This window comes from Panthera uncia, assembly GCF_023721935.1.
Source record: "Panthera uncia isolate 11264 chromosome B2 unlocalized genomic scaffold, Puncia_PCG_1.0 HiC_scaffold_24, whole genome shotgun sequence".
Taxonomy (NCBI): Eukaryota; Metazoa; Chordata; class Mammalia; order Carnivora; family Felidae; genus Panthera; species Panthera uncia.
In genome coordinates this window covers 49,531,479-49,603,220 of record NW_026057580.1, presented here as the reverse complement: position 1 = coordinate 49,603,220, position 71,742 = coordinate 49,531,479, and the positions used below count along the sequence as shown (strand labels likewise).

The 71,742-nt window shown below is 42.2% G+C and overlaps 2 protein-coding genes and 1 non-coding gene across 4 annotated transcripts in view; 1 reads left to right on the top strand and 2 right to left on the bottom strand.

Annotated features, from left to right (window-relative positions):
* Nucleotides 1-11,075: 11,075 nt before the first annotated feature.
* TRNAK-CUU (transfer RNA lysine (anticodon CUU)) lies at nucleotides 11,076-11,148 on the bottom strand. The gene has a single exon. It is a non-coding gene; the product is annotated as a tRNA-Lys (tRNA).
* Nucleotides 11,149-37,701: 26,553 nt separating this feature from the next.
* LOC125937946 (gamma-aminobutyric acid receptor subunit rho-1) lies at nucleotides 37,702-50,056 on the top strand. Of its 2 annotated transcripts, none has more exons than XM_049652911.1 (8): nucleotides 37,702-37,926; nucleotides 39,603-39,670; nucleotides 40,676-40,899; nucleotides 41,704-41,786; nucleotides 44,456-44,596; nucleotides 46,736-46,888; nucleotides 48,543-48,739; nucleotides 49,650-50,056. In XM_049652911.1, the coding sequence occupies exons 1-8, from the start codon at nucleotides 37,752-37,754 to the stop codon at nucleotides 49,941-49,943; spliced, it is 1,335 nt and encodes a 444-aa protein (XP_049508868.1). In that variant the 5' UTR covers nucleotides 37,702-37,751; the 3' UTR covers nucleotides 49,944-50,056. The 2 variants fall into 2 exon arrangements, with proteins under 2 accessions (XP_049508868.1, XP_049508869.1); XM_049652912.1 differs by lacking the exon at nucleotides 37,702-37,926 and adding an exon at nucleotides 40,060-40,211 and having other exon boundaries at nucleotides 39,602-39,670.
* Nucleotides 50,057-62,430: 12,374 nt separating this feature from the next.
* Nucleotides 62,431-71,742, bottom strand: part of PM20D2 (peptidase M20 domain containing 2) — a 17,555-nt gene continuing 8,243 nt past the window's right edge. Inside the window, exons 3-7 of the mRNA XM_049652928.1 lie at nucleotides 69,916-70,058; nucleotides 68,463-68,617; nucleotides 66,003-66,138; nucleotides 64,869-64,976; nucleotides 62,431-64,656 (exon numbers count right to left, since the gene is read on the bottom strand). Coding sequence (XP_049508885.1) covers nucleotides 64,502-64,656; nucleotides 64,869-64,976; nucleotides 66,003-66,138; nucleotides 68,463-68,617; nucleotides 69,916-70,058 — 697 coding nt within the window. The 3' untranslated portion in view covers nucleotides 62,431-64,501. The remainder of the gene's footprint in view (nucleotides 64,657-64,868; nucleotides 64,977-66,002; nucleotides 66,139-68,462; nucleotides 68,618-69,915; nucleotides 70,059-71,742) is intronic.

Genomic DNA, 71,742 nt, shown 5'->3' with positions numbered 1-71,742 from the left:
ATGAACATGCTAGACGCACATCACACATGTAGAAAAGTACGTACTGGATCTGTGCCGTCCAATATGATAGCCACTAGCCATGTAGCTATTTAAATTTAAGTTAAAAGTACGGTTCTTGCCACTGCACTAGGCACATTTTCCAAGTGCTCTTCTCAATTGCCGCATGTGGATAGTGCAGACCTAGAGAATGTTTCCGCAATCACAGAAAGTCCTGTTAGATAGTGCTGCTGTGGATGAAGGGGTCAGCCTGAGCAGGGGCATGAGAGCGGCAGGAAAGTCTGGGGCTGCACAGTGTAAGGTTTGTGGGACAAGTCATCTGTTTTTGCTGGGTCCTAGGCCCAGCACCCCCTCCCCGGAGTTGTCTGGCCCAGAACCACTGGGTTTCCTAGCCTCATGGACAGATGAAAGATGAAACTATGAAAAACAAGGATTATTGGATGGTACAGGGCATCTGGACTTGTTTAGAAATTTTTACTCTCTATAGATTCTCGTAGGCCACAGTGCTACTCAAAGAATAATTATGTTGTCATTAAATAGATTGCTGTAGTTGTCTTATTTAATCCCAATACTGCTCTGCTTCTGACTATGTTGTCTTCATAAATTGAGGCTCATATAACATGGTAGCCTGTTCACACTCAAAAAAATAAAGATGTATTTTAACTAGCTTACATATTTAACTGGAGTTAATAGTTAATAGTATGATGTTTACAATCATAAATAGCATTTTATCATGTAGAATCATAATATAATGACACCACTGTATTTAACACTGCCTTACTGCAGTGTAACACAGTCTGACTCTACTTAAGAAAAGTAGAGAATTAAAAGGAGGTAAAGAAGAGACAATAGTAGGGGTGTCTGGGTGACTCAGTTGATTAAACATCTGACTTTGGCTCGGGTCATGATCTCCTGGTTCACAAGTTCGAGCCCAGCGTCAGGCTCTGTGCTGCAAGCTCGGAGCCTGGAGCCTGCTTTGGATTCTGTGTCTCCCCCTCTCACTGCCCCTCCCCCGCTTGTGCTCTGTCTCTCTCTCCCAAAAGTAAATAAACATTAACAAAAAAAAGAAGAGACCATAGTAGGAGTAGAAAACAGGAACTAAGGAAATGTTGAGGACATGGAATGATTTACTCTAGAGGCAGGAAGACAGCAGTAAACATGATTGTTATCAGGGATGCTTGAATGATACTTTATTTCACTGACTCTAAGGCACCATTGATGTAAGATGCACCCATATTTTATGTACCACCAAGAAAGAAAAAAATGCTATGAATTAAATTACAGCATGCTAGTGATTATGAGTCCTGATTTCACCAATATTAAATTGTGAAAAAATATGCATGTTGGATAAATGAAATAGGTATTATACAAAAGCTGGTGATTGGACATACTTCTTTGACACCACAGAACCAACATTTATTATGCACTTGTCCTCAGGGGCTCGTGCCTGGGTGGGGGAATGGGGTGATGGCAGATACAGAAATAAATGGGCAACACCTTTCAGTGATTAAGAAGTTTACATTGCAGTGGATGTGTTTCAAATTTTTTTCTTTTAACGTTTATTTATTTTTGAGACAGAGAGAGACAGGGCATGAACAGGGGAGGGGCAGAGAGAAAGGGAGACACAGAATCTGAAACAGGCCCCAGGCTCTGAGCTGTCAGCACAGAGCCCGACGCGGGGCTCGAACCCATGGAGCGTGAGATCATGACCTGAGCCGAAGTCGGACGCTTACCCGACCAAGCCACCCAGGCACCCCAGCAGTGGATGTGTTTCAAAGGAGAGAGAGAGATCATAGAATTTGAGGAATAAATGCTATTTGTGGTAAATTCTGAGCAATGGATAGATATAATTTCAACTGGTAGAAAAGGAGAGTGGGGATGGTAACATGGCAGAAGGAAAGCTGAGCTGTTCAGGAGACAGTGGGCAGATACCCTACCAAATGTACAAAAGTCTCAGGTTCCCATCTTTCTAGTTCCATGACCCTGATATCAAGAGTCCTTTTAGGTTTATTCTGCTTAGAATAAACCTGGGGAAGAGATTTGTCTGGTCTGGTCTGGGCCACACATGTTGAAGATGATCAGAGCTCTGTGTTAGAAAGTTAGAAGGTTTAGAAAGTTTAGAAAGTTAGAACTCTTCAAAGACATTTTGATTTGGTTCAGTATTTTTGTAAACATCTGCAGAAGGGAGACCAGGAATTCAAAAAATGGAAAGCTGCGTAGTCTGAGGGAACCGATGAGGGGGAAAAATAATGATAAGTATAGTGGAGAAAGTTCACATTAGGTTCAGTTATATGTGAGAGCCACAGCCTGTGTGCTGACATTAACAGAGACTGGGAAGCCAGGGGAAAGAGCTATTCCCTGTGGAGGGTGAGGAGTTTGGTCCTGGCAGACAAGTGGAGATGTGAATGAAAGTTATAAACATTGGTCTGGGGCTGGAGGGAGGTAAGGCTCCCTCTTAGATGCTCAATGAAGCTCAAAACTCAGTGAAGCTGTCAGAGTGGGTGGAGCTCCAGGAGCAAAGCAGAAGAGAAGAAGTCTGCAGACAGGAGTTTAGGAGTTTATTTTTAGGTGGGAAGAGAAGGACTGATCAGAGAAGTAGGAGACCCAGAAGACTGTTGTGCTTTAGAAACTGGAAGAAGGGAGACTCTCAAACGGAGGAGGGTACAGCTGGGGGCAAATGCTAACCATAAAAATAGAGAAGGATAAACACTGTGATCAGACATGGCAAGATGGAGGCCAAAGGCTTGGTGGGATCAAGCACACAGAGAGATGTTAAAGAAGAGGGACCTAACTATAAGTGATTTAGGGAGGTAGAAGGGAAAAGGCTCAGAGAATTACTGCTATTTATTATGGAAAGAATATTTTAGACTCTTGTTTTCTTGGAGGATTTAAACATAACACAGTGGCATACCTGGCCTGAATGAGGATTGTGATCTCAGTGGTTGGTTTCCCAAATTATTATATTGGAATTTAGGGGACCGGTCTGAAAACAGTGTTTATAACCTAGTTGCCAGGTCTGTGGACCAGCAACAGTCTTGAGGACTTGTGCCATCCTCTGTTCCCACATGCATGGGGCGGGCACCACCGGAGACAGTGTGGCCACTGCTTCAGCCATCAGGGAAGATAGAACAGATGTTAAAGCAACCTCATTATGTAAAGGGCCAGGTATTGAGTGCATTCTCTTGTGCTTGGCACTGTGGTGAGAGTGGATATGTGGTTCCCAATTCAATTCTCACGTAAACCCCGCTGAGGTGGGAAGGATTGCCCCTACCACATACCCACCAAAGCGTGCTGTCTTCCATAATTGTGTTCAATACATTTAGGTAGGTGGATTTCGTGAAGCAATTATTATTTCCCATAGTATTTTCAGGAAAAAGGGCAATTTATTCCCTTACTTAGATGGGCAGAAATGAGGTTGGAAAGAGTAGAAAGAAAAGAAAACCCAAGCTGGTCTGGGTTGTGCTGAGACATGTGGGCATGGAGTCACCCCTACACCCAGGTAGAAACTTAGAGTCAACTAGGACACGTGGCTAGCTCTTGAGGTTGGAAGCTGGCCTGTGGGACCTGCAGCTATTCAGGGCGGCCAGGGCGAAGCAGTATGGGTTTCCATCACTTACGCTGTTATAGGGAAGGAAAGTTTTCCTCGACCCTCTTAGAGTCCCTGGCTGAGTCTGCAAGTGAAACTGAAAAAGACAGAAAGATTAATAGGAGAAAAGCATACATGTTTATCTAATGTAAGTCTCATGTGACACCGAGGATTTGAAAAGAAATGAAGACCCAAAGAAATGGCTAAACCTGAGTGTTTTTGTGCTAGATTTGATGAAGTGTGAAGCGTCATGGGAAGATATGATAGGACAAAAGGTATGAGGTAAGTGTAGTAAATGGGGGTGGGGGGATTTAGCAAGCCTTGTTTCTTCAAATTCCTTCCTGTGTCCCTTCATCTTTGGAGATAAGGGTGCTCCTTTCCTGTGGGTGTGGAAAGGGCAGCTGTCACATAAAGGTTATGACTTGCTTCAGGGGACGGTCAGAAAGTCCGTCCTGCACAAGCCGTTTCTCAAATTCCTTACTCTTGAAATAGTCAATAGGTTATAGTTTGGGGGTTGCATGTCCCGTTTAAATGGTACAGACCAGCATGATTCATAACCCCACCACCATAGACCTCTTCCTTTTTCCTTTCGTTGCAAAAGAACAGACAGCTGTGCTTGTGGGATTAACACTGGATTGGAAGCAGCTGATGCCCCCACCCCCACACGGTCACTAGGAAATGTGGCAGGAGTTAAAATGGTTCCCACAAGGAAGGCTGCGTGCCCAACCCATCCGAGGGTGAACGTGCTGGCCGGTTTGCACAGAGACCCAAATCCTGTGCCAGGAGGCTGCATTGTCCCAGCCTGTCCCACCCCCGGAGTCACCGGTGAGCATCTGCATGGGTAGTATAAAAACATTCGCCATTAGCAGATTGGATAAAGCACTCAAACCTCACCCTCAGACCTTCAGATGTCATTACGAAATGACATTTGGGTCAGCCATTGAGAACATTAGGTTTGGGATTTATTTTAAAAGAGAAATTGAAAGATAAACCTCGGCTATAGTAAACCATTGTTTAATCTAAACCGACCAGGTTTGTGGTGGCAAAGCTCTTCTCCACCCTGTCCATTTACCCCAAGGCATCCCAGATTCTGCAGTGCACATGAATAACCTGGGGGGCTTGTTAACATGCACACTCACATCCAGTAGGTGGGGAGGGGACCCAGGATCCTGCACTCCCAGCAAGCACCTGGGAGATGTTCCAGCTGCTGGTCTGCAGACCACGCTTCAAGTGGCAAGGCCTTAGAGACCCCTGCTCATCATTTAAAGTTGAGCTTAAATGTCACCTCCTCTCTGTTGATTTCCTGACATCCTCTTCCTTCCCAAAGCAGAATTTATTACTACCTTACTGGCATCCTCCAAGCATTTTATGCATTTGAACATTAAGAAATTTCCTTTATGTTGTGATTATCCTCCTTAATCCGTGCTTTCCTAGCTCTGGCTAATGGTAGTCACCTGGGGAGTTTAAAAAAAAGAAATCTCAGTGCCTAAGTCCCACTACCCCAAGAGTTTCTGATTTTATTATGGTCCCCACTCTTGTAGCCAGGGCAGAGGGGTATCAGAGCACCTGGCTCCGGGGGTCCCACACAGACCAGGTTCCGCCACTTGTCACCGACAAAACCCAAAGGCAGAGAAATGAGTGGTGGTGAAGAAGAAAGGAGTTTATTTCAGTGAGGCCAACACTGAGAAGACAGCAGACTAGAGTCTCAAAGACTGTCTCCAAAGTGCTGAAAATACTTCCAGGTTTATAGGAGAAAATGTGGGACAAAGGTTGGTGGGAAAGTGCAGGAGGGCAGCTAAGATCAAATTGCACATTGTCCCGGAGTCAGTCGGAGTGGAGTCTCTTGCTGGCTCAGGGCGGTGCTTGTTGCCTCAGGGGGTAGTTTCAGTTCCCATCAGAGGATGCTCTGCCTGCAGGGTCTTTTGCCTGAGTTAAGAGATAAACTGGAAAGAAGAACTTAATCAATTAGAAAATACAGACCAAGGTCAGAATGGAGGTAGCTGAAGTCCTCTTTCACTCTCTGTCTCTCTTTTAAATAACACTGATGCTTTTTTTGAAGACTGATACTAAAATCTGAAATAAATTTCTTTGGGAGAGTACTGTCCCGACTTGGTTTGCATGGTTTGCAAACTGTGGTCCCTGGGACCCAGTGGGTTCTCTGGGGGTGCTTCAGGGACTACTCCAGGGGTGAGAGATGGGAGAATAGGAATGAGCAGAGGGTGTGGGGACAAGGCAATGGACCCAGCCAGAGTGGGGGAACAGTAAGGAAGGAGCAGAAGCTCATCCTTCCTCTTTTCCCAACAATTTTTTCATCCTGCTCTTGGGCAAAGCAACCAACACAACAAAGAAGACAGCCTACTGTAAGCAAGTGCCCAGTGCTTTAATCTTTCCAAGAACCCCATGACGTAGGGTTCACAGAGGAGATAAGAGGTAAATACGTCAAGTTACAGGGCCAGTACTGCAACAGAACTTCTGACCCCAAGTCCTTTCATTTGGCATGGTTCCCTGCAAGAAAGCTGTGGAGTCTGAGACACACAGGCCCCCAGGGAAGCCTCAGTCTTCTCCCATCGGCACTGCTCCGATCAATCCTGAAGGTGCCTGGCTTGTTGGTGGCACAGGTGGAAGGGAGGTTAGAGGTGGGAGGGGCAACTAGGCACCAACCACCCACAGAACTTTAGGTTTCTGCACTGACATCGTATCTGCCCAAATTATTTGGAAAAAGCTTCCAGCCCTGGGTCCTGGTCTTCTGGCCTCCAGCCTTCACGCTTCACCCACTTCTTCCCGTCCCCATCACCTCTCCTCTTCCTTAAGAGAGCACCACTGCTCACCCTCCTGGAGGAAGCTGGCAGCTGTTGGCACGAGGGCCCCATTTCTCCCCTGATGTCTGCTCTGCCGTTGTAGGGTTGTAGAGTTGAACATGGCCACAAACCTTTTTCATTCCTCCTATGAGCAGAAAGAGTGCATGTAGGTGAAAGCTGCAGCAGAAGATGCCATCACAGCGTAATGAGTCCTAGAATGTAAGCTCCACAGGACAGGGATTTCCATCTATATTCTTAATTGCTGTCTCTCAAGGCATAACAGTGTTTGGCACATGGTGGATGCCCAGTAAATATGGAAGGAACGAATGAAGTACCCACTATGTGCTAGACACTGTGCCAGGGGCTTTACTTACACTGTGCCATTTCCTGTTAGCTACTGAAATATCCTACTCGTGTTCAGTGTGGAGGTGGGAGGCTGGAGATTCCGTGAATGCATTTTGCTAACCATCTGACATTGAGCAATGTACTTAATCTCTCTGAGCTTTAGTTTCTCCATCTGGGGGGAAAAAAGATGGTAATTCTGGCGTCTTAGGGTGGATGTGAGGAGTGAGTTAACCTGTCTGAAGCACTCAGCCCAGTGCCTGGCCCAGGAAAAATACAATGTAGGCAAAGGAGAGGAGTCTACCCTACCACCCTACTACCCTAAAATGCCCTACCACCCAAAATATCAGTTCCATCTGTGATTGCAGTCATTTCTTTTTTTTTTTTTTAACATTTATTTATTTTCAAGAGACACAGAGCATGAGTGGGGCAGGGGCAGAGAGAGAGTGAGACACAGAATCCAAAGAAGGCTCCAGGCTCTGAGCTGTCAGCACAGAGCCCGACGTGGGGCTCGAACACACAAACCATGAGATCATGACCTGAGCCAAAGTTGGCCGCTTAACTGACTGAGCCACCCTGGTGCCCCTGTGATTGCAGTCACTTCTTTTTTTCTTTTTTAATTTTTTTTCAATGTTTATTTATTTTTGAGAGATAGAGAAACAGAACATGAGCGGGGGAGGGGCAGAGAGGGAGACACAGAATCTGAAGCAGGCTCCAGGCTCTGAGCTGTCAGCACAGAGCCCGATGCGGGGCTCAAACCCACGGACCATGAGATCATGACCTGAACCGAAGTTGGATGCTGAACCAACTGAGCCACCCAGGTGCCCCTGCAGTCATTTCTAAAACAACAAACATTTTAATACTAACCTGATCACAGAGTATATAAAATTCTTCGCAAGAGAACCCCGTTTACATTTCAGCCAGCCATTTTAATCAAAAGGGTAGATGAAAACTTTGTCATGGATCAGTTCGTGGTTTGGGGGACCACTTTCCTTTTTTAAAATGTTTATTTATTTTTGAGAGAGAGAGCATGTAGGGGGAGGGGCAGAGAGAGAGGGGGACAGAGAATCTGAAGCGGCCTCTGTGCTGACAGCAGTGAGTCCCATGCGGGGCGTGAGCCCTTGACATGGAGCCGAAGTCGGATGCTCAACTGACTGAGCCACCCACCCAGGCACCCTTCCTGTGAGGAGGATTCATTCTTCATTTTGCAGATGAGAAAACAGACCCAGGGAGGTTGAGTAACTTGCATACTGGCAGACAGCTAATTTTCAAAGGAAAAATGCTTACCCAGATACTCTCTTCTGCCAGTTACAGAATTTAGTTAATACTCCTCAAATGACATGAATTGGTAACGGCATGTGACTCGGGTTAAGACTTCTCCCTTTGCCTGGAGATTCCATCTTCTCAGGCCTGTGACCCACGGGGACACCTACAAATGCCCAGACTTTGGTACTTCATGTGTTTTTTCTGAAGTTGGAAGATGACATGGGTCACCTCTCAGGATTCTTCACTCAGTCACGCTTTTCACTGAGTTTCCTAGAGCATATCTCTGGCCTCAGGAAAACTCCTTCGAAAAAATTGGCTTGGTGTCATTGAATACTATCCAGGTTTATGCATTTGCTTTTAGTGACTTGCTGAATGTCACCTACACCAGTTTCAGTTAGATTCAGCTACATGTAAAGAACATGGCGTTATAAAGAAAGAAGCCCACAAGGGGCAGTCCAGAATGCTCTAGTAGCTCTGTTCCATGCAGTCTCATGAAAACTCAGGCTGTTTCCTGCTCACTGCTTGCTCCCCTTAGAGTGTGGCCCTTGACCTCATGGTCCAAGATGGTGCTAGGAATCCTAGCAATCTTTCTGCAATTGAAGAGGCAGGATGTATGCAAGGGGAGGAAGAAGGAAAAATGAAGCATGCCAGCTATCTTTCAAGGAAAGTTCCAGGGGGCTGTTGCACACTTCCCCGTTGGCCGGAACTTGGTCTTATGGCCGCATCTAGCTGCAGAGAATGCTGGGAAATGTGTTTGCTCAGAATAGACATATACCTAGGTAAAAATAGGGTATTCTGGAAGAAAAGAGAAAACACAGAGTGTAGGAAATAGCAGTTCCTGTCATTCCACCCAAGAACACAGCCACTTGTTTCCATGAAGCCCCAGCTGAGAACAGTTAGGAAGGTCATAAGAAAAGACAAAATGTTCAGTCATTGCCTCCTCCCTTCCTCTCACCCAGATACCTTCTTGTTCCTATTCTCAAGTGTGAAGCAGGGCAGAGATACATGGGTCTTTCTAAAGCATTGTGTTGATGCCAGGAGCTTCTGTTACTACTGAGCTCAGAGACTTGGAATGTTTCTATGCCCAGAAATAGGACCTGGGAACTGAGTCCCTGCCATCGTTTATTTTGAAAGAGGGCAGGAGTTTTATTTCCTCCAACTCTGCCAAATTTAGGGACAAGCAAATGGGGTTAGCAAATCTGAGTCCATTCTCCTTGGGATAGACTGTGAGGGCCTAAAGCCCGTGCCCTCACTAACTGTTCCACCTGTTTGCGTGACTGTTGTCTCCAGGGGCTGAGCTGGTCTGTCTCCCTCACACTCTAAGGGGCCTCGAATACTAGAATCAAGAGAACAGAACACACTCCAAGGTGATTATCAGTCTGAGATTGTTTTCCCAGGAATAATGAAGAGTTTGCCCTGAGTCACCCCCCCATCCTCTTTGTTAACAGTAGTACATTGTTTTGAGATCTCCTGCTGGCTTGAAGGATGTAAATGTGACACAGAGGAGAGCTTCTTCTGAGTTTGAGTAACTTTAGAAATTGAGTCGATCAGCAAATATAAGTATATTAAAAATAAGAGGGGCACGTGAGTGGCTCAGTCGGTTAAGCATCCGACTTCGGCTCAGGTCATGGTCATGAGTTTGAGCCCTGCGTGTGGCTCTGTGCTGACAGCTCAGAGCCTGGAGCCTGCTTCAGATTCTGTGTCTCTCTCTCTGCCCTTTCCCTGCTCCTGCTCTCTCTCTCTCTCTGTCTCAAAAATAAACATTTAAAAAGTAATAAGAAAAATAAGAAAAATACCAGAGTGAGGTTAAATAGCTGGAGTCTATTGTTCTGGAGCTTCTTTCTTAATAAAAGAAACAAGACTACATTTAAAACAATGTATTGTGAATAACAATGTGTTAGTTAATGCGTTAGTAATTTGGACCATTTGTGTGCCTGTGATTCAAGTTACTGCCTACCTTAAGGTCATAATGTCCAAGAACGAAGCCATCTTTCATTTTCTATAATCCTCTTCTGTTCTTGTCTACTTCATGTTAATCAATAGTCCACATGAATATGGGCATCTACATGGTTGGCATGTCTAGTCATATCTGTATTTCTGGAAAAGCTACCTTTTAATAAACTATTACTGTGTAAACTACCTACAGCTGACAGCTTTTATTGACGTATGTTTTACATGCAATGAAATGCACAGATCTTAATTAAGTGTATTGTTTAGTGAGTTTCAGCAAGTGTGTATACCCAGTAACCCACCTTCCTATCAAGAGACAGAACCTTTCTGACAAATCTTATGCCTTATTTCCAGTCAGTCCTTATGTCCACCTCCCCCTAACCTCACAACCACTGCTGTGGGTTCTATCACCACTGGATTTGTGTTGTCATTTCTCAAACTTCGTATACATGGAGTCATAAGGTATGTACTCTTTTGTGTCTGGCTTTTTTCATTCAACATCCATTTCTGAGTTTCATTCATGTTGTTGCAAGTATCTGTAGTTCATTCCTATTTGCTGTTGAGTAGTATCCCGTTGTATGAATAAAGCATGATCTCTTTATCCATTCTCCTGTTGGTAGACATTTAGATCATTTTCAGTTTGGAGAAGTAAAGCTTTCTATAATAATTATAATAAATAACTTAAATAAATCTGTAAGTAATAAATTTGTAGCTTGTAAATAAGGAAACGGACAGGTGTGTGTGAGTATATTCTTGACTTATCACAGAAACATGCTCATCAAAGATACTCAACTAAAGCTCTGAGGCACAAGCATGCATCTGGAACCGTGCTTTGGGTGAATGAGGAGTTTGTGGAAGATGGGAGGATGAAGGGAACAATTACCAATTCATGAACTTAAAAAAAGTTTATTTCTTTTTGAGATGGGGGAGAGGAAGTGGGGAGCATTCATGAGCTTAAAGTGTTTATTTTTGAGAGAGAGAGAGAGAGAACAGGGGAGGGGCAGAGGGAGAGGGATACAGAGGATCTGAAGCGGGCTCATGAACCATGAGATCATGATCTGAGCCAGTTCAAGAGTCCGGAGTCAGATGCTTCACTGACTGAGCCACCCAGGTGCCTCAGAGAAAGGAAAAGTAACCGCCCAACGTGGGGCTCGAACCCACGACCCTGAGATTAAGAGTCTCATGCTCTACCGACTGAGCTAGCTGGGCAGTTCAGGTGCTTTTGAAAAGTTGTTGTCTTCCAATTGCAATCAAATGAAGGAAGTAGGCTTGGTCTGAAAATGCTTTACAATTTAGAAATGAGTCACTCCTGACTAATTGCTCCATTTTACAGTGGAGAAAATTCTTGGACTTTTAGTTTTCTTTTGTGTAAAATGGAGGCACTAGTTTTTACCTAGCCTACCTCGCAGGGTTTTTTGTTTTGTTTTGTTTTTTTTGAGAAGCAAATGAGAGAAAGCATACAAGGTATCTGTCAGCTTAAAGCTCTGTGTGAGTGCAAGGTGGTAGTGTTGTCTTTGACAAATTCACACGGTTTTCCCTTAAAAGCTTACGGTGGAATATTTCACCTGTGTCATGCATGTTTTGTTTATTCACTCATTTACCTTCCTAAAAGGTAACCACTATTGCTATCATTCCCATTTTATGGATGAAGAACTCGGGGCCCGGACAGGTCTACCTCTCAGAGGCCACACAGGTATAAACGGCATAAATGGGATTTGAATCCATAGAACTGGCTCGAATCTGAGCTGTTACTATTGTGCCATCTGCCTTTCTAAAAACATGTCATTATACCTCCTCCTAGCAGCTCACTTTACAGTAATCGTCTTCATCCACCGCCTTTATTTCCTTGTGGGAGGGTTGCTATATTCAGATTTGTTGGTAAGTTGTCTCCAAGATATAACAGAAGGAAACTGCAAGTTTGCCTAAAATCTTACTGATTTCCCATTTCGGTCTTCCTGGAGGTTTGTGGTGAGACTGCTGGGTCAGCCATATTCTCAGCGAAAACTCTGCATTTATGAGATAATCAGAACCACCCACAGGATGGAACAGATCCTGTGAGCTCCTACTTTCCCAGGACACACAGTTTGGTGCCCTGGTGAGGTGGGAAACACCCTGCAGCACTGAATGCTAAGAAGGAAGCATCCCCATATCCAAGACCATTTGGTCATTTACTGGCATGTCTATCCTCACTGCCTGGACATTTGGCCTTGCTTCTTATAGACCCCTGTACTTCAGGCTGCACCCCCTTCTGTCCGAGACGCTGTGGACAACTGAGTCAGAAGGCACCTTGCATTTCTGGGTGGGGACTGGGGAGAGGGGATGGACAGCACAGCATTTCTTTTTTCTTTTATTTATTTATTTTTTAAATGTTTATTTATTTTTTGAGAGAGAGAAAGAGCATGAGCAGGGGAGGGGCGAGAGGGAGACAGAGGATCACAAGCAAGCTCAGCTCTGACAGGGAAAGCCTGACGCAGGGCTCAAACTCACCAACAGTGAGATCACAACCTGGGCTGAAGTGGGACGCTTAACCGACTGAGCCACCCTGGTGCCCCTTTTTCTTTTTTCTTTTAAAATTACTGGGGACCACTCCTTAAAAAAAAAAAAAAAAAAAAAGGGGGCGGGCACCTGGCTGGCTCAGTGGGAAGAGACTATGACTCTGATCTCAGGATCATGAGTTCGAGCCCCACATAGGGTGTAGAGCTTACTTAAATGAATAAATAAATAAAAACTTAAAATAAAATTCCTGGGGACCACTAATTAACACCTCCAAATTGATCTGAAAATAAAGTTCAGTTTTTAAGCAAAATGATCATGGTTATCTAAAATATTACATGTCCCTAACACTGAGGTTTCAGAATGTGAGTTGTGGAAATTCTAAAGTTAGGTGAAATTTAGCAACTCCTGAAACTGAATATTCAACCCGAGAAGAACAGGCTGAGAAAACCACCTGTGCTGCTTTTTTTAGCATTTTCTGCAGAAAAATTAGAAGTAGGAGTTATGGCCCCCACAACCACATCACCAGGGATTGGCTATCTATCTTCAGCACTGACTAAAACAGGAAATTACCAGTGGTACCTAAATGGAGCTAATAAGAACGAGAACCTCCTACAACTTTGTAGCCACTTGGAAAAAGCAACCCAAACCAAATTACCCATCTGGATTTGTTTTCTGTTCATAAATGAGGTAGATGAACTTGGGGAGCACCAACACCTCCCCCCAGCTGGAATGGTCATGATTCTATCCATCAGTGACCAAGACATGATTCTATCTATCGTTGATCAAGGACTGCAATTCTCCACTGACCTGTGAATTTATAATCACATGGGAGCTATCCTGGATGTTCTCCTGCTGGAATGGCAGAGTATGGAGCAAGATTTGGGGTGAGTTCAGAAGCCCCTAAGGAAAGCCCAGCATTGGCCCTCAGAGGGCAGAAAGTGGACACAAATCTACAAAAAAGCATTCATTTCACTGACTCTTAAGGGTCTCCAGTGTTTTTTCTCTCCTTAAAGCAAAGAACCAAGTCATTTGAAAAACTGGAGACAAATGAATACACTCTGAGGCTAGCCATTTTGTTTTTATTTTTCAACAGATTCAAAGAGACAGTGGAATTTATGTTAATTTATTTTAAGAAATGGTATGCAACGAAAGTTAATCTGGGAGTCAAGGCAGTCACATGCTACAAAAAGTTAAATAGTCAGACATTAAAAATTGCACAACTGTTACGTCCTTCTTTGCTGCTGCTGAGTTCAGTTTAAGCCTGTTTATTTTATGGTAAAATTAAATTACATTCTTTTCTTCAAGTGTTGAGCAGTTCCAAACGTGGCTTCTTAGTCAAAGAATCCATTCTTACTGTGGCCAAAAAGCCTCTCTTTCGTTCAAATGAATCATTTCCCCTAATTAGCAGGGAAGAATCTGGAACTAATTAACTAAAAGATCTGAGATGTCTTCTAAATGCTTTGGGCAACATGTTAAATAAAAAAACTGTGTGACAGGGGCACCTGGGTGGCTCAGTGGATTAAGTGTCTGACTTTGGCTCAGGTCATGATCTCATAGCTCTTGGGTTCGAGCCCTGTGTCAGACTCTGTGCTGACAGCTCAGAGCCTGGAGCCTGCTTCGGATTCTGTGTCTCCCTCTCGCTGCACCTCCTCCGTTCACACTCTGTCTCTCTCTCAAAAATAAATAAACACTAAAAAAAATTTAAAAAAGAAGAAGACTGTGTGACAAATATCATTTTGCAGACCAGCCATTTCAGGAAGGGGGAGGGGTTAGAGTCAATGGAAAAGCACAGGCTCTGGGATCAAAAGTACAAGTTTTCCTGTTTACTACCCACATGTCCTGGGAGAAATAACTTAATGTCTTGGGGCCTCGGGTTTCTTGTGGATGAAGTAGAAGTAGTACTCCTGTGCCTGCTTCCAAGGCTGGTTCTTGGGGCCAAATGGAACCCTGGATATAACAGTGTTTTGTAAATGCCACAGGACCACTCAATAGCAAAATGCAATTATTCAGCAATTGGGTTGGTTTGGGGACAATGAAAGAAGTCCTTGTGTTTTGCATTTAGCTCTCAGACCACCTCATGCCACTGAGGGAGCCTCACATCAACACCCTGCTTAAATCCCAGCTACCCCACGAAGGGCGCCAAACGGTCACTGGGGCTTTAGGAATAGATTGACCTCACAGTATTTCCTTTTTTCTCCACAGCGACTCCCCCGGAACTGTGACAAGCATATCAAACTCCACCAACAAGAAACTAGGGGACATTTTATGAAGTTATACTTGAACCTAGAAGCCTCTGTGTTTCAGTTAAAGACAGACTTGGAAATGATAAAAAGGTGCCTTAACAATTTTATCATGATTCCAGCAGAGGGAGACAGGGCTGCACTGACTCCGCACAGGATCAGTGATGTAATTGATAGATTGACATAACAAACAGCCTTTCTTCCTTCCTTCTTTCCTTTCTAATCAGATGACTGTAGTCATAATTAAAAAGAAAATTTTTGATGTTTATTTATTTTGAGAGAGAGAGAGCAAGCAGGGGAGGGGCGGAGAGAGAGGGAGAGAGAAAATCCCAAGCAGACTCTGTGCTATAAGAGCAGAGCCCCATGTGGGTCTGGATCTCACAAACCATGAGATCATGACCTGAGCTGATATCAAGACTCGGGTGCTTTACTGACTGAGCCATCCAGGCGCCCCTGTAGTCATAATTTAAATATCACTAGGTGGAGAAAATATATGGCTGAGGGCCCTTATGAATTCAGCTGTACTTGCAAAACACTTCTAAAATGGGTTCGCATTTTATCGATCATAGAAGCCACTAAGGCGGTTGGAAACAGCAACAAAGGCAGGTCGTGCATTAGTCTTCACAGTGCACAGACTTCACGCCTGTGGTGAGTACCACTGGTGGCTGAGCCAGCTTTCACCCTGTTTTCCTCCTTCCTGAGTCACAGTTCCAGTTTCGTTCAAGCATCTGCTCCATTTCCAATCCAGAGTTGGATCCTGATTATTCCAAGTCAATCAGATCACATTTTCCCCAGTGAAGGTAGCGGTCCAGCGATGGACTTTTGACCTTACTTGGCCCAGTCAAACTTAAGGGAAGGGCTTCTCTTCCATGCTCTGGGAAGAGGTGTTCTCTCTTTCTCTCCCACTGGATATGAATAAGGAAACTTACTGCCGTTGGCAGCCATATTGCAACCATGAGTAAGGAAACAGAAAACACATAAAAGAATGAAAGAAGGAAAGAACCTGAATTGTTGTTTTTAAAGAACCTGAGTTTTTGATGACACCACTAAATCAAACAAACCTGCAGCCTGGATTTCTTGTTTTGTGAGATAATACGTTCCTTTTTAAGCCTGCTTGAGTCAAGCCTCTATTTTTTGCAGATATAGTATCTGTATAGATTGATGGACTCCCTTGGCTTTTGCCAAAGTCACCCAGTAGTCTTCAGTCCATTGGGTGGACTGAAATAGTGGTTGAGGACCACTACTTTTAATTTTTTATTTTTTAAAAAAATTCCAGTATAGTTAACATACAGTGTTATATTAGTTTCAGGTGCACAATGTTGTGATTCAACAATTCTATACATTACTCAGTGCTCACCATGATAAATGCACTCCTTAATCTCCATCACCGAATTCGCCCATCCCCCCAACTCCCCTCTGGTAACCATCAGTTTGTACTCTGTAGTTAAGATTCGTTTCTTGAGAGGCACTACTTTTGACTACTTTTTAAACGATCTATTGCTTTTCCACAGGTCACTTGTTGAGAAGGTTGTTGCTAATTATTTCAGTGATATCATTCTTTTCATTGACACAGCACTTTATAGATACTTATTATTTATTGCTAGTCCTAGATGGATCTGTGGCTTAGAAGGATTATTCCAAATGAGAGATTGCAGTACAGCAAGTCAAAACATATCCAAAGTCACCCAAGATGTGAAAATACTGAAAATACTGAAAATACTCTGTATGTCATAAGTGCTCTTCTCATTACTAGTTTTAGTCTGATGGAGGAAAAAATTCAAGTCATCTAAAATGGCAAACCATGATAGTTTAAAAAAATAGGAATTGTTAGTGCTGCCTTCCTTCATTCTCTGTTTCAAGGGTGGGAGACTATATACGTGTTTTTCTTACTGATTCTGTTGCTAGTTGATGTTCATAACTTCTAATCAAATTAAACTAAAAATTACATTTTAAAAACTCACTTGTGGCTCCTACTGGAAAGAACTTGACAAAACAGGAAGTAGGGGTTGCCTCATAAGAAGGAGACCGAGTGCCCAACCTCCCAAGGATTTTGGCCAAATGTCTGAGAGATTGTTCAGAGAATCACCACATAAGCATTCATGAAACATGTATTTGTCTAAGCATTCATGAAACATTTCTTTTTTGACCATAATTATGAGAAATAAAGAATCAAAAAGAATGTAATTTTTCAACCAACAGTGTACAAAGTCTTGTGCTGGGTGCTGCTGCGATGAAAAGATGAATAAGATACAGTTAATGACATTTTATATTGCCCTTAGAGAAAGAAGGCTAGTACAGTGTATGTGAAATAAGTAGCCAACCATTTTAGGCAGTAGATAATTAAATGCTAACCTGGAGCTAACCTTGGAGGACCTGGGTGGCTCAGTTGGTTACGTGTCTGACTTTGGCTCAGGTCATGATCTTGCAGTTTGTGAGTTGGAGCCCCATGTTGGGCTCTGTGCTGACAGTTCGGAGCCTGGAGCCTGCTTCGGATTCTGTGTTTCGCTTTCTCTCTGCCCCTCTCCCACTCATACTCTCTCTCTCTCTCTCAAAAAAAAACATTTAAGAAAATGCCGTTTGCAGTACAGAATAAGTGATACCAGTACACAGAGAGAGAGAACTTAAGATGAGTTATTGTGATCAGGAGAGGTTATTTTATAAAAACGATGAGTTACATAGGATGGGTTTGGATGAACTTTCAAGGTGAGAGAAAAATATTTTTTGTTTCAAACATTGTTGAACGTTTTCCTATCAATACATGAGTATCTGAAATTGTTTCCTATATTTTGAAATGCTTCAGAATTAAACTTAGAAAAAATTTAAATGTATTTATGTATTTTCTTCCTTAGGAAATAAAAGCATTGGGCATTTAATATGTTCATTATTCATTCACTAAATATTTATTGAGCACCTCCTGTGAGCCAGCTAAGATTCTAAATGATGAGCAAAAGAGATATGCCTCATTGATGACTGAAATCTTGTTCAGGGAGATAACAGTAAATGAGTAATTAGAAAAGGGAAAGAACAGATATGAAATCTGTTTATCACAGGAGCCACTAGGGCATCTCTTATCTCTGATTTCCCTCCTTGCAAACTTCAGTCCAAAGCTGGGAAACCACATTTAGACACTGAGCTCAGAGTCAGAGCAAAATTGGTGTGCATGTAGAGAATGTTCTGGAGTGAGTAACTTGGAAACAGTTCATGAAGGCCCAGGGCCATTGTCTTGGAGCAACCAGGAGTGTGGTGTCTGAAGTTGACCCTCTTGGTCAGTGAGTGCCTTGGGCATGGAGTGTTGGGCTTGTTCTGAGGGCCAGAGGCAAGGAGACACTTGAAGAGCTTAGAAGAAGCAATGAGAAAGCAAACTAGCCTCAACTACTGCCTGTTCCTTTCTCCACTGAAGGAATTACTACCCTGGAGTTCCTGCATTGATGTAGAGAAGGCCATGATAATTGAGGAATAAAAAAAGAAATTAGAAAGAGAGATTGTCATGCTAAATAAAGGAAAAGGAGGATTTGGTCAAAAACAGTGGTTTTTAAAATTGGTCTGGAAATACTATACTTGAGTAGGTCAGTGTGGGTCCTCGATAAGCCTTGGATCATGATTTCTAACCCCTCTACCTTCCTGAATCCAGATGTTAGCCCCAACTGGTGCTCTTAGACCACATATACTCTTTATAAACCCCTCTTATGTCCTTGTCTTGCAAAAATGTCATGGATATTCTCTGCAATAGTCACATGGTGTTGATGGGAGAAAAAACATTTATTAAGAACACTTATAAGTAGGGTGGCACCTAGGTGGCTCATTCAGATAAGCGTCCCATTCTTAATCTCAACTTAGGTCTTGATCTCATGGTCAAGCCCCACCATGGGCTCCACACTGGATGTGCAACCTACTTAAAAATAAATAAATAAATAAATAAATAAATAAAAGAACACCTATAAGTAGGGAAGTAGCAAAGTGCACATGACTTTTTGAGCCCTCATGATCCCCCCAAGAAGGGTGCTTGGGCTGGGTATGGTTGGCTAGGTCCAAATACAGAAAGGGCCCTAAGACAGGGTTCCTCCTCTTAGGGCTCTGCCATTGGAGCTTTCTGGTGGGGGAAGTGGACTAATTGGGAAGGCTGGGCATCTAGCATCAGCCCGTCCTTCCATTGAGCTAACTCAGACCTGCTGAGCTGGCTCTCTGCTAAGCTACTGAGAGAAGATTGGAAATGCATATTTGAGGCCATCTGGATTTGCTCTCTTTGGTTATGCCCAGGGTCCTCCAAACAAGAAAGAAATTCATTTTCCAAAATAAGCATCAAAGAGCCATTTGATGGTCCCTTCAATGACTTCTCGACCTGGAGATTTTTATGTACTCAGCCCCAGAATCTTTCTTCTTTGCCACTTTGGCTCTTCAGGTCAGCAACTCCCCACCGATGATCTAATCATGCTTGGCTTGCATTGACTTCTGGAGACATCACATATTCTGCCTTTATTTCTATATGTTGAATTATTCTCAACATCTATTTATTGAGTGCTGTTAAGGGATAATTTATATAAGAAGATCTAATCACAACTTTCATATAACTATGACACATGTCAAAGTTTTTATTTAACTCATTAATTGGTTAGAGGACCAATAAATATTACAACTAGTACATTTGAGGATTTGATTTATAGAGATTTGTATTCTCTACTGGAAAAAAGGAATAATTTGCATAGTTATGGGCAGAAAAAATATATTACTGTCAGTTTTCTACATGTTAATGTCTACTGTTATGGCGTTGTAAAATAACCTGGTCAAAGACAATCAAAGGCCACATCGTTATAGAATGAGGAGGGTCCACTGGACAAAGCTTTGCATTCTATTGTAAGGACACGCAATAATCTCTTTCGACCATTTCAATATCTGACAGCTTTTCCTGACAGATTTCCTTCCCCCTGTGATCATACATAATTTCAAAGATTATTCTTGGTCACCAAAAAAAGCTGGTCACATTAGGTTTGGCTGATTACTTAAAATAGGGGCATCAAGATTGTTGATTGATCAGAGAGGCCTCTTTCAGCTTGCTTTGCAAAATCTAGGGTAATACAGCATCAAATGGTACCAAGTTAACTCCTACCTACAAGTTATCATAAGGAATCTTAGACTGGACTTTGAAAAGCATGTCTTATTTGTTGTCCCAAGATCCTCCACCAGCCTTTAGCTGTAGTACCTTTGGGCAAGTTCCTCTCTTCCTGAGGTTTTGAAAACTACCCCAATGGCTTACCTTTGAAATGACCTTTCTTACTACCTAAAAAGGGTGGTCCCTATAAACTGGTCCAGGCCAGTTTTCCTCAGAGGACTTTGCAGACGTTGACTCCATAATTACAGCCTAATTTTGTTCTTTATTTTTTAAATTAATTTATTTTTAAAAGATTTTATTTTTAAGTAGTCTCTACACCCAACATGAGGCTTTAACTCACAAGCCCGAGATCAAGAGTCACGCACTACCCACTGAGCCAGGCAGGTGCCCCCAAACTTTGTTATTTAAAATGGCTTGTCACATCTAGTCAACTGAGTATGACGATGACAATATTTCAGGCAAGGCCTTGATTGCACAATGGAGTCTTTTAGTTATATTCTGGCAAAAAGGAGGACAGATTCTTATTGAACATATATAAATAACTGTATTGAAAAGTAAAGAGACTAGGTAAGTTTCTGAATTCCAAGGGGGGTAATTGACTGTTGGTGAGAATCATATATCATTTTTAAATGTCTCATTTTAGTTTACAACAGCAGAATTTACAAAATTATTGTGAATAGCATAGAGCATAAAAAGAAAAAGAAAAGGCTTCTTTACACATCCAGTAGATAGAGCATTAAAGCAAATCAACGATATTCCAAATAACCTCAATAAAATTTCCTACAGCAATTGGTTCAATCTTATATAATTAATTCTCATTCTGATGGATGTCGGGTTAGCAGTTTCATGAAACTGTCTGCTTTTCAACTATAAAGAGGCCTGGAAATCCCAACTAACTTCTGCTAAAATTCTCTGAAAATTATCCAAGCCATGTCAGCCAAGATTTGAAGAGTCAGTAGTCTGAAGGACCTTGTACTGTCTTCTTCCATGAGATTCTGAGACTGCTTTTCTTTGATGAAGATACAAACTCTGGCCAGTTGATTATAGCGGTCTTTTGAACAAAAAAAAAAAAAAAAAAGAAAAGAAAAGAAAAACTATGATGTTTAAAAAATTCAGCTGAAGAGGCATGGCTCAGTCGGTTAAGCGTCTGACTCTTGATTTTGGCTCAGGTCATGAATCTCACAGTTTGAGAGTTTGAGCCTAGCATTGGGCTCTGAACCAAAAGTGCAGGGCCTGCTTGGTATTCTCTCCCTCTCTCTACCCCTTCCCTGCTCTCTCTCTCTCTCTCTCAAAATAAATAAACAATAAAAGAAATTCAACTGAGTATATTTTGAAGATCTTATTGCTTTTATTCAATGATTCATGAATCAGGCAACATCTAATCTAGTAGCTAGGAAAGAGCTCTGAGGAGTTCTATAAAATGAGAGATTTGTAGAAGCAGAAGTGCAGTGTAGGTGGGCGACAAGGAAGTTATACTTGACAAAAAAGTGGACTGGTTAGGGGTGCCTGGGTGGCTCAGTTGGTTAAGTGGCGACTTCAGCTCGGGTCATGCTCTCATGGTCCGTGAGTTTGAGCGATCCATGAGTTTGAGCCCCATGTCGGGCTCTGTGCTGACAGCTCGGAGCCTGGAGCCTGCTTGTGATTCTGTGTCTCCCTCTCTCTCTGTTCCTCTCCTGCTCACACTCTGTCTCTCTAAAAAATAAATAGACATTAAAAAAAATTTTTTTTTAAGTGGGCTGGTTACTGTAAGGTTGCTTTTTTTTTTAGGGGATGACAAGGGTCTGTCAGGTAGATTACCTAACTAGTGCTAATTAGGCGATTCCTGATTGACTGATTTAAGATTCCATTTCTGGGGGCTCCTGGGTGGCACAGTTGGTTAAGTGTCAAACTCTTGACTTCAGCTCAGGTAATGATCTCACAGTTCCTGAGTTCGAACCCTACATTGGGCTCTGCGCGAACAGTGCAGAGCCTGCTTAGGATTCTCTCTCTCCCTCTCTCTGCCCCTCCCCTGCTGGTGTGCTCACTGTCTCTCTCTCCCTCTTTCTCAAAATAAATAAAACTTAAAAAAAAAAAAAAGATTCCATTTCTGGGAGAGCTGAAACTAAGTCTTGATTTGGTGACATGGAGCTTAGCCTAAGTGACTCCATTTTGGGCCCGTTGTTTTTAACAATAGATAACACAGACTTAATGGCTACTGTTAATTTATTTCTGGTATTTTTTTTAATGTGAAAAGTCTAGAGAAGTTCATAATACAAATAATACAGCTGACAAGAAAATTTAGTTCTTTCTGTGCAAATGAAGACAAAAAAGCCTCTTCCCCACTAGCCCTCCCAACCTCAGCCATATAGAAAACCTGCCCAGGTAGGAAGCCCAGAGGTTCTGTGGATTCAGCATAGGAAGGAGTGGGGGCGGAGCGCTGTACAAATCCAGCCTTCAGCTAAAGCAAATAATAATGGCCGGAAGCTTAAAATAGATCCAGGGAGGAGCTCATTAACTTGGCATAGGAAGTGGTTCAGCACCTCTGGCATTTCTCATTTTGGAAATTGCTTTGGTCCGTTTTCCTTCTATTCACTGGACCAGAAAATACAGACCTTTACTAACATACTCAAAGCATCTGATGATGAACTAATTTAGACTGGTCGAAATAATTGTTCAACAGGAACACAGAGCTTCAACCTCAGTTCAGAAAATCCCTGACATCTGACGTAGGAGGATTTATAGGTTTAGTGGAAATTGCTTTCTCCTGCTCTCCAGATTACATACTGTGGGTTGATTTTTTTTTTTTTTTTTTGCATGAGTAAACATCCTTGTAATAATGAACAGACCAATAATGTCTTAAGAGAGAAAAAGAACATCCTTTTCCTTTTTGCTGTTTCTTGAGAGAACTGTTTGGATTTGGAAACCCATGTTGGCTGTCCAGAACATGAAAGTTGGCATCTTCCTGTTATGGTGGGGATGGGTTTTGGCCACTGAAAGCAGAGTGCATTGGCGAAGAAGAGAAGTACACGAGATGTCTAAGAAGGGCAGGTGAGTGGACTTTTAGGGATAGAGCTAATGGTATTGTTCCAGAATCATTTCCATAATACTGTGTTTTATGTGGATGCCTTTCCCCACTTTTCCCTTTGTTCTCCTGCTTCCTATCTTTTAGGAAGTTAGATTATGTTGTTGTTTTTTAATGATGCTAGATTAGATATAGTGCTATCGTTGCATATTCTTAAATCTCTTATGAATTGTCCTGGGTGAAAGATAGACTCTGGGAAAAAAGAATATATGTACGTTTTTTAAAAAATTAAGGGCATTTATTGGATGTCTGCATCCTAGGTGGAAACAAGTCTGCAAACTCCATGGGACCTCTAATTAGTGAAAATGATTCTGTTAGTTCTAATTATTTCGGTTAGATTTGTGGGTCCTTTTAAACATCTTTTAAAAGAAAAGGCAGCTTTCTTCAAGCTGTCTGGCTAGATGGATCATTGGATCATCCCCTACCCGTAAGCGGAAAGGGTGCAAGGATGGACCTGCCTGCAGACCGGACCCTTGCTCGATGCCAACGGTATGAGCCACCCTGGCTGAAGTGGTGTCTGAGCAGCATCTTAGGCAGAAACACACACCCTCTGTCTGACACTCGGCCTCTCAGGCAGCTCTGATGACGGTGCTGGTGATTAAGTGCACACTTGCACACCTGCTTGCCCGACATTTATCAATAAAATAGCCCATTTGGAGAAAACCTAATCCAGCTCTCTTTACTGATGAGGAAATAGAGGCAGTAAGGGCATCTTGACTCTCAGTTTCTTTATCGGCATTGGGTCCAAATTAAGCTTCAGGGCTCCTTATCTCTGAATGTAAATACAAATAGAGGTCAGAAATATCAATTTATGTGAAAGGAAATCCAGCTTTCTAGCGTTCAGGGCTAATGAGACAGCTGGGTATCTAGCTCCTCCATGTCCCCCTCCTGGGTCTTGAGAGCCTCCCTACCCCGCACAGTCTTCCGAACAGCCAGCTACGGCTCACAGCACTTGTTTCGGGATATTTTAGCAACATCGCAAAGCTAGGAGCTGAAATATCCGGGGATCGAGGTAAGTCCTAGACGCTGAGGGGGACTGCTGTGTACAAGCCATATGCCCTGGTTCTGTCAGAGTCAGGAGTTGCTTGGGCAGACAGTGGAATTTGTGGAGCGCTACAGCCATAGAGATTATCTGAACCAAATGTGCTCATGAGGATTAAAAGCAACAACAGCAACAAACCCTATTGGTTGTCGTCAAAAACTTCTCAGCCTCTCTCCTAAACCAGAGTTGGAGTGGCGACCAGTTGGTAAATACCAATGATGAAGAGAAGTCCCAGAGAGCGAAACAGATTTTCTTTAAAAAAAAATTTACTTAAAAGAACTTTCTTTTTTTATTATGAAAGTTATACATGACCATTATTTAACATTTTAAAAAATGGGAAAAAATGTTTTAGAAACACACAAAAACCACCCATAATCCCTAAGCTCAGAAGTTTATGGGTATTAATGTTAACATTTTTGTGCATTTTCTTTCAATCTTTTATTATTTTTTTTTCTAAGCATGTCCTGGGTATTGACTAGTTTGGGATTATTCTATACGTCCAGTTTTGTAAACTCATTATATTTATATGGTTTTGTCTGCATGTTTACTTATTTAATGTCTACATAATTATCACTTGAGTGACTGTGTTATAATGCATAATGTACCACCATTTAAGTATTATAAATATTATACATGAATATCTTTGTATATAAGAATAGTTGTTTACATACATGTTTATTTTTAAGTGAGCTCTATCCTCAACATAGGGCTTGAACTCAAGACCCTGGGCTAGTCACATGCTCTACTGACTGAGCCAGCCAGATGCCCCTACATATGTGATTTTTTAATTAGAATAGGCTCCTAGAAGTGGCACAAGAACCTTAAATCTCCAAATATATTTGGCCGAACTGTTTTCCAGATTGGTGGATCCAATTTATATATCCACCAACCAGATTAAGTTTTAATTTGCCTAAATTTTTATTATTTTATTTATTAAAATTTTTTTTAATGTTTATTTTTGAAAGAGAGAGAGAGAGAGAGAGAGACAGTGCAAGCAGGGAAGGGGCAGAGAGAGAGGGAGATGCAGAATCCAAAGCAGGCTCCAGGCTCTGAGCTGTCAGCACAGAGCCCGACGTGGGACTCGAACTCATGAACTGTGAGATCATGACCTGAGCCGAAGTCAGACACTTAACTGACTGAGCCACCTAGGTACCCATATGTAACCTAAATTTTTAAAGGGATCACTTAATTTCATCCAGAATCTAAACTCATAAGATGCTAGTAGTTTGTATCCAGGCTTCTTTTCGTAATTTATCCTAATGGAATGGGAAGCAAGATGAACACACTCACAGAACAGGGTGAGGCAAGTGCGGTGTCTATGGTGTAAAATTGAAGGAGGCGCTTGCATGATCCTGAGAGTGCCTCCTTAGGTTTTTTTCTCACTTGCCTCACTGTAGTCTCCACCCTGGCAAATCATTCAAGTGTTTTTCCCCTCCGAGATCTCCATGGGAGGCACATCCAGGTGGAGTTCCTTTCACAAATGCATGCTTGGTAAACATCAGAATGTCAGGGCATTGAGCAATGTTTCCAGGATGAATCAATAGTTATTGTCTCTCTCTCCTCCCTGGAGGAATGGAGGCATAACCTGTCTACACCGCAGGCCCTGGGACAAATGCCAGCTCTTGCTCTGGGAGGGCAAACTGATCTACCAGAAGCCGGAAGTACTGTTACTATACTTGCTTTGCTATGCTAAAGAATTCAAGTTGATTCTGAAGGTAAAGAGGGTCCGAGTTGCTTCAGCGGACTTCCATTTTTGGAGAGATCACACTGGTAGCAGTATGGTGGGAGGCCGGAAAGAGTGCTAGAGGGGAGACAGAGAAAGTAATCCAGAGTCTATGCCTTAGCCCAGGTGAGGGATGCTGAAAGCCGGGAGTAGGATATTTGTGGAAAGAACAGGACTAGGGGAGATGGATTTGAGAGCTTTAAAGGGGCTAGAATTGTCAGAATTAGCTTGGGTGGAAGACTAGTAGGTAGTTGGATTGTGTGACTGGGTAGAGGGTGGTGCCAAGGAAAGGAGACAGGAGGAGGGGCAGATTTGGGGGGAAAGAGGTGTTCTGTAAGAGCATGTGGATGTGGATGTGCCTTCACAAGATGCTAAGAGATAGCTGTCCAGTCGGAGGCTATAGGTCCACAGCTCAGGATGGAAATCAAGCTTGGGGATGTAGATTTAACAGGAGTCCTCACAGGAGGTGGTAGGTGAGGCGACCCAAAGACACCATGTTGCATGAAATAAGAATAGGATCAAGGACAGAACCTTAGGGAAGAGCAACATTTAAGGAGAGGAACAGAGGAAGAAGCCTTGGTGAAGGACACCGGAAATGAGGGACCAAAGAAGTGGGCACATGATTGGAGTAGAGGGGTGTCAAAGAGGCCAAGACAGCCATTTATTCAAGAGTTGTCAGATGCTTGTTATGGGCCCAACACCACACTGGGCAATGAGTGCTTCATCGGTGACTAAATCGGATACAGGTTTTGCCCTCAAGAGGCTTACACACCAGAGAGGCATTCCGGCGAAGTGTTAAGTTTCCAGAAGGGGGGAGTGAACAATAGGGTCAGATCACACAAAATCACAGCAGCCAAGAGCCACTGACGACGTCAGAGAAGAGAAGAGCAGGGCGGTGGGTTGAAGAGCGGGGAGAAGATGGGGCGGGTAGAGGTAACTCGTACAAGCAACTCAGCTGTGCCCAGAAAGGCTGCGACTGGTGAGGTTGGCAGGTGAGAGCTTTCAGGCCAGAAGAGACCCAGTGGGTTCACATGATGAAGCAAGGAAGCCAGGGGAAAGGTGGTGATGAGGCAAGAGCCATTTGCTCTCAAATCCCTGTCCTGACAAAGCACAAGCCACTTAATTACGAACTGGGTCTCTGACTGCCCAGAGTGTCTTGGAATTTGATTTTGTCCTGCGTAAGTGCTGTCCACTCTTCATCTTGTCCCCCAATTCTCCAGATGGTTTGCTCGAACTTTTGACTCTCTTTGTGCTCCTGGTTCTTGTCCAGTTATTACCTTTCACTCAGTCTTAATTGTTTTCTGAGGCCTGTGCTCAGGCTGCTCCCATGCTCATGATGCCCTCCTTCCCTTTCCTCTCTCTCCTGCTCATTTCTTTTCCTGCTCCTATGCTTACCAGAGACGTCACTTTCTTGGAGGAGCCTTCCTGGCCCTCCTCCACCCCTGCCTCTCAGTCTCAACTGGGCGACTTGGGAGTTTCCACAGCCCAGTCTGTACCATCTCAGAGGACTAATCTCTCAGCATTAGCACTTCCTCCTCATCTGCCTCGGCTTCTAGATGATGAGCTCCTTGAGGGCTGTGTTAGTCTGCTCAGGCTACCATAATGAATTACCACAGACTGGGTGGCTTAAACAATAGACAGTTATTTTCTCACAGGTCTGGAGGCTAGATATCCATAGTCAAGGTGCCAGCAAATTCGGTTTCTAGTGAAAGCTCTCTTCCTGGCTTATAGACAACCACCTTCTTGCTCTGTCCTTACATGGTCTTTCTTCTGCAGTTGCCAGCAGGGGCAGAGGGGGCATCTCTGGTGTCTTCCTCTTCTTGTAAGGACGTGAGTCCTATTGGATCACAGCCCCATTACTATGATCTCATTGAACTGTAATTACTTCCCTATAGGCCCTATCTCCAAATATATTCACACTGGGAGTTAGGGTTTTAACATATGGATGGCGGGGGGGGGGGGGGTCACAGTCCAGTCCATAACAAGGACTCCACTAGCACCTTTATCCTTGTCTCCCCAAGTTCAAGTACAATATCGGATACATGATAGATACTCAAGAAGTGTTAAGCATGAATAAATGAGTTCTGATTTTTGCTATTCCTGTACTTTATTCGCCCCACAAATATGTACTCACTACATTATGCTTCAGGTACTGTGCCCAGGGCTTGGTGGAGGCAATGTGATCCCTTGAGATGCTGAGTTTAGTGGAGGTGACAGACATTTAATCAAATAATTTTTACAGAATGTCAGAATTTCAAGGACCTTAGAAATCCCTTCATTTTAAAGATGAGAAGAGAAAAGTCCCCAGATGTACAATGCCTGTGGCAGGGTCATGTAAAATCCCTTCAGAATTCCACATCCCTCTTTTCTCCATGTCCAGTGCCCTCCTCTCACCATCATAAAGTGAGAACAGGACATTACATTGACAGATGTAAGGTTCAGGTTGAACTATATGAAAATGTTTTTCTAGGTCAAAACCAGTTGAATGTCAGCCGTTTTATGTGGTTCAAACATTTTCTGGCTTAATCTTTATAGCAGTCTTGTAAAGTTAGTATTATTTCCCCATTTTACGGAAAATTGAGGCACAGAAAGATCAAGTAACTTGCCCAAGGTTTACAGCTAGTTTGTGGCTACCCTGAGATTCACACTGAAGTCTGACTGGTGACAAATCTGAGCCCCTTCCCATACTATAAGCTGCCTCACTTCAAACAAGTGATTGTGACTTATAATTACTATGACATCAAGTCCCCTTGTGGGCCTTTACCACTCACTCTTCTAGGCCTGGTCCTGCTCCACTTCCAGGTGAGAGGGCGAGATGTGGGTAAGTGGACAAGTTCACTTAGTCACTTCACTTATCAAAATGCATTGCAGGCTGGCTCCTTGACAAACATACCCTTTATTTGCATGCTTATTTTGGTCTTGGTTTTTTATTTACAAAAAAAAATTTTTTTTTTTAATTTTAGAGAGAGAAAGAGAGTGTGAAGTGCAGGGGAGAGGGACAGAGGGAGAGAAGAGAGAATCTTAAATGGGCTCTACCTCAGCAAGGAGCCTGATGTGGGGCTCAATCCCACAACCCTGGGATCATAACCTGAGCCAAAATCAAGAGTTGGACACTCAACCTACTGAGCCATCCAGGAACCCCTGGTTTTGTTTTTGTAAAAGCGGATATATTTAATTAGTGATGGGAATTCTACTCAAAAGACATTTATTGAGAGCCTAAAGTGTTCAAACGCATGTAGGTACACGGTGGATAGTATATGATCAGTAAACAAAGTTTGCTCATAAAGGGGGTAGCATTGGAAATAGAGACAGATCTCTACAAGGTCAAAAGTGGTATCTAGAAAGTAGCTGAAGAACTATAATAAATGAGAAAAATACAACCTGAGAATTCTGATAAAGAGAATAGGTAGAAAATAAATCAAAGCTTTAAATTAAAAGAAAGCAATCCAGTGTCTTCAAATGGGAAAGCATAGGAAATTTATGTTGGGACGTATGTACAAGATAAAAGAGACGATCTAGGTCAAGATTTTACAAGAGACGCAGGGTGACAAGCATGTTCTTGCTGTGCCCTGTCACTGAGGGTGATAGCAGCCCAGGCCTGTGTGCCAAGGACCTGCCAGGTTGGTGGGAACAGGAGTCCGTCATGGTGGCAAGAAGAAGGCTTGATCAGATGACCTTGAGCTAGGACTCTGAGACAAGATCAGAAGGCAAATGAAATTGGGCTGGTCCACCCACACCAGACACAATCCCCGCTGTCTTTTGGTTCCAGGAAGCTCAGGTCTCCCACAGGTGTGCAGACCTTAGGTGTCCATGAGTATACACATCCTGTATTAGTCAGGGTTGTCCAGAGAAATAGAACCAGTAGGATGCATGTGATATGTATCTGTCTATCTGTATATATGGTATTACATAGATATATTGTGTGATGTACTGAAATATATACGTATGTATGGAGGGAGAGGTGGGGAGGAGGGTTTATTCCTTTGAAAGAATTGGCTCATGTGGTTGTGGGGGCTACCGAGTCTGAAACTTACGGGGCAGATAGCAGTCCAGAAATTCAGCGGCAGATGATGTTGCATCTTGAATCTGAAGACAGTCTGGAGGCAGAATTCCCTCTTCCTCAGCGGACTCAGCATTTTCGCTTAAGGCCTTCATCTAATAGGATGAGACCCACCCACACCATGAAGAGCAACCTGCTTTGCTGAAAGTCTGCTGATGTAAATGTTAATCACATGTTTAAAAATACCTCACTGTAACATCCGGGCTTGTATTTAACCAAAAACTGGGTACCATGGCCTAGCAAAGTTGACATATAAAATTACCCATCACACATTCGTAGAGGTTGTGGTTTGAAAAGCAGATTATCGGTTACTTACCCAAAATTCCACTTAATAAGAAATCAAAAGAAATGAGCTATTTATACCCAAGGAAAAATACAGAATACTTATTCACTATGTGGAAAAATGCACAGCCTCTATAGCAATTCAAGAAATGTAATATAAATAACATTGTGATAACATCCTTATTAGATAAATAAAAGTTAAATGCACACGGACACACACACTCACATATACCCTGTGCTGGGGGGTCTGCGAGGAAGCCAAAACCATATTTGTGGGGCTCTGCCAGTGGACTGACCCTTTCCACATTGCCATACACCCATAGGGCTAGAGCTATAAAGTGCCTTTAGTACCATAGGGATGATGACTTCTGGAACAGACTTGAAAGGTCTCCAAGCTCCCCCATCACCCAATCCCTTATTTCGCAGCAGAGGAAACAGAAACTGATAGCAGAAACGTGTGGTGTTCTGTCAACAGCCAGAAAAGCTGGGGCTTGAGACCGTGTGCTGGCAGGTATCTTCCCTGCTAGGTCAATGCCTCAGAGAGCAATGTGTACAAAATATCATAGCAGGGTTCCTGGGTGGCTCAGTTGGGTAAGCATCTGTCTTCGGCTCCGGTCATGATCTTCCGGGTCGCGGGTTCGAGCTCCATGTAGGGCTCTGTGCTGACGCTTGGAGCTTGGAGCCTGCTTCAGATTCTGTGTCTCCCTCTCTCTCTGCCCCTCCCCTGCTCATGCTCCATCTCTATCTCCCAAAAATAAATAAATGTTTAAAAACTTTTTTTACTTAAAAAAAAAAAAAACAAAAAACATATCCTAGCAGCCTTACTCACGGTGGGCACACTGGAAAGCAGCCCCGTGTTCAGTCTCGGGTAAGCAGCAGAGCAAACTTGGCCGGTCTGGCCCATGTCTCCTCCCCAACCTCCCTTCTAGTGCCACACGGACCTCCTTGCTGCTCCTGGGGCACACTGTGCAGCCCCACTTCATGGCCTCTGTCCACTCTTTTCTGGCATCGGGAGGTTGCTTTCTCATCTTCTTCAGGCCTCTGCTTGATTGTCACTTTCAGGGAAATGTTCGCTGGCCATCCATATAAAACAGCCAGCTAAGTGCCCACTCCCAAGCCCTTATCCTACTTACCATCATAGCTCTGAATTTATGTTCCCTTAAGGTAAGGTGGAAACCTGGCTGTGCCCGTGATGATTTCCTTTGAAGTTTTGGCTTGGGCAGGCGCAGTTACAGGCAACCCCGAGAATCCATCACCAAAGCCCCTCAGCTAGATGGGGCAGTGGTGGCAAGACTGGCTCCAAACGATAAGAAGGCTCGGCTTTGGGACTTGGAACTGCCACATAGTCACTCCATGACTTTAGACAAGTCACTTGACATCCTCGAGTCTGTTTCTTCTGTCAAGTGGAGTCAATTATGTCTGTCAGCTCAGGGTTATTGTAAGGACTGTGTGAGCCAAACTATGGGAAAATGCTTCAGATGTTGTAAAGCTCAGGAAACCCCTGAAGACCTTGGGCCCCACCTATGCCATCTTGTCATGGGCACGGATAAGAAGCTCCTGTGCAGACTGTCATTCTACCGGACCCCCTTAGGGCTCGTCTCTGCTTTGAGGACAGTTATGCTACACACATCACCCAGTGACTTTCCCCGGATATGCCAAATGGAGGCCCCACCCAGGGAAAGGAGATCAGTTTAGGGTTTAGGATGTCTTGCTCTGTCTGAGCTCTCACTAGTTTCACGCCATTGACGTAATGGGACACAGCAACGTTCCTAAGTTGTCTTTGTAATCAAAGTTCTAGCACATGGCCAGGAGACAACCTGGAGCTTAACTTCCACAGTTTTCAGGATACCCTTTGTTCTTTGTCACTATCAAGAACCATTTTCCCATCTTCAGTTTTCTGGCCTCTCTCTTATTTTCCAGATTTTCTCTGCTGCATAATCCTTAAGTTTCCCAAGCTGTAATACATCTGGGTCTGTAGGCTTGCGTTCCATTAAAAAAGCTAGAACAGTAAGTGGTTCTCAATATTGGCAGAGGAGGTTTGAAAGCTACTGATGGCTGGGTCCCACCCCTGGTGTACAGTGTGGCTTGGGAAGTTTCAAGTTCCTCGGGTGACCCCAAAGTGCATTCATACTGAGATACCCTGAGTTAGATGACCTCATGCCAGCATTTTCACCATGCTGGGCAGCAACTATTTCTTTTCACTGCTCCCTTCCCAATGCGAAGGCCAGTCTCTCTGATGGAGATTGGATTCTATTAGCAGACTCCCAGCCTGACCCTTACCGTTTGTTAACATTGCTGCCTACCCACCAAGCAGTGTATTTCCCTCTGCTGACTCTTCTGGCTCAGAATACTTTAGGGAAAGCTCCTTGTCTTTAGCACCTTTCTTGAGTCTCACCTCGTTTAAGCCTTGGCCTCCTTGGCACATTTCTCGCAGGTCCATTCAACTCTTTAGGATACACCTTTAGGTTTATGTTTCTCCTTTTGTATTTTGTACGTGTTTTTGTGAAATCTGATTTCTTCACACTGCCAGGAGCTGGGGCTACAGAGATGTACAAGAGAGATCCCACCCTGATATAGCTCACGGTGAAGTGCGTGAAGTGGTCAGAAGGCCCCTGGCCACACAGGCTGGTGCACATTCTAATAAGGCATGTGAAGAAGAGAAGTGTTGATTTGGGCGGGAAGGATGGAAACCTAGGAATTCTTCCAGGAAGAGGTAACACTTGATCTGGGAACACGAGGCATTGTCTAGGTAAGGAGTATGAAGAATGGAGGCAAGGAACTTCCAGACAGATGGGACAGCAGGAGCAAAGGCATAGAGGTGTAACCAGCAGCTGTGGGAGACAGAAGTGGGGGGAGCTGAGGCAGAGAAAGAGCCTTTATGTATACATGGCTATTACACATGCCACGAAAACAAGAGTGTTTCCATTAGCTAGTTGAAAAGATTCCTTCCTTGTCAAAATTAAGTTCTCTATCTTCTCAGAGGTGACCTCATCAGCAAAGTGAAGTATAACTTATCAGGTGCTCTGCTCTTAGCCAAATGAGGGAGATGTCCAGCAGACCCCTTGCTCATCATGGGTTCCCAACCCTGCTCTACCTAACCTCTGAGAGAGTTCTGAGATGTGCTTTGGGAAAACACCATCCACACACAAGCTGACTAGGAACTATAAGAAGGAAATGTCAGGATGTACCATAGGTCAGAACTTTTCATTCTTTCCAAAAGGATAGGATGAACATGGGTGTTCAAAAAATGTACAGCCCAAAACTTTACTGCCCCCAAAGCTGTTTCAAATGTTATCCTATATCATCATAACTTGGGACATGTCTGTGCTTTCTCCATAACTTCCCAGAGGCTCATTCAATAAATGTGTGGGCATCGATTTTGTGCTGAGTCCATGCTAGCACTTATGTGAGGGAAAGATAAGCTTAGACCTTTTACATCTAACCCAAATTCCAGGCAATCAGAGCCAAATCTTCCAACAAGACACTGTACTGACCTTACTTCCAACCCTTGGAGCCAGACCCTCTGGATTTGACTCCTGGATCCATCACTTTAGCAAGTTACTCAGACCCTCTGTGTCTTAGTTTCCTCATGTATAAAATGGGAATAATGATAAAGCCTACCTCAAGGTTATGAGGACTAACCCTAGATAATACATGTAATGTAAGTTAGCATAGTACCTGACAGATAGTAAGTACTCAAGCACTGTTGGTTATTCCTATTATTTTCTGTGTGTCATACTTCGTTTCAAGATTAATAATCAGGGGTGCCTGGCTGGCTCAGTCAGTAGAGTGTGTGACTGTTGATCTGGAGGTTGTGAATTCAAGCCCCACATTGGATGTGGAGCCTACTTTTTAAAAAATGAATAATCATACTTCTGGCTGGTAAAAAGATGCCAATGCCATGTAGAAGATTTCATGATATATTGCAACTTGAGTTTAAAAGCAAGTTACAGTATCTCCTCTTTTTCTCTCTTTCTCCTTTCAAAGGATGAGGGTATATACAGATGGCAAAGATTATTTCTTTCTTTTATTTATTTATTATTCATTTTTGAGAAAAAGAGAGAGTGTAAGCAGTGGAAGGGCAGAGAGAGAGGGAGAGTTTCAAGCAGGTTCCACGCTGTCGACACAGAACACAATGTGGGGCTCGAACTCATGAAACTGTGGGATCATGACCTGACCATGACCTCTCGAAATCAGGAGTCCAATGCTTAACTGACAAGCCACCCAGGCACGCTGGCAAAGATTATTTTTGAATGGTTTTTATTTTCTCCTTTATTTTATAATTTTTAAAACATGGGCACATAAGGGCAAAAATGTTATTTAAAAATATTAAACATCAATGAAAAAGACTTTAAGAATCCTGTTTATCAGTCTTTTCTAGGCTAGAATCTAGGCTTCATGATGGGAAAGGCAGTGGCGTCTCAGAGCCCAGTTCTGTTTCAGGCTGGCCCAAAGCCAAAGAAAGAACTGGGTCGAGCTCAATTTCCATTCTGAGCCCTTCTTTCAGTTCCTCCTGTTTCCCTTTTCAGATGCCCATCTAGGGGGCCATTTCCTTCCTTCAATTAACATGCGTTGAGAGCCCACAGGAACCCAGCACTGTACAAGGTACTAAAGATAAGACTCTGCCTTTGGTGGCCTGTGGTCTCAGCCTGTCCCTGCCGACCATCAGTTGTGATGGCCTGTAGCCCAAGGAGCAGCCCTCCCTCCAATCTTAGCTTTTCCCTATGCCTGGGACCCACTCTTGGGACCCACTGCTGCCGAGCTCCTGCCTCTGTTCCACTTTGCTACAGATGACATAATCCCTATGCATCAGCCCGGTGTGTGTGCATCATTCGAGTCCTGGCAGAAAACAGCAGTACACTCAAAAGGGCTTAAACAATAATTGAACAAAGGGACTACTCGCAGAGCTGTGGCCAAGGTTCAGGGAACCAACCAGGACTAGGAACAGAAGGAAGCCATGACTACCCACAGGCCTGGAGGGGAAATAGTATTATTGGAAATTATTGAAGATACTGTGATTATCTGTAATTACAGAGCAACACAGACATTGCTAGTCCCTGGCATTGAAGCAGGAAGAGATTGAGGAACAAATGCCCTGCTCTGTCATCTCCTGCCAGTGCCCATGTGGCTGAATCCACAAGCCAGACGGCAAGGAGGCCCAAGTGATACAGTCCACCTGGCAATGTGTTACTCTCTGTAGTAACGGTTTCGTGGTAGATTCAAGTAAAGAGTGGCATCAATTTCTGATCTGCCCAAGGGGGAGAGGTTTACCTTCTGGTAAACCGAAGGGGGAGAGGTTTTTAAGTCAGATCTCCTCAGACCAGTCTAAGTAATTAATCCTCCAAATCCCTGCTCCTGTAAGTACTGGGAAAATGCTCAGCAAAAGGCTAAATCAATGCAGTGAAGCGTCATAGTTTTGTTTTTTTCGTTCATATTTTATTCTGACAATATTGGCAGTAGATCTGAAGGGTGAGGAGTACTTTGTTGATTTGAGTACCTAAACTGTCTCTAGCATGCCTTTGTTTTTAATGTTCGTCGTACACAAAGACAGAAGCACACAAAGATGCCAGCAGACAAGGCAAGCATGGCCATCAACACATACATACCATTCTAAAGATGTCTCTTCCTCACACGTCACCTGTGGTGATTTTCAGCAGCAGTCCCCACCCCTGGTCCATTTGCTGGAGGCAGAAGGTGGGGGACCAGAGGAAAGGAGAACTGGAAAGGAAAAATGGCGGGGCTCCTGGCTTCAGCTGGGTGAGAGAGAGGATGAGGGAGGCGACAGGGACCAGCTTTCCTCCTCTCGAAGTCCCTAGCTTCTTCCTCCCTTACATCCGTAAGCAGCGTAGCTTGGTCCTGGTTCACTAGTTCAAATTCTTTCCCCGACATGCTTCCTTTGCTGTGAGCACATTAATTCCCTTACTTTGGAAGGAAACTTCCTTACCGGCTCAGTAACGACAGTGACTTCTTCCATTTGTGTACCTTTTAGAGTTTGAAGAGTACTTGCATGCACATTACCTCATTTATTCCTCACACCCCTTGTCAGGTCACAGAGCTTTACCTTCTATCAGTTAAGGGAACTGAGTCTCAGGAAACAAGGCGCCTAAAGGTACCACGCAGACAGCGTCAGAGTGAAGGTCAGAGCCCTGGTTTTCTGTCTCCCCGCCACATTTTTTTCTCCCCACAATGATGAAGGTTTCTTTAGGAAAGAAGATGGCAAAGGACTTAAAGGTGGACATAGTTAAAAAGGAGGAAGCCATATATATTGAGAATAAAATGAGCCAGGGCAGTGGCTCTTAAAGTGTTGTCTCCAGATCAGGGACATCAGGGGCATCTGGGAGCTTCTTAGAGGTGCAAATTCTTGAGCCTCAGCCCAGACGTACTGAATCAGAAACATCAGAAGAAAAGGGAGTTTCAGGAACCTAGGTTTGAAGAGGCCCTCCAAGAGATACTGATGCATGCCACAGTTTGGGAACCACCGCATCCAGGGGAAAGGTGTGTGTGATGGCACCCTGAAGAGAACACATGACTGGTGTTAGCCTAAGGAGGAGCAGGCAAGGTAGTCAATTATTTCTGTGGATTCCAGAGATGGTGTTGATGGCTGGATGAAGACCATTCAAGGCCATTGAAGCATTGCCTATAATAGCAGAAAACTAGAAACAATTCAAATATCTACCAATTGAGGACGGTCATGTGAATTACAGTGCATCCATGTAGTGGATGCTATGTAGTACAAAACAGAACAAGAGGCTTGGGATAATTAGATATGGAAAAAAATCCAAAGAATAGTTAAATAAAGAAAAAAAGAAAAAGTAGGAGAGTTTATATGTTAACTTTGGGTTTTAAAAAGGGGAGAACTGGGGCGCCTGGGTGGCTCAGTCGGTTAAGCGGCCGACTTCGGCTCAGGTCATGATCTCACAGTCCGTGAGTTTGAGCCCTGCGTTGGGCTCTGTGCTGACAGCTCAGAGCCTGGAGCCTGTTTCAGATTCTGTGTCTCCCTCTCTCTGACCCTCCCCCGTTCATGCTCTGTCTCTCTCTGTCTCAAAAATAAATAAACGTTAAAAAAAATTTTTTTAAATAAAAAAAATAAAAAGGGGAGAACTAAGGACATATATTTGTATTTACTTGTACCTACAAGAAACCTTGCAAAGAAGTAATCATTCAGAGAGATACCTGGGGATGGGAGAAATGTGGTAGAGGCAGAGATGGGAGGGAAACTTTTCACTGCATTTCCGTTTCTAAAATTGTCCAACCCCGTAAATATGTTACCTATTTAGAAAACATAAAAATAAATAAAAATGGCCCTAGGTGTAATCCAGCAGCAGAACAAGAAGCTGCCTCTGATGGAATAAGGATGGTGGACATTTCCAAGGGCAAATCCATGCTCTTTCCACAGAATGGGCCAACAGAGGTCAAGGGTACCAAGCTCTACCCACACCCACTTCCTCTCCCCTCTAGCTCAAACCCTCCCGGAATGGCCATGGTGCTTTGGAGGGGGATAGACTTCCTAGTAAGGCCAGGACCAGCAGTTATCAGCATTAGCTACACATTAAAATCATCTGGGAACCTTTTAAGAATACTAATTGCCAGGCCCCATTCCCAGAGCACCCAAATCCAAAATTCTGAGGTGGGGCCTGAGCATGGGTGTTTTTAAAGCTCCTCAGTTATGATTCTAAACTACTGTCTTGGACCTTCTGGGTCAGTTCATTTCTCTAGAAAGCTGGAGAGAGGGAAAGAAGACATCCAATAGCTTAAAAGAGGAAATCATACATCCCATCGAACCTGTCAGGATCACATCTGAATGAAAGAAATTTTTTTTATCTGCTTTGATTGGAATATGTGCTCAACCCATTTCTCCCCTCTTGGCAGTCCAATTCTGAAACGAAGTCCCGATATCACCAAGTCGCCACTGACAAAATCAGAGCAGCTTCTGAGGATAGACGACCACGATTTCAGCATGAGGCCTGGCTTTGGAGGTATGAGCCACAACTCGCCGTGGTTGTCTTCTCTTTTCGGGTCTGTTCACCTATGCCTGGGTATAAACCAAAGCAAGGGACCACCCAGCTTTGCTCTCCCCTGGTCAGGGGAGAACATCTCTGTCGTGCTTGGTGGCCAAGATGGAACCCACAGTGTCTTCTGAGCATCACCCCTGCCCAGCCCCACCGTGGGCCCTGCTAAACACATTCTCAGAAGGTGCCTGTTGGCCGATGGCGAGGGTAGGCTAGCTGAGCAGTCCTCAGACCACTACTCCTGATAAGGAAGGCTTGGGATCAGTGAGGCCAGCAGCTGGCTGCGGGAAGGACAAGGGGAAGATGGGGCCGCTACATCCCAAAGCTGCCTCCTGAAAATACTCTGAAACCACAACCTTGGACTAAATTCATTCTCATCTGGGAGCTGGCAGATGGAACAAGGGGTGTGTATCTGAGGGCAGAGTGTGGTCTGCTGGATTTAATTAAATGAAAATAGCTTGAGAAAATAATGATCTAGAGCAGAGGGATGTCATGGCACTTTGAAGCTTAGCCTGCAGCTGCCAGATTTCAGCCTGCTCAGTGTCAAATAGGGTTTTCATCTACATGGGTTTCTTCCTGCAATAAAAAATTTATTTTAGAAACCGTCCTCATGTTTTTATTTCTTCTAGCCACCTCGACCCAAAGAATAAACAGATTCTAGAAGAGAGTCTTTATCTAATCTGTAACCTGCTGCTGTTAGATCTAAACCTACCTCAATCCATGGTAATCTGAGTCTGCTCCATGCCTGCCCCCCATGCCTGAAAGCAGGGAGGAAAGGGGCAGCAATCTACTTCTCCTTCTCTTTATGGATAGTAAGATTTCATGGCTTAGAAATGCCAAAGGCCACCCTATTGCATCATGTTGCCCTTGGAAGCTACCCCATCCTGTGTCAAAGGTACAGATGTGTGGGCTTGGCCAATGACCTGAATGTGGCTTTGGTTCTGGGTTCCTATTAACCAGGTAGAGCCTTTCTCATGGCAAGACAGAGACACTGGCTTCTGTGACACAAGAGGCTGCAAAATCAGGAGGCAAATATAAAAAATAAAGTGGATAACCCCATGCTAAGGAATAACTCCTTAGATTAGACTCAGCTTTGAGCTAGGTCTTCATTGTATCTTTAGATAAGTATGTGCAACCAAAGAAGAAAGCTTTATATTAACCTCATCATCTCAGAATCACCTGAGTGATTCAGATAAAGAAAACTTTAAAAAAAAAATTTACTTATTTTTGAGAGAGAGAGAGAGAAAGCGAGCACAAGTGGGGGAGGGGGAGAGAATGAGGGAGAGGGAGAGAGAATCCCAAGCAGGCTCTGCACTGTCAGCATAGAACCCAATATGGGGTTCAAACTCATAAACCACAAGATCATGACTCTAGCTGAAGTTAGACACTTAACCAACTGAGCCACCCATATGCCCCCAAACTTCTTTTTTTTAAACCTTTGTTGGAATATTCCAGGGAGGCAGCCTATGATCCAACCCTTTGATTTCTGGCTTCATTTGAGCTTGAAATGTGGGGACACCAAACCTTCAATCTGACAGGAAACTGAGGAAACTGGGGCTCCAGGGGGGAAATGCTCCTATGCCTGTCTTTTCTATAGTGAAAATTCAAATAGAATAAATGCTTTTGCCATGCCCCATTTGCAGGTCCGGCCATTCCTGTGGGTGTGGATGTGCAGGTGGAGAGCTTGGACAGCATCTCAGAGGTCGACATGGTAAAGTGCTTCTTTTTCTAGGGCTGCAGCAGGTGGATTCACACAGGGCCTATGCTGGGCCAGGAGGTCCACACACTCGAATTCACTGGGTCTCACAACTCTCCGGCTACGGGAATGCCCACACTCATTTTATAGGTGGCTCAGGAAGGTTAACACACTTGCCAAAAACCACCCAATTGCAATGAAGCAGAGCCCGGTGACAAAGTCAATCTCCCTCCCGTGCCTTTTGCCGTCGGGATGGTTCTCTGGGCAAAGGCTCTCAAACATAAACCGTAGGGTCTGCGGTTGTAGCTGCCAGATATCCTACAACTGTAGATCCTATATCTGGCTGCGGAAATGCAGATGACTTGCTGAAAAGTGTCCCTTTTTTTCCTTTTTAATGAGTTTAGGTGGAAAAATGGAATGTTCTACAACTCCTCGACTTATAGGACTTTTTACAGCCTTCGCTTAGTTTGGGTTCTCCAAAAAGCAGACTTGAGAGAAGCATTCTAGCACAAGTTGAGAGGTGATCCCAGGAAAATCGAGAAGAGAGTGGGGGAAGGTGAGATGAGGGTGGGGAGGAAGCACATAGACCTGAGCCTCAAGCCAGTTACTACTAGGAATCTCAGTCCCACTGGGGGTACTCCAGGAGTCAACAGAGAACACGCCTCACGGTTATCCCAGCTGAGGGGCCAAGGAGCTGGGGTGCTTAACTGGTCCCGCCCAGCCCCCCACTCACTCCAGTATGTTGAGGGTCACAAGCACTGACAGTAGCACCTTGTCAGTGTGGAGGCACTTGGCAGGGGATGGGGTGGGTCTCAGGGACACGGGTTCTGCTAGCGGTCTCTCGCTGTGTCCCTCCCCTGCAGTCCCCCTCCTACTGTAGCAAACCCCGGGGACTGGAAGCAAGACCTCTACTCTGCTGTTGCATTCTCAGCTGCTGACGGCTCCATAGGGTGCACAGTGTCCTGCTGACACCCAGTGGGTTCAGTGTGTGGGGTTCTCCTCTCTGCCCTTCCCCTCCAGGACTTCACGATGACCCTCTACCTGAGGCACTACTGGAAGGACGAAAGGCTGTCCTTCCCGAGCACCAACAACCTCAGCATGACGTTTGACGGCCGTCTGGTGAAGAAGATCTGGGTCCCCGACATGTTTTTCGTGCACTCCAAGCGCTCCTTCATCCACGACACCACCACGGACAATGTCATGTTGCGGGTCCAGCCCGATGGGAAAGTGCTCTACAGTCTCCGGTAAGGTCCTCCCAGCCCTCAGGCTGTGCCTCTTCCTGTAGGTCCTTTTACACCTGAAGCCTGGGCAGAAAGGCAACTCATTTGACCACTCACACCTGCAGTTTTGCTTTTTTGGCTTTGAATAGCTAGCTGCTACTTCTTTTTTTAGAAAATGTTTTTTTCTATTTATTTTGAGAGAGAGAGAGAGAGAGCACGCAAGCAGGGCAGGGGCAGAGAGAGAGAGAGAGAGAGAGAGAATCCCAAGCAGGCTCCGTGTTGTCAGGGCAGAGCCCGATGCGAGGCTTGAACCCATGAACTGTGAGATCATGACCTGAGCCCAAATCAAGAGTCAGATGCTTAACTGAATGAGCCACCCAGGTGCCCCTCATTAATATTATTCCTGATACATTGTATACAAATATTGAATATTGATAAAATCGACAAATGAACAGAAAAAATGGAATTTATCAACAAGAGAACAATATATGCTCCTATGATTTCTTTTAGGAAACAATATCACATGAATTTTTATTTCACAGGTTTATATTGATAGAGGTCATTGCTTTGTTAATATGCTTCAATGTGATAGAATTTACAGAGATAGACACCCTGTTTGCCTCACCCTGACGCTGGAGTTAAACATAAAAACCGGAGTACTCCAATGACTTTATTATACGCAGGCTACTTACCTAAGTCTTGACACCTTGCTTATCAATTATAAGGAGGCAGTTACATGGGAAGGAAACAGAGGCCTTTTCTGTTTGATCATTTTGCACTTGTATTTTGCAGCCTCTGAAAATTTGGATTTTGTCTTTTGGCTTGCAGGGTAACAGTGACTGCAATGTGCAACATGGACTTCAGCCGATTTCCCCTGGACACGCAAACGTGCTCACTTGAAATTGAAAGCTGTGAGTAGACTGTCCTGGACATTGCATACAAACCGCGAGTAATCGCAAACACCGAGAACTGTCAGCACGAACAGCATGTGCTCCTCCTTCCTGGCTGTGCTTTTCAAGTGATTTTTCAATTATTTATGTATCTTTTTAAAAGTTTATTTGTTTATTGTATGTGTGTGTGTGTGTGTGTGTGAGAGAGAGAGAGAGAGAGAGAGAGGAAATGTGAGTGGGGGTGGGGCAGAGAGAGAAGGAGAGAGAATCCCAAGCAGGCTCCTCACTGTCAGTGCAGAGCCCGACTCAGGGCTTAATCTCACGAATTGTGAGATCAGGACCTGAGCCAAAATCGAGAGTCGGGTGCCCAACTGACTGAGCCACCCACATGCCCCTCAAATGACTTTTTAAGATATTAAACCTAAGTCCAGAGTCGTTTTGAAAATCAGGCATAAGTTTGAAACTAAAACCTTCTGTTCCCATAATGGTTTTAAACTTGGTTCTGTGGAACCTGAGCTGGGGACGGCGGTAGAGGGCTCAGCAAATGTGGATCTCCTTCTGTAGCTGTTTCTACACACCGTCCATCCAGAGAGCTCATTTTTGACCTGTTTAATTGTTCCTCTGAATGAGATTTCTGTGGAAGAAAAGATTTCTTGACAAAAACAAGTTTGGCAACAATTGTCGGAGGGAACTGCCCAGGTGAGCGCACGTCGTGCTTGAGACTCTCAGGCACAACTGAGGGGCATCGGGACACTTGCACACAAAGTCCTGGACAGGTTCAAAGCCAGGCTCCAGGAAGCGCAAGGCTGAGGCAGCATCAAGGACTAACCGCTTGTATCTCCAGCTCTCTACACGACTGCTCTGTTTTTCAGTCTTTGCCCAAACGCTTCCTCTGGTGGGTGCAGTCTGGACTCCCCCATAACTCCAGCTGGTCTGCTCCAACCGAGCACATGCCCATGGCCCTTCCTGGCTGGTGGCCAAGCCCTAGTGAGGAATCTCTTTGGCCCAGGACACCTTTGTAAGCCTACCTGCACTGTGGCAATGGTTCAGGGGTGGCCTGGCTCCAGTCATCTAGGGCTGAGGAGGGCAGGGATGTTGACCCCCCACATAGCAGGGGCCAGATAGACAGCTCCATAGGGCACTGAATGTGGGAAAAGGGAATAATAAATCCTAGGACCAAGGAAATCACTACCCACTGCACAGTGATTTGCCACCTGCTGTCATGTAATCTTCACCAGATCCTGTGAGAAGGTTACTATTATCTCTGTTACCGGTAGGAGGGGTGTAACTTGCCTGAGGACATAGTGCTAAGACGGACTAAACTCACTGACTCCAGAACCTTCTTTTCTCTACCACACCCAGGCGGCTCCGTCAGGAATGTAGCTTTTTCCAGGTTGCATCAGTCAGGGTACCACAGAGAAGCAGAATATCAGAGATACATAGTAAGAGATATTTAGTGTCAAGGAATTGGCTTACAGGAGCCTGGGGGTTGGCTTGGCAAGTCTGACATGTGCAGGACAAGCTGTCAGGAAGGGTGGCTGGGAACCCTCGGGTGGGACCTGATCCTGCCCGTGGAGGCAGGAAGGGCAGGATTTCTTCTTCTTGGGGAAACCTCAGGTCTGATCTTAAGGCTTTTCCGTTGATTGGATCAGGCCAACTCAGATTATCCTGGATCATCTCCTTTACTTAAAGTGAACTGGTGGTAGGTGTCACATCCACAAAGCATCTTCCGAGCAACACCTAGATTCGTGTTTGATTGAATAACGGTACTGTAGCCTAGCCAAGTGGAGGGGATACATGACACCAACTATCACGCAGGTCAAGGGTAAGAAATAGAAGAAAATAGAGGAATGAAATAGGGCGTCAGGGAACTCCGGCAAGAACGGTCTAACACATGAGCAGACTGGACCGGCAACTGTGAGGTTTTACCTCAGCTCTGTCCAGGCCGCAGGTAGGTTTGTTCAACCGGAGTAAGATGTGGGCTCACCTAAAGTGGGATCACCAGAGGGAGTGATCCTTATGGAGAATCACCTGGATTTTCCCCTGGGTAGGAAGAGCAAGAGGAGGCCTGCAGAAAAGGGACTTGTGTCCTGCTGCCATCACTTTGTGGCTCCTTTCCTGCTAGAATGCACCCCTTATTACCTGAGAGTATTGCAATAGGTTCGCCATCAATGGATGCATTCCTACACTTTGAAAGGAGAAAAGAAAGGGCTAAATTAGCCTGGGCTTGTAAGGCTGAACCATATGCGATACTGCAGCCATTTATCCATTTCTGATCTACAAGCATAGCAACTTCATTTTTTCTTTTAATGTTGGTCTGAGAGACAGAAAGAGAGAGAGAGGAGGGGAGCCGAAGTCTGATGCTTAACCTCCTGAGCCATCCAGGCGCCCCACAACTTGATTTGTTTTAACTTAATAAATGGCAGGCTGAATTGTGAAGTGAGCACTTTTGCAGGCATTATGAGCATTTAGGCTTGAGAGCTTTGCTCTGATGACTTCTGGAAGACTGGGGAGAATTAATGTGGATTTTGTTTTGCTTTGTTTAGACTGTGGTTTGTTTATTCAGACTCTCTTACTACAATCCCAGTTGTCCGTGTGGGAGGTCTGGAGCTGCTTCCACGGAGCCCCACAGGCAGGCCTGTCCTCCCACGGCCGCCGGCCGTGCCTGATGCTGTCTCCCATCCTTTCAGATGCCTATACAGAGGATGACCTCATGCTGTACTGGAAAAAAGGCAACGACTCCTTGAAGACAGATGAGCGGATCTCACTCTCACAGTTCCTCATCCAAGAATTCCACACCACCACTAAGCTGGCCTTCTACAGCAGCACAGGTAGGGGTGGGGGTGGGGGGCAGGGAGTGGGGGGCTTGGTTGTCAAGCGAGCAGAGCTTGTGTGCTTGGATTTGAAGCCAAAGGTGGAAATCCCTAAATCAGGATGGCAAACACTGGGGAAGGTGATTTTCAGATACCACCAAAGCATTGGAAGTGATAACCTAGGAAATATTAGTAAAGACTCAAACAGAAGCTATGGGAGGAGGTTTGTTTGAGCCAATTACTTTGCCAGTTTAGCAGCTGGCATCTCACCCCTGATAGGATCTCCAGGGCCCCTTCCTTTATAGGCAACAAACAGTTCAATTTTAGGTCTGTTGATTTCCATTCTCTCTGCTCCATTCAACCAATTCTCTCTCTCTCTCTTTTTTTCCGCCTCATCCCCACCCCCCAAACAGTCCTCTCTTAACCATACTGCTTGCATAGGTCCTCCTTAAGACCTTGTGAGCCTCAGTGCTCAGGTCGGGGTGGCCTCGCCCCCTCTGGTTGCCTGAGGGCTTGCTCTGTGGTCTTCCTCTGGGCAGCTGAGGGGAACAGCTTTCTCCAACCCTTGTCTCTGTCTTGACTAATCATCTTTCAGGATGATCTTGTTCAAGTCTTTATGAAGCTTCTATTGCCAAAAACATCGCATGACTGAACAAAGAAGTGCAACCTTTTAAGTCTTTATAATCTGCAACAGAGACACTGTTTTATTTCCAACACATGGCAATGCAGCACATCTCATCTTCTGTATACATCACTCAGGAGTCTTGATTTTTCAGGGGATCTCCACTTCACCTTGGCATTCTAACATTTCCTCTTGTCTTAGTCTGTTCGGGCTGCTATAACAAAATACCATAGACTGGGTGGCTTCTAAACAACAGAGATTGGGGTGCCTGGGTGGCTCAGTCGGTTAAGTGGCCGACTTCGGCTCAGGTCATGATCTCGCTGTCTGTGAGTTCGAGCCCCGCGTTGGGCTCTGTGCTGACAGCTCAGAGCCTGGAGCCTGTTTCAGATTCTGTGTCTCCCTCTCTCTCTGACCCTCCCCCGTTCATGCTCTGTCTCTCCCTGTCTCAAAAATAAAAATAAAACAAACAAACAAACAAACAAACAAAAAACATTAAACAACAGAGATTTACTTCTCACAGTTCTAGAGGCTGGGAAGTCCAAGATCAAGATGCTGGCGGATTCAGTGTCTGATGTCTATAAACTTCCTAGTTTATAGACAGCCACCTTCTCCCTGTGTCCTCACATGGGGGAAGGCACAAGGGAATGATCTGGGGTCTCTTTTATAAGGGCACTAATCCCACTAATGATGTAATCACCTCCAAAGGCCCCACCTCCAAATACCATCACACAGAGGATTAGGTTTCAACATACAAATCTGGCGGGGACCCATTCAGTCTATAGCACCTCTACCTCTACATTGTTTTACAATGATCACTATTGCATTATAATTGTCTAGGATACCAAGTTTTCAAGTTAATGTCGCCAAGTCTCCATTTTATTTTCAGTCCTCATCGTCTCCCATTTATCCTGCCTTCTCCTTTTCCTTCCTCTTTCTCCTGTTCGTTAGAACTCCTGCATTCATATTTTTTCCTTGTAGAGAACACGAGGGGAGAGCTAAAGCTCAGCTGAGCCTGTGACCTTTCACTGTTCTGAAATGTAATGTTATGGTTAGCTGGATATTTTAACTTTGAAACATTTTCCTCTATAAAGAAATCCAAAGGGGCTTGTTTAAATAAATGTTTCCCAAGCTTTATTGTGCGTATAAATCATGTGGGGAGTATTGTTGAAAAGAGATTTGGATTCAATAGATCTGGTGTGGGGCTGAGAGTCTGCATTTCCAAGTAATCAAGTGACAGTGACTTTGCTGGGCTCTGTCCCAAAGGATGAGTAATAAGCCTTAAATGGCCATCTCAAGGGGCTCCATTTATGTAGAAGACAGAGGCCAAGGATTTCTTGAGAGGGGCTCACCCATGCGGTTCAGGTTATCATATAATCACTCTATTCCATGTTTTTTTTTCTCCCTCCCAATTTATAAAGGCATGGCAAGGTTCCAGGGAAGTGTCTAAGGTGTTTATGATTCCCCAGATAAAATGTGTTGTGTGAAGTTGCTGAGTGGCTATGGTGTGTGCTATCTTTTCCTCCTGTGTCCCCCAGGTTGGTACAACCGTCTGTACATTAACTTCACTTTGCGCCGCCACATCTTCTTCTTCTTGCTCCAAACTTACTTTCCTGCCACCCTCATGGTCATGCTGTCCTGGGTGTCCTTCTGGATCGACCGCAGAGCTGTGCCCGCCAGAGTCCCTTTAGGTAAGGAACATCTCAGGTGCACGTTCCAGGCATCTGAAAATACAAGCCATTTCTTCCAGATAAAAACAATTCATTTCAAATTGATTGTAAACCCATTAGCATTGTAACTTGGAAAAACCGGGTTATTGATTCACAAGTAAAATGCCATTCTTAAGAACCTATGTGGCAAAAGAACTGTTTCCAGGTCCCCACATGTACTAATGTAAATAACCCACCTTCAGTCTTCTTAGAACCATGTTCTGGGGTCAGTGGTCCCGGTGTGTGGGTGCTTTCTCTGCTCACCTGCATAAGAAATCATGTTCTTTAACAGGTCTTCTCAAAAGGTGGCCCAAGGGATCTTTGCAACGGAATCCCTGGGGGGATCTGTTAACAGTGAAGAATCCTGGGGCACCTGGGTGACTCAGTCTGTTAAATGTCCGACTTCGGCTCAGGTCATGACCTCACAGTCGGTGGGTTTGAGTCCCCGTGTTATCGTAGGGCCCTGTGCTGACAGCTCAGAGCCTGGAGCCTGCTTCGGTTTCTGTGTCTCCCTTTCTCTCTGCCCCTCCTCCACTTGCACTCGCTCTCTCTCTCAAAAATAAATAAACATTTAAAAAAATTTTTAAAAACAAAACAAACAATGAAGAATCCTGGGTCCCTTCCACGTGTATAACATCAGAATCTCTGAGAAAGGACTAGGAACCTACATTTTGAACAGTCTCCTGGTAATTCTTATACATACTCAGGTCTGAAAATCCCTATTGTATAAGCTTTTCATGGATAGGTACTTGCTATCAACTCTCTTCCCCACTTTTAAATATTTCACCCACTCAGTCACACACACCCCCATTGTTCAGATGATTCAGAGGCTTCAAGGGAGAGGGTGCCCCCCCCTCAGATTTTAGTGACACTGAATTGGAGTTGGCCCTTAAGGTGACCCCAGTCCCCTGTGATTTGGTGTTTGCCAAGCAAACATTCTGAGCTTAATTTGAAATCCTAGGCAAATACCATTGACAAATGCCCTGTCCTTTAACAGTTGTTCTATCGCTTGAATAGCTACTGTGCTAAATAAACAAACATTCTAGTTTTCAAAGTCTAATCCCCATTAAATGAGGTTAACATCATTCTTGGCAAAATTGACCTCTGAGTCTTCAGGTCAACATTGCTGAACAGGCAGCCGGGTCCAGCACGGGGTTGGGTGCCATAATTGCCCTGATGGCTGATTATATGGGCCCAGGACTGCAAGACCAGCAACAAGGACACAAATACTAAAATATACCTTGTGCTCTTGTTTCCCTTTTGGAGAAAGAGTTACAAGAAACACATATATACCTGCTCATATATATAAACTCTGTTTTAAACAATTGAATGGAAATTCACATCTTACTGCCCAAATATCTGGGGCGGGCACTCTACAGAAGGACAAAGTGATACGTTTGCTCTAATGAATATGTTTGTATATGGAGTGAGGAAAGGGTGAGCAGGGGGCGGTGGAGGAGTAAGAGAAGCTTCATAAACACTACATCTTGAAAGATGAGTAGGGGCCAGGGACAGAGAGGCAGGGATGGAGATATTCTAGGCCCAAGGAGCAGAAAGGACAAAGAACAGAGGCATGAAGCCACCCAGTGTGTTTGGTGAAAGACAAACACGGACTTTTTTCTCGCTCTGTGTGCAGGTATCACCACCGTGCTGACCATGTCCACCATCATCACGGGCGTGAACGCCTCCATGCCCCGCGTGTCCTACATCAAGGCGGTGGACATCTACCTCTGGGTCAGCTTTGTGTTCGTGTTCCTCTCGGTGCTGGAGTACGCAGCCGTCAACTACCTGACCACGGTGCAGGAGCGGAAGGAGCGGAAGCTCCGGGAGAAGGTGACCTTACCATGAGTAAAGAAAGTGCTCAGGGATAGAGTCTAGTCCGGCTACAGACTGTGAGAAGGTCAGACCTTCTCTGTAGAAGTGGGTAGTGACATCCCATCCTCAACCTTCTCCACCGGTTGGTGTGGAGATCAAACAAAATAATATGTTAACACAGTGCTAATTTTACCCTGGGCTACATATTTCAGTCATTCAAAAATTTATTTAGCACCTACCATACACCAGGAGCTAAGCCAAGTTAACTAAGACATAGGCCCTTTAATCTTGGTGGTGTTCAGTGTTTAGTGCTAAAAATCGATGACAATTCAACACTGTGAAACAATTATTTGTGAACACAGAGGTGTGATAAAAAACCCTCCAGGGGGGTACATCCTCCATTCTGGGAACTTTCATATGTGATCTTGTGCATCTCCCGTCATTTTCCCGATCATCTTCCCTCTCGCCTGGCTTTCCTTTCTTCCCCCTGTCCGCGGTCCCATGGTTATCTCCTCCAGAAAACCAGAACTAAATAAGAGTGAAGTTTCTCCACAATGCTACACCTTTCAATCCCCACCTCATCACATCACACACACATAACGTTACCAGAAAACATTTTTATCAGGGCTTACATCCATTTATGATCTCATGGAGAACAGGGCAATTATCTGATCATGAACATTCTCATCGGTCTCTGATGCAACGTGATGTTTCCTAAGAGTTGCTTTGTAGACTTCAAACAAAAACGGATACCTGCTCTTTTAGAACGACTACAGTGTCACCACCATTATTTTCCCACGCCCTGCCCCTAACTGGGAATAAAAGAAACTAGAAACGGCAACCCCGTCCACTATTGCAGTTTCTTGTGAAGGGCTTCCGACAGATGAAGCTGAGCTGGCATCCCAGTGTGTGTTTGCTGTGTTCGCAGCTTCCCTGCACCTGTGGAATACCCCAGCCACGCGGGGTCATGCTGGATGGCAGCTACAGCGACGGGGAGGTTAACGACCTGGGCAACTACACGCCGGAGAATGGAGAGAAGCCGGACAAGATGATGGTGCAGCTGACCTTGGCCTCAGAGAGGAGCTCCCCCCAGAGGAAAAGTCCGAGAAGCAGCTATGTGAGCATGAGGATCGACACACATGCCATTGATAAATACTCCAGGATAATTTTTCCAGCAGCATATATTTTATTCAATTTAATATACTGGTCTATTTTCTCATAAACGCCTGTAACTCTATACATTTCACATTCTTCTGTATGTACCACAGAAATACCTGTATGATGAGAGTAATTTAAGGTTATGATGAAATTAAAGTTCCCACTATCCACTCTTCTCCAGCTTTCCAAAACGACATTGACAACACACTTACTGGTTTAATCTGCACTTAATAACCATCTATTGTGTCCACAGAATTATACACAGTGCTGCAGGAATTGGACACCTGTAGCAACTGGGGATAGTTGTTACCGGGATTCCCTGGAAAAGCACACTGCCAGCATTGTGGGCACCCTGTAGTTCAACCTCTTTTAGAGCCTAGGTGCTTATTCACATGAATGATGCCCTTTATGTGCACGTCACTATATTCTCTGGGACTAGGTGGAATTGGGAAGCACCTAAAGATCACTTGCATGGAACATACATGCACCTAAATCCCTGCTTTGGCCAAAATTGATGCTTCACTTTATAGCCTATTACCTATTTTTCAATATTTATTGAAATGCATGTTTATTTTAATGCAAGGCAATAATAGTATTTCTATTTTTGTTTGTGTCTCATGGTTCATGAGGTTTCACCTCTCTGAAGCAAAGCTCTTTAGATTGATACAATGGCTTCTGATTTGGCGGGGAATTTCTCTGGTAGGGAAATTTTAAAGAAGAGGGTCTATGCATGCATTTTGTCAGTTCTGTCATAGAAATAACTAGCCTAGAAAATTTCTGTTAAGTGTTCCTGTTTCATAATCACTGCTTCGTGTATCTCCACCTTGGAGCATGTCCCAGTTCAAAGTGAAGTCCTTTCTCAGTAGTGTGATATCTTCACTGAGGAACTCGGGAATAGACAGATTTTTTTCTACATAAACATTTCAAGAAAATGCATAATTTGAGACAACCTGTAACTCATTAGGATGAGAAATGCCCACATAGATTCTGAAGAAAAAAAGAACACCAGAAAGAAAAAGAAATGGGAAGACATCACTGGACATCTCCATTTGACCTCAATGAATACCAGCATTTTCTATGAACCAGTAAACAATGGCCACCTCTTGCCAGAGCATGGGATAAAGGAGAGGGTTCTAATTTGATGTATTATTTAAACAAGTAAGTTACTCAGACTAGGTATCTACAGGATCAGCACCCACCAAACTTATCTGAACAGCATTTGTTTAAAATTCACTTTAATAAAGTAAATTCTATACACAATAATGCCATTTTATTTCCAAAATTAATTGGACTGAGCATCCATACTACATATTTCTTCATATTAGAGCTATACTTCATTCTAATCTGAAAATGAAACCATATTTGCACAAATTCTACTTACAAGGTAATCTTCCATTTCCCCCAATGAAAACTCACGAAAACAAAGGTTTTTTTTGGCAAACTCAAGATACTTAAAGGGATATAAACGAAATAGCTAAACATTAGCTTTTAGTATTTAAAAATTTTTTGGGGTGGGCGCCTGGATGGCTCAGTCAGTTAAGTGTCTTGACTCTTGATTTCAGCTCAGGTCATGATCTCATGGTGATGAGATTCAGCCCTGCATCTGGTTCTGTGCTGAGCGTGGAACCTTCTTGGGATTCTCTTCCTCTCTTTCTCCCTGCTCCCCCTCTCATGCTCGGTCTCTCTCAAAATAAATAAACATTAAAAAAAAATTTAAACATTGTTTTTTTCATGCTTATTTTCTGAAACAATTTCAATCAAACTCTTCACAAATATCTTTGTCACTCACTTCTTCCTCATGACCAGGGCCACTCTGAGTCATCTGGCAAGGTTTCCAGGCCACATGATCTGATTTTCCACTTACTTTGCTTGGGAAACTCATATATGATGCTGTATTAGCTGCTCAGGCCACCACAACAGGTGGCTTAAACAACAAAAATTTATTCTCTTAGTTCTAGAGGCTGGAAGTCCAAAATCAAGGTGTTGGAGGGTTGGAGGGTTGAAGTCTCCCTCTTTGGCTTGCAGATGGCGACTTCTTGCTGTGTCCTAGCATGGCCTTTTTCTATGAGCTCATGCACACTGGTGCCCTGATGTCCCTTCTTTCCTTTTCTTTTTTTTCTTTTCTCTTTTCTTTTTGTTTCTTTTTCTTTTCCTTCCTTCCTTCCTCTTTCTTTTTCTTTTTCTTTTCTTTTCTTTCTTTCTTTCTTTCTTTCTTTCTTTCTTTCTTCTTTTAATTTTAGAGAGAGCATGAGATGGGGAGAGGGAAAGAAAGAGAGAGAATCCCAAGCAGACTCCACACTCAGTGAAGAGTCCAACGCAGGGCTCAATCCCATGACCCTAGGATCATGGGCTGAGCCAAAATCAAGAGTCAGATGCTCAACTGACTGAACCACCCAGACACCCCCCTGACATCTCTAAGAGTAGCATTAACACTGGGGAAAAACCACTGGAGCAAGAAAACAGGTTCGGGCAACAAATATAAATATAATCTTAATTTTTTTGTTGCTGCAACATAGAATTTAGATGAATGTAATTCTAAAACATTGTCCCTAAAAATGATGGATTCCAAAGAAGTGGAAATTTTTGTAGGCTGAGTGGTCAATGGAGTTATTTGATAAGGATTAAATAAAGAGACATGGAAATTGCTTTAGGAAATTTACTGGCCACAATAGCAGGATTTCTTTTACACAAAGGCCAAGTTTTAAATCTCATTCAGCCATGTTTTAACAAGATTCCACTTGTAATTTTCCAGTAGTTTTCTTTCTCTTAGACCTTCTATTGGAAAGCAATCAACTTTAGTATTGCCCAATTTAATGATATGCCTAGAAAAATAGTTCAAGCATGAGCAGAGAAGAAAAAAATGATCTCTGAAAATTTCTCAATCTTCACCCAAAATTGGCACCGTTTTCTCATGTTGTACATCTGCACACAACTATCCTTATTTGAAAATCAATTTTAGAGTTCTGGCTTCTCCCCAAAATACCATGACTACAACTTAATATGAACCTGGCTGCATAGTTACTGGCTTTGCCATTTCAGATAGTTAACAATTTTTGCAAAATTGCCTTTAGCTATGAAATACAGCATAATTATACTCAAAATATGTCCGGTGATTTACCTAAAACCTGAAGATTTAAGGTGAGAAGAAAAGCTAGTAAAAACAAGCTAAAAGGGGCCATCCAGATGCCTGCGGATGGATATTCCCCTCGCATATTTTCAATTTCTGTAATCTTGTTTGCCTCCTGTGTCCACCAACTGCCCAGATGGCACCAATGATAAGGGCCCCCTCCCCTTTTTCTCTTGTCTCTCAACCCCCTACCATCCCAGCCGTAAAAGGAGGCCGATGCCAAGGTTCGGGGCTCAGCCTTTGGAGGTGACTCTGCTGGGCCAGCACCAGTGCACAACAGTCTTTTCTAATTCCCCGAGTTTGTGTGGCTTGTCTCTTCCTGGGCGCCGAGTACTTGCTGTAACAACGGTACAGCTTTACAACTATTTTTCCACTTGGTAATACTGTCCCATAATACAATTTAATTACCATGGCATTCAGGTGAAATGTTGGGGTTCAGGAGCGAATGGTCAAGAAAAAATTCTTGGGACATCTTTGATGCAAAAAAAACGTGGTTTTATTACAGCATGGGACAGGACACTTGGGCAGAAAGAGTTGCATTGGGGTTGTGGAGTGACTGATTATATACTTCAAAGTTGGGAGGGGGTTAGGGATAGGGTAAGTCTCTAAGGAATTTGGAAACAAGGTTTCCAGGACCTTGAGGGGTCATTTACTGTCTAGTAAAACCTTAGTCATAAGACCCTTCAGATGTATATCAGTGGACCATATGTTTAGAGGATGATTGCTAACAAATTATATTGGGGGGAGGGGGTAGAGGTAAAGTAAGTTTCCAAAGAGATTTTTGCATGTTAAAGAAGACTTACAGGACGGAGGTCTGGCTAATGTCAAGCTAAGGTTGCCTTTTGCTCTAGCAAAGTATTAACATCAAGGGAGTTGAGCTTCTAGAGGAAGATCACTCTGGCTGTCTCAAGTACTTGTCAATGGGCTGTAAGTTGTAAGTTTTTGTTTTTGTTTTTTCTTTTTTGCCTTTGTCCTCCACATCAGCATTCCTCAAGTTGGACTTCTACTCTGGGGTATTCACTGCATCTATTTTTTTTTTTTTTATGCTTATTTTTTAAAGAGCGAGTGAGCTAGGGGAGGGGCAGAGAGGGAGACACAGAATCCGAAGCAGGCTCCAGGCTCTGTGCTGTCAGCACAGAGCCCAACGTGGGGCTCTAGCTCACCAACTTCGAGATCATCACCTGAGCCGAAGTCGGAGCCAACTAGCTACCCACGTGTCCCGCTGCATCTATTTTTACTTAGGATAAAAATACAATTTGATTCTTGCAACTCAAATATCTCCAGAGCAGTAGTGGCATCACCTAGGAACATGTTCGGAAAGAAAGGATCTCAGTACCTGCCTTACACCTACTCAATTAGAACCTATATTCTAACATGATCCCTAAGGTGATTTCGGTTGGGCAACCCAGCAGCACAGACGGTGATAGAAGTGAAAGAATTCGCCCAGGGAGAACAAAAGAGAAGTTTACTGAATACACTGCAAGGGAGCAGCAGGCAGGACAGCAAAGGAGAGACTGCCAGGAGGCAGTGGTGAGAGGCACAGTTACATAGAGTAAGGGGACATATGGGATTTTCTTTTTTGGCAATCTTGGAAACTGTGCCTGGCTGTAAGTAGCCCATTAGGGCCAACGGCTATTTTGAGGTCACTTAATGAGCCTGTTTGTATTCAGCTCTGTGTTCACTGTGGGCCCTTTTACCTTGCTCAGGTTCCCATTGCTCAAGCCTTTGCCTAAAAGTGGCCTCCACAATTCATATGTACATTCAAGTTATCAATGCATTGAACTAGGATCACATAACCACACATCTTTTATTATCATTCACAGGAAGTGACAGAAGAGCTGCATTCAGACATTCAACAACTCAATATTGAGTGCTCACTATGTGTGCTAAGCACTGTGTTAGGAGTTCTGGCTTTGTTGATCCTAAACGAGTTGGTCAAGTACCCCTGCCCCTAAAGTCTACAGCCCTCCAACACCAAACCCAGCTTAAAGAACACAAATGCCTTTACAAAATGGGAAGAAATGTTTGTCCTGGAATCTTTTAAAAAAATATTTCTCCACCACAAATTTCAGCTGACTTAAAAATTTTTTTTTTTAATTCTAAGGGAGTATGAATCTCAAGTTACTTGGGATCTAAATGCAGATTTGGGAGGTGAATGTCCTCCCTTTTCCTTGGGGGGAGGGGCGGAGGGAGAGGGGAATATTGTAAAGTTCAAGTTATAAAAAGCAGAAAAAACTCATAATCCTATACATCTTTATATAGTTGCCATCAATTTTACATATAAATCGATTTGGGTTCTTTTCCAGGACATAGCATCACCATTTTCCTACTAAAAACTCTTTATATTTTGCAGCCATTAAAATCATTGTATATTTTAAATATACAAGGCAATCTTTCCCCTAATATTGGATAAAATACTGTGATGAATACTTTTAGACATCTATTCTGGTCCTATTCTGGACTATTTCCTTACATTAACAATAAATGTCTGGAATGGATGTTGATTTGAGATCAATATTCTTCATTATGTTATAGTAGTGTGATTCTAGGCTCCTAGCTTTCTATGGCTTTAAAAATCACAAATGGGATTAAACTATACCTTAGTGGTATTTGATAATATGGGTAATATGGAATGCACTCATACTAGCTTAAGAAAGAAATAGAATACAGAAGAATCTCACAGATAAAAAGTAAACAGAAGTACAGCTGAACCTGCTGAAAACAGGAAAGATGTCAGACAGCTTTTCTTTTTAGGCAGTACAGTAGCTTTCTCACTTTTCTGGGTGATTGCTGTCTTTGCTATTAAGATTGTCCTCAGCATATACATGACATTCAGCTCCAGAGTTATTGTCTTTAAAATTATAGTGCTCATCATCATCTAAATGATGCACCTACCCCATTCTGAATTCCCAGGATACCTAATTCAAGTATCTCCCCACCCATATCAGAATTCCATTTCAGGGGCACCTGGGTGGCTCTGGCTGTCGAGCATCAACTCTTGATTTCGGCTCAGGTCATGATCTCACGGTGGTGAGACTGAGCCCCACATTGGGCTCTGCATTGTCAGCTTCCAGCCTGCTTGGGATTCTCTCTCCTTCTCTCTGCTCCTCCCTACCTTGCATGTGTGCTCTCTCAAAATAAATATTTAAAAAAACAATCTTTTTTTTAAGGTTTACTCATTTTTCAGAGACAGACAGAGTGTGAGGTGGGGAGAGGCAGAGAGAGAGGGGGACACAGAATCTGAAGCAAACTCCAGGCTCTTGAGAGGTTAGCACAGAGCCTGACACAGGGCTTGAACCCACAGACCCGTGAGATCATGACCTGAGCTGAAGTCGGATGCTTAACCAACTGAGCCACCGAGGTGCCCCCAAAATATTTTTTAAAAAGATAATAAATATGGTTGTGACAAATCAAGGTGAGGACAGAAAAGTTTTGTTACTGAAATTATGTTGTCATCTTAGAATAAGAAATCTGTGCTTTGTGAATTAATTCAGATCTAAACTTTTGTTAATTCTTTTCCCCTTTGATTTCCTAAATTCATTTTTGGCCAGTCTTGGATCAATAGAGAAAAGAAATCATATTTAGGCCAGGAGAACTCAGTAAGTGACAGACGGTAGAAGAGTGTAGACAGCAAGATGGGAGTTGCTCATGTCAAGCAGGGGTCTGTGTCAAGCAATAACACAAACAGTAAAGGGTATTGCAGCTACAAGATATTGCCAGGACAAGCAACAACTGACACCCCAAAACTGTTAACAAGCAGAAGCAGAGGAGGTCTGCAGGGCCCAAGACCCATTAAATTCCTTTAAAAGGGGGGAGGGGTTTGCAACAAACTGTCCTGCTCTTCAGACATGACCCCCCTGGTCTGACCACTTAAAGAAGGCAGTCGCCGAAGGCCCTGGCCAATTGATACCTGAACAAAAATGAGCCCCTTCACTGCTTGAACATAAGTAGGTGCCAAGAGCTGACCTGAACTGGACCAAGGCCTTATCTCAACTGTATGCCCACTGTATGTATGTGTTGGGATCGTTTCCTCCTCTTGTTTGTTGTGTGCCTTTGTCATGCTCTGCTGTGTGTGCTGTGAAAGAAACCAAGTTAATCACATGGTGAAATGCCATTGAGTTTTGAATTCTGAATCTGCTTTATAACTATGATTAGCTTTGCTTTATGATTGAATCAAGCTGACACTGTGGAAAGACGTAACTCACGTGTGCGCCTTCATAGCATGCTCATGACAAAATGACAACATCGGAGGCTGGGGAACATGGAGTAAAATCTGATTGGAGATGGTTGCAATCTCTGCCAGGGATTTTCTATCATAAGCTCTTTAAATGTAGATAGATGATACATAGATAGATAGATAGATAGATAGATATTTTTTCTTTTCTCAACACACAACCGACGTAAGTGGGTTTTGTGACTTGGGAGGTATGGTTCTCCTACCACAATACATGATCCGCTTGTGAGGAATGTGTGTCAGGTCAGATGACACAGTATGCAGGAAGTGGTCATTAATCCTGAGTCCATATCATTTACAGGCAGTAATGCTTAGATTTAGGTTTGGTATTCCTTGAATAAATTAAGCTCAAAGGGGGAAAACATGAAGTTTTTGAACTGCTTTTCATTCTCTTGAGCTAAACAAAATACTTCATCAGACATTAATGACACCACAAATAGATAAAATTCAAGCTCTCTAAAGTAATTTATTGTTCTCAGGGGGGCAATGTCTACTTAGTCTTTGACCTAAACAAGATTCTTGTCTATTTAAGACCCTGACCTTACATTTCTTTCTATTTTATATCTCTGAGGTTTATTTTTTAAGGTGATTTAATACTTTGATCCACTGAACTAACCAAAGCTAATCTTACCTTTCAATCATTGGAAAAAAGGATTGGACTCTATTTTGAAAGACAGCCTAAATTTTTCTCATATGAAGACACTTGTAATTTTTTTCTCTGAGGCACTCATTCTTCAGCCATCAGTAAGAATCTAAAAACCTGCTCCATTGCATTTTAGTTATTACATGAATTACTTTGTATTAAAGTTGAAAAAAAAATTTTTTAGTACCTTTTTTTTTTCTAAGTTTATTTTTGAGAGACAGAGGGAGCACACAAGCAGGGGGAGGGGCAGAGAGAGAGGGAAACTGAGAATCCCAAGCAGGCTCCATGCTGTCGGCACAGAGCCGAACTCGGGGCTTGACCCCGTGAACCGGAAGATCATGACCTGAGATGAAATCAAGGGGCAGATGCTTAACCAAATGAGCCACCCAGGTGCCCTGAAAATCCTTTTCAAAGAAACTTTAATGTTATAATCATGTATCACTTATCACATACAATTTGCATTGGCATTTTTCAGTTTCTGAGACTAGTGACACATTCATTTTTAAACAACAGAACTTAAAAAAATTATATTTTATGAATCAATTATATGAATAATATGGCTTTAAGTTTATTTATTTTGAGAGAGAGACAGCGAGCATGAGCACAAACAGGGGACGGGCAGAGAGAGAGAATCCCAAGCAGGCTTCACACTGTCAGCACAGAGCACAGCACAAGGCTTGAACTCACGAACCATGAGATCGTGACCTGAGCTGAAACCAACAGTCAGATGCTTAACTGACTGAGCCACCCAGGCGCCCCTAGTTTTTTACCTTAGGTAAACTCCATACCACATGTGGGGCTTGAATTCTCAACCCTGAGACCAAGAGTTGCAGGCTGTACTGACTGAGTCAGCCAAGTGCCCCAACATTTATCATTTAAAAACAAGTCATCACCTGTAAAACTGAGGAAGAGAATAATGTATCACGATTTATTTGGGTAACTACTTTAACTTCATGTATTTTATTTCTCTGCATATACACTGAAAAAAACACAAGATGATGGCTATTAAACATATTTATTATCACTTTAGATTTTTTTCATACACACTTATGTACATATTGAAATTATAAAAACTACTATCACCTGATGGTAGTAGAGACCGCTTATTTGAAAATATTAACTTGGTACATATCAAAATGCATCATCCTCAACTACACCAATGAACTGCAAAATGCCTGATGTAAAAAAGATAAAGTAATTTATCATAACTTATAGTCTTATAAAGCGTTGCTAGCACAAAGATACCGGATTTATTTTACAATGAACATTTATTTTTGATAGTTTCAAGGCTAGTATGCTATGTAGGACATTTTCCAGAAGACTAAAGAGATGCTTCAGGTAAAAACTAAGAAACGTATAAAAAACAACTATCAGAAAGGTTTAAAAAAAAAAAGTATTAGGTAATCATTCTTTTTAAAAAAAGACTTTTAATATCAATTTCTTCTATCCAAACAAACTGACACAACTCAGGTATTTTTATTTTTTTATTTACTTATTTTTTTTTTGACTCAGGTATTTTTTTCCTCAAAAATTTCCAAGATAGTAGCTTTCAGATGATTTACTTTCAGATGAAGTAAATCTTATGAGGACTCACCACCAACCACTAGTTTTTTCAGGCGTAAGTTTATTCTTCTTACCACCCTGTGCTTAGAAGTAGGCAGTCCTTGGGGCGCCTGGGTGGCTCAGTCGGTTAAGCGGCCGACTTCAGCTCAGGTCATGATCTCGCGGTCCGTTGGGTTCAAGCCCCACGTCGGGCTCTGTGCTGACAGCTCAGAGCCTGGAGCCTGTTTCAGATTCTGTGTCTCCCTCTCTCTGACCCTCCCCCGTTCATGCTCTGTCTCTCTCCGTCTCAAAAATAAATAAACGTTAAAAAAAAAAAAAAAAAAAACAACAAGTAGGCAGTCCTCAAGAAATGTTCACTGAACTCAACTGCTGAAATTATAACAGTTAAAATATCAACATAACATATCAACAAATAAATAGGCCTTTGGAAGACTGGGAAATCAAAACACTTTCAGTTTATACACTTTCATAAACACATGAAAATGCTCTAGTTTATGCTAAATGCCCCAGCCCTTTTGAGTGCTATACAAAGAAGCAATTAAAAGGATAAATTTCCTTAGTTCATAAAATATGAAAAGCAGTCCAAAAAGAGACAAGCTAAGTATTAGCTATACTCAGTCCTATTATATGGTATATAGCAACTTAGTAATTAACAGTACCACGTAATTGTTTTATTCACATTCTGTAGTCAGGCCTGCTTTTAAAGTTAAGTCACTGAAAACATTTTCAGTCTGTAATTAAATTTAAATCATCAAATTGGCTTCTACATTTTAAAGTCTGTTAATTTAACAAAGATAGCTAAAAGTTAATATTGGAGAAAAAGACTTTCATTTCAGGATACAAGCAATGAAAGATCATTAAAAAGGCACAGAATAGGGGTGCCTGGGTGGCTTAGTTGGTTAAGCATCCGACTTCGGCTCAGGTCATGATCTCACGGTCTGTGAGTTTCCTCAAAAACAAGACACAAAGTTATAAATTTTAAAAAGTCCTATTCATTTGTTAACCTCCTAAAACCAAGCAATCCTCTTTTATGTATAAAGAGCTCAATATAACCCTTCCTTATCTAAAAGTGACACTGTTCGCCTGTAACCTAGTGCTTCCTTGTTTATCTTCCAAAATCTCTGGAGATTTAATGCATCCTGTGAGAACCAACCAACCATGGTAATTTAAGCCAAGTACAAACGTTTATGAAAATTCAGCACTGTTACTTAGGAAACGTGCCACTGAAGTAGGAGGGTATAGAAAGAGCTTAGTTCCAAAAGGAAAATCTATGTTATGAAGGAAGCAATCTCCTAAATTCAAATGGCATAATGAATACTGGTGATAACTGGTTCCTCTGGAATGAGATTCTGACTTCGGCGTTTATGTATGTATTTATTTATACTTTTTAGTGTAATGTGGCTCAATTAACTCACTGGTATATAAAAAACAGAAAGGGATTTAAAGAATCTGAATTATACTAAATACTATTAAAGTAAAATAATATAAAATGTCAAGGTAAGATCTAGGACTAAAAAAAAAAAACAAAACCCCGAAACACCAGGGGCACCTGGGTGGCTCAGTCAGTTAAGCATCCAACACTTGATTTCGGCTCAGGTCATGAACTCACGGTTCATGGGTTTGAGCCCCATGTCAGGCTCTGTGCTGTCACAGAGCCTGCTTGGGATTCTCTCTCTCTCTCAAAATAAATAAACTTTATAAACAACAACAACAACAAACACCATCCTTCTGGATAGACTCTAGAGAATCAGTTCTCAACCTCTTCTGATGTGATAAATCCATGACATGTTCCAATGAATAAATCCGTATTCTGATCAGAGTTTTCAAAAATTGGAAGGAATATACAGTATTACACTCAGATGGGACACAAATCTCAGTGGCACATCAGCATTAGTTCCACACTGTGGCTTATGGCAGATAGTGCTGGTGCAGACTATACCTTCACCCCAGCTGCAACACCACACCTCGTTCTCGTTCTCCCATGCGAGAATACTTATCAGAGCGCAAGTGAATCAGTAACAATGGAATCGCTAACCTGAAATTTTCTCTAATTTGTTTTTAAAAAGTAAATCAATCACAAACAAAACACAAAATACTTTGTATGAATAACAATGAACTTGTGACACTTCACAAAAAACAAGAGAATATTAGTGTGTTGGGTTACCTGTTAACAATCACTATTCTAGAAAGTTATCGTGGCTTTAGAAGATAAAACTGTGCTCCTTAGAGTACAAGGCTTATAAAAGGAATTTAAAACCTGTAGTTGGGAAATTTATTAAGTTGATAATGAGGAAACTAATTCCATCCATATAAACCGGTGATCTTGGATATACCCAAGTCTCAGCCTGAAGCCTCTGCTGATCCGTCTCTCGTCTGTTAATAGTCAGCGCTATTTGCAGTTACAAATAATCAGACAAAGCATGTCGTGAAGATCCAGTTCTAAAAGCTGATGTGAAGAGCTGGAAGGCTAGCTTGCATAGAGGAGTCTTAAGGCACTGGGGTAGCTGTATCTCAGAGCGAAGTAAATGCTAAAAGAAACAAACTTCTGAAGTTCCAGAACTCCAAACGAAGACAAACTGCCCATGCATTACAGTGGTCAGCGCCAGGGCACTGCCATCTAAACCCTTTTCTCCATGTTTTCAATTCAAAGGCTGGAAGTTTTATCTTAGGAGAAGATTTGATGATATGATGGAAGTCAAAGACAAACATTCTATTTTACTGTTATATAGGACAAAGACTGGCAAACTTTTTAAAGTAAAGGGCCATTTTGTCGCAATGGAACTGGAGAGTGTTATGCTAAGTGAAATAAGTCACACAGAGAAAGACAGATACCATATGTTTTCACTCTTACGTGAATCCTGAGAAACTTAACAGAAGACCATGGGGGAGGGGAAGGAAAAAAAAAAAAAGAGGTTAGAGTGGGAGAGAGCCAAAGCATAAGAGACTCTTAAAAACTGAGAACTGAGGGCTGATGGGGGGTGGGAGGGTGGGTGATGGGTATTGAGGAGGGCACCTGTTGGGATGAGCACTGGGTGTTGTATGGAAACCAATTTGACAATAAACTTCATATATTGAAAAAAAAAATAAGTAAAATAAAGGGCCAGGTAGTAAATATTTTAAGTTTTAGAGGTCACATGATCTGGTCTTGGTCTCTGATGCTTTTTTTTCCCCTATGATCCCTTAAAAATGTAAGGATTGGGGTGCCTGAGTGGCTCAGGTGGTTGAGCGTCCAACTTCGGCTCAGGTCATGATCTCATGGCTCGTGAGTTCAAGCCCCACGTCAGGCTCTGTGCTGACAGCTCAGAACCAGGGGCTTGCTTCAGATTCTATGTCCCTCTCTCGCTCTCCCCATCCCCCACTGGTGCTCTGTCTCTCTCCCTCTCAAGAATAAACAAATATTAAAAAAAAAAAAAAAAAAAAAAAAGGTAAGGATTACTTTTAGCATGCTGGCCACATACAATCAGGTGCTTACCAAATGAGGCCATAGCTTGTAGTCCCTTGATATAGAAGAAAAGCAATTCTCAACTACTAACTGTCCCCAAAATTACACCTGTCTTTTTTTTCAATTTTAAATAATCTCAGATCGAACAGGAACTTAGAGGTTCAAAGGACTGTAGGGATAAGTGATCTAACTTTCCAAGTGGGGACCTCAAGGCTCCTGGCCCTGAGTGACTTGCTTGTGGCAGAAGAGGCCAAACGCTTACTTTTCTCTTTCCCCTTATGTTTTTGGAATACACTCAACTATGAGGAGTTCCTTTAAAACAAAGTACACTAGAGGTTTACTATATTCACAGCTTAAAGGATTTGTTTTACCGGGTACTTTTTTCACATTCTTTTACCATGTTCAAGAAACTCACACTAAGAACCAAGAAAAACTTAGAATACTTTTAAATTAATATTGAGAGAGCATGGGGCCTAAGAAGGCTTAGAATTCTGTCCCTTAAACTCAGTAAACTGGACAGGCTGACTTCTGAGCAGAAGTCTGAATAGGGCTGCTGGGTAGAGGTGACCAGTTACATGACGCTGACACTCAAAGCAAATGGACATTGCTCCTTTCTCAGTAAGTCCCTCTAGAATATGCTACCAAGCAAACACTTCACAGGAAAAGTCTAACCCTATCTGTCTATATGTTTTCCTAATACAGAAATACAGAATTAGGAATAGCACTTTAATGCCACTTCTCAGAGTTAATTATGTAAAAAATATATATATATATTCATTTTCCTTCAAATGGTAAAACTGAAGCTTATTCTTTGTACTGAACTTCTAGTTGTTTCCCACAGCATTTCTGATTAAAATCCTGCTTTTACTATCAATGAAAAGATTCTCTAAGTCAACATAGATATAATCAGATGTTCTAAATGAACTTTTCCTAAATTTAGAACCTGAATTTTATACTATTCACAATTATTTTACCATCCTATACCAAAAAAAAAGAAAGAAAGAAAGAAAGAAAGAAAGAAAGAAAGAGAAAAAAGTCTTTCATGGATCAATTCTAAATATAAAGTTTGAAATCCCCTGATCTTTTAAAATATAGCTCCACAACATATGAATTTATAAAATATTATCACTGATAAGCCATGGATCATCCAAATTAAGAAATGCCATCGCAAAAGAAATGGAAAAAGAAAAAGAAATGCCATTACAGGGGTGCCCAGCTAGCTCAGTCAGAGGAGCGTGCAACTCTTAATCTTGTGGCTTTGTGAGTTTGAGCCCCATGTTGGATGTAGAGATTACTTAAAATCTTAAAAAAAAAGAAAAGAAAAGAAAAGAAATGAAATGCCATTACATATCAGCTCAAACTCAACAACCACATGAGATCAAGAGTTGAACACTCCTCCGAATGAGCCAGCCAGGCGCCCCTGAAATTTTTCATTTTAGATATGAGGTAATGTGTTTTCTCTGCATCATGGATCATGGCCTCCCTCTTCAGGTAAGAGGAATTTGAGTCCCTTAAGACTAAAAATTAAGCATGCCCTCCTCCATTATTAAAAAAGATTCAAGAAAAAAATCAGTACTTCTTAATGATCCATAAGTGGCTCCTAGGTCTTCCTTTTATTCTACTGTATTTAAAAATTCTTCTTCTTGAAGTTGCAATTTAAAGTCCTCCTTGATTTTCTCCAGCAACTCTGGTTTAAAAATAACATCCAACGCAGTCATTGCCAGAGCTTTGGCCGTACGCAAAGTGTAGAACTGAGCTTCTTGTGACCCTAAAACGTGGAGAAAATAAATGAAGAAACCTCCCTATTTATGATAAACTTATACATTGGTTTTCAGATTAGCTCTCGATATCTAAACCGCCTCTTGAAATGCCCACCACAATACAGTATTTTCTGAGGTAAAGTTAGCTAATGAAAAAACATGGAGCTATTACCACAAAAAGAGAACATATGCCCACACATTCACTTCTAATAACACATACCTGCAGCTTCAGTATATTGTTCTGTATGATTCAAGGCATTAGATCCAATGTAAAAATATGGATGAATCCCAGGAACCACAAAAGTAACATTTCCAAAATCAGTAGATCCTTAGAAAAGTAAGACAATCCATGGGTTTCTAATTGTTAGTCCAATAGATGCCAGACCATACTTATCCAATCTCTATAGCACCAGACATGATTTGCCACTCCTTTCCTTCTAGAAATTCTCTACTCCTTTGGCTTCCATGACTTGACTTCTCCTGATTGTCTGGCCTTTTCTCTGGTCACTATCTGTCTCCTCTAAATTGCTTCCTTTACCTGTCTCCTAAGTGCTGGCAATCACCAGCACACCAAATACTCCTGTGTTTTCAATTACTTTTCAGATATTGCCAACTCCTACATCTCCAACCTAGGCATCATTTGGGGGTTCCACAGGCTACTGAAAAGTTCCCCTTAGAAATCCTATATGCACATCAAACTTAACATACTAATAATATATACCAACATAGCATACTCCAACCTGCTTTCTCTTGAACTCCTTATCTCAGTAAATGACATCAACACCCCATTTCTATGGCCAAGTCCTTTTGAGTCCACTTCATCAGCATTTATTGTTATATTTTAGGAGATACATCTCTAACATGGAAACATATTAGAAATGATCCTTTTAAAAAGGAAAAACTCTAAAATAGTCCCCAATATAATTATTTAAATTCTAAGTTGTTTACTAAACAACTAGTAGTAAACAACCATAATAATTACTCCTCAGCAACTGGCATGCCTCCTTATAACTACTTGCTAGCCTGCTTACTGAGGACTGACAATGAATTAAAATTCTATTTCTCCTTTAAGTAGCTTACTTTAAAATTAGAACTAAGCGAGTTTAAACACTAGAAGTATTTAGAATACAAAGGAAATAGTACGCTATTTCTAAAAACAAATCTGCTCATTTAACACTTTACATTCACTGAAGAGTTCTTTAGTTTCGTTCCCCTAACCATTAAGTTTGTGAAAAATATTGTTAAGAGCAATACCTCCCTACCTCCAAAGCTGTCGAACAAAACCCTCTAACCAAAGATGGTATTTTCCTTCCTCAAACAGTGCAATATAGTATATATGAAAGAACCTGATTACCTGAAGGGCCATTCAACTTTGCATCTTCTGAAATAAATTCTATTCCCAGTTTTTTTCCATTTTCAATATAAGCTTTCCATAGGCTCTTATTGGGAAGAACATTGTAATAATCATGTGCTCCACCTTTAATTTCTACCTAAAAAAAATCGTAAGACAAATTCTGAAATAAAAAACTCAAATTCACTATCTAATTTTCAAATCAGCAAGAGGTTTAAGAGGGTACACTTTCCCTTACAAATATAAATTCTCTTAAATATTTTACCTTAAAAAAATCAGTAATAAGACTTCCCTCAGGCCCTATCCCTTTCATGTTACATATGCACCAAACAACATGATGTCACCTCACTCTCCCAGCCAGTAAGTCTCAACTTCGGTAACTTATATAGGGTGTGGGGGAAGCCCAGGAATCTCCATTTTAACCAGGACCCCCAAATAATTCTGATGCAGGTGGTCCAAAGAGCAGACACTGAGGAACACTGCTCTAGACTGCAGCCTCTTAAAGAAAAAAATTAAGCTTTACTCATATTCAAAATATAAGCCAACATTGACACCAATAACTGGTCCAAAAGATATAAAGGTACCTAGGAGAGACAGGTTTATGATGAAGAAGGGTTGGCTACGGTCCTCATTTATTATTTATTTATTTTTAAAAGTAATCTCTACACCCAATGTGGGGCTCGAACTCACAACCCTGAGATCAAGAGTTGCATGCTCTACCGACTGAGCCACCAGGAACCCCATGTCCTCATTTATTAACTTCAGCGTTTCAGTGTGTCAAGAATTATAAGCAGTTTATAGGTACACAGTTAAGAGGATTTATAGATTTAGTTTTGATTAAATCAAAATGGATTAGTTCCACAAACTAAAGGCAATAGCCATAACATTAGTAAAAGTCAATTATAAAATGGCAGGGCTGACATTTTTTCTACTCTTAGCAACATCTAAGCTAGAAATAATGACAACCGGGGCACCTAGGTGACTCAGTTGGTTGAGTCTGACTCAAAATAAAAAAAGAGAAAGAAAGAAAGAAAGAAAGAAAGAAAGAAAGAAAGAAAGAAAGAAAGAAACATACTTATAATATATAATAATCATTCATGTATTACAAGTCAGCCAAAATATAAAAAGTTATTAAGAGACTATTTAAAATATAGATTAGGGGCGCCTGGGTGGCTCAGTCGGTTGAGCGGCCGACTTCGGCTCAGGTCATGATCTCGCGGTCTGTGAGTTCGAGCCCCGCGTCGGGCTCTGTGCTGACAGCTCAGAGCCTGGAGCCTGTTTCGGATTCTGTGTCTCCCTCTCTCTGACCCTCCCCTGTTCATGCTCTGTCTCTCCCTGTCTCAAAAACAAATAAAAGGTTAAAAAAAAAATTAAAAAAAAATAAAATAAAATATAGATTAAAATCCAGTAACAATGAACCTTATCCTAAGGGAATATTATGCCTTGAGATTCAGAGTTAACGGTAATAGTTCATGTGTTTATTCTATCAATATTTATATTTATAATTATAAATAAGGGATAAAGGATTGGCTCCGTAGCTCAGGGGTTAGAACACTGGTCTCATAAATAAGGGACAAAGGATTAATTTTTTACTCTCTGGACACTTACCATATATGCTGAGAATCACTAGTACTGTGAGACACTATTACTATGTGAACAAATCATACATCTGAGAGCAGAAACAAATAAGTTGTAAGTATGAGGTCTAGGCCCTAACTCTTAACAAATATTCTCTCATTTAATTTTCACAAGAACATAAAGTATATTATTATCTCCCTTTTTCAAGAGAAAATGGAGTCCCAAAGTTATTAAATGGTGTTTTCTAAAGTTACAAAATCAGTAGGCTGAGAGGCACAGACCCAGATCCTATCTCTCCCACTAGACTACAACCTCTGCCCAGGAAAAGATCGATGTAATTCTGAAACTTCTCGTTCTGCTGTATACCCTACGTGACTGGCACAGAAACGTCACTGACTTTATGGTTTAAATGAACAACACTTCTTCACTAACTTCTGCATCTATTTTAACTTTCATTCCAGCAAGCCATAAGTATTTATATCGTTACTGCACATATCTAATAATTTCACCCGAAACAGCTTTTGCTGATTTTGCCATAAAGTTCCCTTTATAGGAACTATACTGAGCAATTCTGAAAACACAACTGCCAATAAGGAAGGCTATATCTTGCAAAAAGGCAGGGAACTCAGCATTATCAAGAATTATTCTAATTACAGTGCAATAAAATGACTATAGTCCTTTCTATGTGGGCACTGAGTAAAACAAATATGAATTAAAGACTTTCACATCACCCATTCACTCAACTGATCTTACATACTCTAAACATTGCCAAATGAAAAAGGGGCAAGTTAGGTTCTAATCTAATTTAATAATACTCTAACTTAACTCCAGCCCATATAGATATACCTCTGATTATAACTTATATTAACTCTTAAAAGTTCTTACTGTACACCCAGTAGCCAAAGCTGCAGCTCTGAAGCAATCTTCTGCCTTTTTGGTCAAAACTGGAAGTTCTTTCATTGAGGGTGCACGGAAATAATAGATTAATTCAGAATAAGACGGAATGATATTGGGTTTTACACCACCACTTTTTATTATGCCTACAAAAAGAACCAAATTACTGAAATTGAGCTTGGAGACCATTTCTTTAAGTTTAAATACACCCATAGAATTTTCAATATGTACATGAAGAAAAACAATTTCAATTTATTAGCTTCACAGATATACCAATCAATGATTTTTGATGTGCTGTACAAAATTTTCTTTTTTTTTTTTTTTTTGTACAAAAGTTTCTATACATAGGGTAATGCTTTCTGGCTAAGAGATAAAAAATTGTCTATCCATACTTAATTCTAAGGAATTTAACGATGTTGAGAAATTATGTTGCATGATTATAAAGAAACTGTTAGAAACTTTTATAACAATCTTAAGACTTCTGAAAGAGTTTATTTCAGTAGGCTTAATAAAGTAGTAATAGTTGTACGTTTTGATAAACTTTTGACTTAAAAGAAAAAAAATGGCACAAGGTTCTATAATTATCCTCGTATTTCCAGATTCCTATGAATATTTTCAATGGTATTTAGCTCTGGGAACATAATTTTTATACCAGCAAGAAACCGATGCAGGTCGAAGATCACTAAGTGCTATTAACTGTCAAAACAAATACATTTATTTGGAACTACACTGAGAGGAAAGATTTATCCATTCAAAATAATAACTGAAATAGATACACAAAATCTAAATTTATTTGATCTGCTTTAAAAATTATTAATTATTTTTACATATTTCTCTTAGAAAAACTAAGGTAGGACATTGGTCAAAGTGCAATTACAAACTAATTTAAGCCTATAACAAAATCAGGTAAAAAATAGATATTAAAGTATAACAGTTTCCCAAATCATAATAAAATAACTAAATAATAAATTCATACCTTTAAGATCATACTTTATTACTGTAGTTACATTAAGGTGATACACATAATTTAAAAAGATGTTACTCATTTTATCAGCACTAGAGAAAATAAAACCAGTAACCATAACTTTTTTTAAATTGAGAAAATGATTTGTTACCATTAAAAAACAGTGAGGATAACTGGAAAATCAAGATCCAACTTTCAAATACCCACAGAAAACATGTACATCCTTACATAAAACATTATCTCTAATACTCAAAATGACCATTCCATTTATACATAAATACTTTTTTAACTGTTTTCTTAGCCAACACATACAAACATCCGAGTATCCTGTCACATGAATTTTGGAAACTGTTTAAAAAGTTTGGAATATTCATATAAAGTATATAAAATGTTTACAATTTTTTAAAAATCAAATGTTAATTACATGGCACTGAAATATATTAAGCACCATCCATTACACAACATACTTGACATTCGTACCATGAACTCTCCAGGTTGGTTTCATTTGCTGTCTCAACACAGACAGATTGTTGTAGGCGAGAACGGCAGCATCTAATGCATTTACTCCTTCCCAGGGATATGCAGCAGCATGAGATGCTTTCCCATAGTATTTCACAATCACACTAGGAAACAAAACATCATTTGGAATTACTCTTTTCAAAGTCACTAAAGAAAATCCAGGTACCGTAATTAGAATTACCCAACAAGTGTTCAGAATTAAGTCACACTGCTGGAATTTTTATTTGCAAATCGTTTGTAGAAATAACACAGCAATTTATATACCTTAGTTGTAGTTTACTATTATGTAATACAGTGACTGACACAAAGAAAGCATTCCAAAAAAGAGAAAAGAGAGAGAGAGAGAGAGAGAGAGAGAGAATTTTGTTCAACCAACCCCCAATAGAAATTTAATTTGTACACAACTCAATTCAAACAAACATGCAATTCTGTATTAGGCACTGGAATTACAAAAAGAGGGCTCCTGTCTCCTTCTACACTGCATCGTAATAACTCTATATAAAAGGTCTGCGAAACAGATAATTCTATCTTAAGTGGGGGAGGGCAGGTGAAGGAAAACAGAAATAGGTGACAATCTGAAATGAATTAAGACAACCTCTGAATACCAGATTACACTCACAATATCCTAAGATATTCTAGCATTAAGTCAGTTGTTCCTGACCAACATTTTATTAGTGTTCCAAAACACCTGCATCACTAATATCTCAAAATTTTATCAGTTATGTTACTGCACTTCCAAATAGTTCTCATACCAATTTAACTACTCAGATATAATAAAAAATAAGGGTTAAAGAAAGGATTGCATATTAAATAGTTATTTATAAAGATGACTTGTATAGGCAACACTTTTTAAGCCTAAGTAATAGTACCCACATTTAAATTACCAAAAAGCTATTCTAGACTTAGTTTTTTTTTAACAAACTAGATTCAAGAAACCTTGGCATGCTCATATTCCTTGATGAATTCAAAACATTCTGCTGGCAAAATAAAAACAAGTTAAAAGCATCCAAATATATTTTTAAGATTTTGGGATATTTGTTAGTTCTTGATATATATCTTATCACCATCACCTTGAAACTGGAATTTTAACAAAACTGGTGATAAATATAAAATGGAAGAGGATGACCTTTATGAAAATGGCTCTAGCACCATTTCTTTCAGGGTTCAAATCTAAGTATAATTACCATACAACAAACTATAGGAAAATAAGTGTTAATGGTTATTTTTTTCAGCATTAGTATTTTTAGTGTATTTTAAAACATTTTAGAGAGCATATTTTATTTTTTATTTATTTTACTAATTTAAATTCATGTTAATTAACATACAGTGTAGTATTAGTTTCAGGAGCAGAATTTAGTGATTTATCACTTACATACAACACCCAGTACTCATCACAAGTGCCCTCCTTAAGGCCCATCACCCATTTAGCCCATCCCCCCTCCAGTAGTCCTCAGTTTGTTCTCTGTATTTAAGAGTCTCTTATGGTTTGTCTCCCTCTGAGAGTAAAGTATATTGCATGGGGCGCCTGGGTGGCTCAGTTGGTTGAGCGTCCGACTTCGACTCAGGTCATGATCTCGCGATCTGTGAGTTCGAGCCCTGCGTTGGGCTCTGTGCTGACAGCTCAGAGCCTGGAGCCTGTTTCAGATTCTATGCCTCCCTCTTCCTCTGACCCTCCCCTGTTCATGCTCGCTCTCTCTCTCTCTCTCTCTGTCTCAAAAATAAATAAATGCTAAAAAAAAAAAAAAAAAAGAGTAAAGTATATTGCAATACAGGCCTATCTCAAGAAGC

What these genes read in the sequence shown, in the direction of transcription:
- LOC125937946 (XM_049652911.1), top strand. Translation starts at nt 37,752, where the DNA reads ATGAAAGAAATTTTTTTTATCTGCTTTGATTGGAATATGTGCTCAACC. An exon ending in CTCACTTGAAATTGAAAGCT is followed by an intron (nt 41,787 to 44,455) that starts GTGAGTAGACTG and finishes CCATCCTTTCAG; the next exon opens with ATGCCTATACAGAGGATGAC. An exon ending in AGCGGAAGCTCCGGGAGAAG is followed by an intron (nt 48,740 to 49,649) that starts GTGACCTTACCA and finishes CTGTGTTCGCAG; the next exon opens with CTTCCCTGCACCTGTGGAAT.